Here is a 67,711-nt window from a genome sequence, read left to right as displayed (position 1 = left end):
GTCCTTCTGTATTGTCCCTACCCTGGGCCACACCAGGAAACCATACCTTAGATCCTTTCTGAAGAGCAGGTGATTCAGAGTGTCAGGCTTTCCCTAGTTCTGTGTGGTCCTTCCTAGCATCACAGGGTGGAGCTGGGGCTTTCCAGTCACCAGGTGACGCTCCATTCACCTGCCTTCCCGCTTCCATCAGGTGCTCCAGACCTAGCTCATGGTTCCAGCTGTATGTTGATGGCTCCACTTGTACCTCTCTCACTCAGCCAGTTTTCCTTTCTGACACTCCCGCCTATCTATTGGTATGAACGTCCAGGCATCCTATGCCTCAGACTTAGCCTTTGCCCAAACTCTGCAGTTATGGTTACCTCTCCCTGTGTTTCCCACGCAATGTCCTAATCCAGAAAGCTGGCAGCTCCTTTTCCTCACCCATACCCATGTCCAAAGGGTGACTAAACCTTGTTGTTGCTTCTTTGGTTTTCTCAGACGTGCCGTGCTGCTGCTGCTGTCATCCTGATTTGCAGGTCTCACCTTTAACCTGGTCTGCCCTGAGAGCCTCCTACCTGCCCCCAAGTCCTCTGTCTTGGTCCACTCCAGTCCATCTTCAACTCTGGGTCTTAGCGGCCTTTCTAGTGCACCATTCCACCCATGTCACTCTCTTGTTTGGAATCTTCCTTCCTGTCACTGGTTTGGTCAATCCCAGATACCTTCGCAGCCTCTTAGTTCCTCTCTCTGTGTGGCTTCTTTGCCATCACTGTCCTTGAACACCTGAAAGCAGGGCACAAAACCCACTGGTATTTCCTAGAGATACCCTTCTTTTTCTTGTCCCTGTGTCCTTGCATGGGTGGTTTTTTTTTTCTCCCTGTCATGTTTAACAGTTGTGCTCATTGTGGTAAACTCCACTCAGATGTTGTAGTCTTCCGAGTTCAGATGCCCCATGGTCACATCTCCATGGCAACATGTCCCATGAGGCTAGCACGTGTCTCTCTATCAAACAGCTTCTCTGTATCCTCTGCAACTTGTGTAGGGCCGGGCACACACCAGGGGCTCAGAAAATGGTGGGTAGTCCTGGCAAGAGACCAGAGAGCTGCTTTGGTGACCTGAGAGTCCAGGGGATGGAAGGTGGTCCAGAAGATGCCCTGTAGTGTGTTCCTCCTATAACCGTCTGCTTGGATGTCAGCTGTTGTCAATATCTGTGACAACACCACATGGAAACAGCCTCCCAGCTGCTCCTGCAAGACCTTCAGAATCCCAGGTCAGAGGCTCGAGACAACGGAAAGCTTTAACTCCCAAAAGAGTAAGAAAGTTTGAAGTCTGCGGCTCTGTCTTTCAGTCCATCCAACCTTTCTCGCCTCTCTCTTGTCAACCTACGGGTCCTTACTCACCTTGGATCTTGGAGACTGAGGCTTCCTATGCTGAAGAGCAGAAGCCAGGGCCTGGTGTTATTCTTACTTGCTTTGGAGCCCTTTATGTTGTGAGTGAAGCTGGGGCCTTGGAGTCTTCATCTACCTTCAGTTCATGCTCTGTAACCTCTGTACCATCACATGCCTTGAATTTCTGCCTCTGATCTCTTGATTGCCCTCTTACCTGGCCTCTCTTAGTCTCTCTGTTTCTGTTTCTATGTCTCTCTATTTTGCCCTAACATGCCTGCATGTGTTATACACACACATGGACACATGCACATATAGAAAGACAATATAGAATTAGGTAAGAGTCTGCTTCAATGATCTAGGGAAAGGGCAGCAGACAAGAGCCCAAGTGAGTTTTCATTTTCTTGCTCAAGATCTCCTGGAGCATTCCCCAACTCCCCTGATGGAATCTGGCAAAGCCCCAGGATCTCAGGTTTGGCTGTGTTTCAAGCTCCACCTATCCCCAATTTAATTAGAAATAGCAAACACATTTCCCTCGGCTCCACTCGGTTTTTCCTCCTGCAGTGGGAGGCTCTTTCCCTCTGAAGTCCACTCTTGGCTGTGAAAACCAATCAGCTTAATCCGCGATGAAGATCTGAGCTCTTGAGAAGCCACTCTGCAGAGGCGGATGTGTCAACGACAGTTCAAGAACAAACTGCGTCTTTCTTTGTGTTACCAGACCAGGGCCCTGGAAACCCGCCTTTGCGTCATCAGGGAGGGTGATGGAAGCTCAGTGGGGCTGTGCGTAGATCCAGCTTGCGGCTTTCGGGCTGACCAGTAACACTTAGAATTACCCACTCACCAGCCAGCCCTCACCGCGGGGGGCTTTGCTGGGAAGGTCAAGAAGATGTCCACTCCCGTTCTTGAGGAGCTGTGGAAGGGCTTAGATTCAGATTTCAGCCTTTCAGGGACTCTCCCAAGTGGATTCACTAAGACCCCAAGACCAGTCAGTCACACTGTGGGGTTCCTCTGGGACGTGTGGGGATCCCTTAGGTCCTTCAAACCTGTGAGTCTTTTCTGGGGATGTCTGTAAGTAAGCAGATGGTGTGAGGATGGACTGGGGCCCCACACAGTTCCGCTTTGCACCGTGGCTACCAGTTTCCTGAATCCACTTCACTCAGCGGCTTGTAGAGCGGCTCCCAGCTCTCTCCCTCCAGCTGCCTCCTGAGAAGGAGGAAGTCTTGGGAGAGGGAGGCAGGCGTGAGGGTGATGGGTAAGCCCCTGGCAGGCAGCAAGGGGTGTGGGGAGCTGTTTTATCTACCTCCACCATGCTGGAGTTACCACCTCTCTTGCGACATCATCCTGAGAGTACTTAAAATATACTCATCCTACAAGAAAAGGACAGAGGCAGCTCTAAATTTAGAGCCGGTGGGTAGAAGGAGGGGGGGTGGAGACTCGGGGGTATTCTGGAACTGGCTCCTTCAGAGAAAGAACAAAAAGCCTCCTGGCTGTGGCTTCCAGTCCACAAGGATAAGGGAGCCTCTGTTTCAATTTTCAGGCTCTGAGACATGACGCCAGTTCCTCCAGCCCCTTCTCATCGGATGGTATTTTCCTCCTTTTTCTGTGGGTCGCAGTGTGGCTGGCTCTGGAGGAAGAGGCTGGGCACAGATGCACAGCCAATCAGAGGCTACCTCTCATTTGTTGCTAGGTCACCACGAAGTTTCTCTCCTTCCATAGCACTGTGGAGAGGGAAAGTAACTCCAACTTTCAGACAACAGCAGGAGTACAGTAGCAGGGTAGCAGGCTCAAGGTGGATGGGCTGTCCATGCCACCTGTCCCCTCGGAGCTGGTTTCTGCATAAACTTCTGGCCCAATGACCCTTGCCTACTAAGCTTCCTTGGCCCCGCCTTGTCTCCTAAAGTAGACATCTCAAACATTTGCTAAGGCAATTGAGAGTTGACAAAGAGGCTGTTAACAGGTCAATAGAGTCTGGCTTGGACAAGCAAAATGCCAAGGGCGTACGGAACCTATTGTGTGAGGGAAGTTTGCTGAGCTCTACAGAGCGTAATATCAGCCCACGTACCTAAGACAGGATAGGGCATCATGCAAAAGATGCCCAGCTGATGTGAGTCCTGAAGTACTGTCAAAGGGGATTATGGGCCCCAGACCCCTTCCTTTTCCTGTTTTGTTTTCTGGCCATGAGGTGGGCAGTTTGCTTTGCCATGTGTTCCCTGTCATTGCCAGCTGGCATGACAACAGTGGCCTAAAAACTTTGGTTCTCTCTAGTTTTTTGGAAGCAAAAAAATCTCTTTATAATTCTCTCAGATATTTTGTTAGATCGATAGAAAGTTGCCACTCCGTGTGGGCTGTTATAGCAGAGCACTGTGCACTGAGCGGCTTAGACAATAAGCATTATTTGTCACAATTTTGAAGGCTAGACTCCAGCAGATCCGGTGTCTGGAGAGGGCTCTCTTCCTGGTTTGTAGGTGGCTCGTTCATTTCTCTGTTCTCACGTGGAAGGAAGCCGTGAGACTCCAAGCGGTCATATCTCCTCCTGGAGGTTTAGTTCCTTTTCCTATTGCTTCGATGAAACACCCTGACAGAAGCAGCTCAGAGGGAAACTGTTGCTTTGCTCACAGTCCGTCGCGGCGGGTAGTTACAGCAGCAGGAGCTCGCGGGAGCTCGATTCCTTGTTCTCACAGTCAAGGGCAAAGAGCAGTGCACCATTGCCTAACGTTAGCGCTCAGCTTGCTATCTCTGCTTATACATCCTAGAAACCCCTAATCGGGGAATGGTCCTGTCTGGGTCTTTTCACCTGAATTAGTGTAATAAAGACAATTCCTCACAACGCTGTCTAGAGGCCTGTCCTCCAGTAGATTCCAGGGCTTTTTTCTAAGCTGACAGTTTAACACTGACCGTTGTTGGCATTAATCCCATTTATTGAGTCTCAACACTAGGAATCTAATCCTTTCCCCAAGGCTGCAGCCGTTTATATCGCCAGACTGGACTTTCGGTGTGTGGATGGGTAGACACCGCGTTTTGTTCATTACGGACACTTTGTTTTTACTTCTTTGTGGCGCTAGAGATCAAACCCAGGGCCTTGTGCAAGCTGGACAAGTACTCTGCCACTGAACTCCAGGCTCCTCAGTCTTCTCCTCTTCTAACTTTTAAACCAAATAACTTGAACTTCCCTGAGAAGGTTAAACGTCACTGCTTAGCAGGACAAATGACTTAAAACTCTGAGAAGGTGTAGAATTTAGTACAGAGACAGTGAGGAAAAAAATCATAACATCTCGATATTAATTTGAAAATAAGTTTAAAAAGTCTAAATTTAGAATTAATCGTTATAAACTATATATAAAAGTTTAATTTTAATTAAAATAGAATTGTATCACTTTCTCTTTTCTCTTTCCCTCCTCTAACCCTTCCCATGTCCTCTCTCTAATTGATGGTTCCTTTTTATTACTATTTCTACACACACACACACACACACACACACACACAGATATACATACAAATATACACAAATAAAATCTGTGAGGTCCATTTAGCATTGCTTGTGTATGTACGATTTCAGGGCTGATCGCTTGGTATTGGATAACCTGTGAAAAACCCTCTCAGCATTTATTTGTTGCCTGTAGATCTTTGTCCAGAAGTGAGGCGCCTGAGATCTCACCCTAGGACATTGATTGGCTTTGTCATTGCTCCTGTTTTATTTAGGCAGCCTCACTGTTGAGTTATTATGGGGTAGCTTCCCCATCATTTCTAGGAGACACAGTCTCAGAGCACAGAGACTGTCTTTCTGGTTCTCTGGCTGTTATAATCCTTCTTCTCCTTCTGCCGTGATGTTTCCTGAGCCTTAGGTGCAGGAATTGTATCATCGTAGCTGTATCTGTTGGGGCTGGGCACTGCATGATGAGTTGCTCCCTGTACGTTGACCAGCTGTGATTTTCTGTAGTGGCTTCTGTCTGCTTTAAAAAGATGCTCCTTTGATGAGTGTTACAGTTATCTGTGTGTATGATGAAATCTCAAAGTTGTTTTAATTTGAGCTTACCAAATTGCTAAAGATTATGAATATTTTTGAAATATTTCTTAGATGTGTTTTTTCTTCTTTTGAGATACCAAGCCCATTTTTAAAATTTATTTATTTATTTATTTTGAGATAGGGTCTCTCTGTGTAGCCTTGGCTATCCTGGACTCACTTTGTAGACCGGGCTGGCCTTGAACTCACAGATGTCTGCCTGCCCTTGTCTCCCCAAGTGCGAGATTATAGGTATGTGCCACTGTGCTTGCCTTCAAGCCCAGTCTTTAAGTGGGTCATTTTTTTTCTTGGTTATTTGTATTTTGAGTTCTTTATATATGTTGCATGCTAATCCTATGTCAGATGTATAGCTGGCAAAGGATCTCCCGTTCTGTGTGTTTCTTCTTTACTCAATCAGTTGCTTCCTTTGCTGTATAGTTTTAGTTTTTTAGTTTTATGAGCTTTTAGTTTTATAGCTTTTTAGTTTTATGAGGTTCCACTGGCCAATTTTGGGTCTTACTTCGTGAACAAATGGAGTCCTGTTCAGAAAGTCATTTCCTATACTTAAGTTTTCTCGTAGAAGTTTTAGTGTTTTTTTTTGTCTCACAATGAGGTCTTTGATCCACTTGGAGTTTTTTTTTTTTGTTGTTGTTTGTTTTGTGCATTGACACTGCTGTAATTTTAGTTTTCTCTGTTGTGTGGACATCCAGTTTTTCAAGGACTATTTTTGAAGATGATGTCTTTCTTCAGTGTATGTTTTTGCCTCTTTGTCAAATATCACATGGGTGCAGTTATATGTTTTCCTGTTTAGGTCTGTTATTCTGTTTCATTGGCACACATATCTGTTTTTGTGGGAATATCACACTATTTTTTTATTATTCTACAATATATCTTAAGATATGGAATGACAGTCCATCCATTGTTGTTCTTTTGCACAGGATTGCTTTGGCTCTCTGGGGTCTTTTTCAGTTCCATATGAACTTTGGATTTGTTTTCTTACTTCTGTGGGGGAGTATTATGGGTATTTTAATTAGGATTTTGTTGGATTTGAAAATTGTGTCTTTTTTTGAGACAAGTTCTTGCCATGTATCTGTAGCTGGTCTTGAACTCATAGATATCCACCCGTCTCTGCCTCTCGAGTCTTGGGATTCATAGCATGCATCAGCAAGACCGAATAAGTGCTATATTTTTAACTGGAAATATGTATCATCTTTAGGTTAAATTTTAGTTAAAAGTAATATGACATTATTTAAGGTAATAAACAGTATCATAACTATTTTGGTTTGAATGATAATGGCCCTCATAGGCTCATATTTTTTAGTAGTTGGTCCCAAGTTGGTGGAACTGTTTGGGAAGGACTGGGAATGTGGCCTTGTTGGAGGAAATGTTGCCACATCGGTAGCTTTGAGGTTTCAAAAGACTTGCATTGTTCCCAGTGTGTGTTCTCTTCCTGCTGCTTATGGATGAAGATGGGATCGCTCAGCTGTTCCTTCTGCCATCATGGATTCTAACTCTCTGAAACTGTCAGCCAAATTAAGTGCTTTCTTTTGTAATTTCCCTTGGTCCACATTTTGTAACTAATAGAAAAGTAACTAAGATAATCACATTTACTGAAATAAACAATCTTTCAAACATTTCTTACATTTTTATTTACACATGGTGTGTGTGTGCGCGTGCGTGCGCCTCTGTGTGTGTAGGTAAGCGCTATGGTAACTGCTGTGTGAACCACTTACAGGAGTTGATTCTTTCAAACCTCCTGCAGGTTCTGGGGATGAGCTCAGGTTGTCAGGTGTGGCAGCAGACACCGTACTCACGAATGTGGTCTAAAACAGTTACAAAAGTTTTGTCAGTCTTGAAAGCAGGAATGCTGTGGTTCACACATGAACTCTGGCAACAGGCCTAAGTGATAGACTTGGTACCTAGCTCGTGGTGCTGTTTTGGGGTCTTTCAAGGTTATATGCTTGACGCTTGAGGGTTCTATGCTGTCTCCGCTCCCGGCCTGAGCCCTCTGCTTCCCAGTCTGCTTGAACGTGACAAATGGCGCCCCACTCTGGCCACCAAAGGTGAGGTCTCAGCAACATGCTCCTGTGGTCGTGGACTCCTGTCGTGCTTTCTCTACCATGATGATTGTCCCCGTCTAAACCCTGGGCCAAAATAAGTTCTTCATCCCTTAGATTGCCTCTGTCAGTGCTGGTCAAAGCAACGAGAAAGGTAATGAGCACTGGGCTGACTGAGTGGCAGTTAAAGAACAAGTACAAGTGATTCTAAAAAACATGACATTTAGTACAATTATGCACAGAATGCCGAGGTTTATAAGTTAAATTAAGAGGCTTAAATGAAGTCAGATTTTCTGCTTATAATTTCAATAAGTCAAATATTAATTTAAAATCTAATTAACTGGACATAGTCTTTTCCACATATAATATACACGGAAATATTCATAGTGGTGTGTGTGTGTGTGTGTGTGTGTGTGTGTGTATGTGTATGTGTGTAAATGCCTGTGTCAGGTATTGCATGAGAAAATGTAAGGGATCCAGTGAGATCTAAGAGACTGAAAAGAGCTGATTCAGAGACACATCTGAGGACCAGCACATCATCTCGAGACGGTCCCTCAGAGCAGCTGTTGAGTTCATGGTAAAGCAAGTATATACAGGCTGTGTCCTCTGGACAGGACATGGCCACACGAATCCAAGGGCTGCACTGACCAACAGGTGACCTTGGCAATGATATAAAAGACTGATACGCAAGTAACCAGGTCTATGGTAATGTATTTTTCCCCTTCTAAGGTAGGTTCTTATGTAGAACAGGCTAGTTTTTATACTCAGTATTTATGGGCAGATGACCTTGAACTCTTGATTCCCTTGCTTTTATCTCCTAAATTCTGGGACTACAGGAAGGCACCACCTATTCAGCTGTCGGAGCTCTTAACGTTCTCTATCAGGAGGGAGAAAGGGTCAGAAGACACTCCCGTAGAGTCCAATCATCACTCCCAGCTTCAGTAATCTAAATTGCAACCCACACTCCTGTGAGTGACTTTAATACAGTCATTTATTCATCAAGAAGAGCTTGGTGGAATCTTTGTTATGTTCACTTCCTCCTTATTTGGAGTGAATAGACATTTCCTTTAAGTCTCCCCAGAAATAGCAACTGGAAAGTGGAAGGTTATAAAGCCATAGCCAGCTCCTGCCGGGGTAATCCTATCATTGGAGTTTAATTCTACAGTCACTGTCTATTGTGTGGCTTTTCCTGGGGAGACATGAACAAATGTCCACTCACGCCAGACAGAGCAGTGGCGACAGACAGAAGAAACAATTCCACCAGAGTCTACATCTTGGTGAAGGCGTGAGTTTATTGGGCTTACTTTTAGGAGCATGGATGACCCAAAGGCAGCTGTATTACAGGAAAGTCCCCCTCCCCCAGCATGGGGGTGTGTGTATGAAGGCCATGGCCCTGGAGCTCTCTGCACGATGGAGCGGCATTTCAGCTGGAGGGAGAGTTTCTTCTCCTCCCACGGTTGTACTGCTTATATGACTTGGGGCTCGGCCTTGTGAATGTTGTAATTGTGTGAGCTTCCAGACCCTGGTGGATGAGCCAGGAAGGAATGTTTCAAGAGGAAATGGCTGCAGGGTCTGAAGAGCCTGACACTGGGAGCCAGAAGGGCAGACTGCTGGAGAGACTGCCAGTGTATGTTGGGCACAGAGCTGAGCTACGTTTCTCCACCTCTGCTGCCATTCATAAGCTAGTGGGCTGTGAACATTTAGTCAGTCAATCATAAACTAGTGGGTTGTGAACTTTCAGCCAGCCATTCATAAGCTAGTGGGTTGTGAACCTTCAGTTAGCCATTCATAAGCTGCTGGGCTGTGAACAATCAGCCACACCAGCCTCTGAAAATGCCCTTGTAGACTTTAATTGCCTAGTCAACGGCATGTCCCAACACGGAGACCAGTTTTCCCTCCATTCTTCTGAAGAGACCTGGGTTGGCTGTGAGCTTTGGCTGTATACACATGACCTTTTCCTTACAACTTTGAACTTCGCAGGGCTCTGAAAACCAAAGCTAGAGATGCTTTAAGTAAACACTTCTCAAGCCTGCAATCGATTTTTGATGCCATAATTCATCTGTGGCAATGCCTTCCCCGAACCTCAGTTGAGGCTATTTGCGGTGGTTAAGACTTCACTTCAGAATGATGATCATACATATTGCTGAAGAAGCATTAGTGTGCTTGATTTTAGGGTGCTGCTCCAAGTCTCTCTGGGGATGATACATAACTCAGATACAGTACATACAGTGTATGACTTCATTGAAGCCCTCCAATTTCTGAATTCTAAATTACACTTGACCCCAAGGGTTTCAGATAAGGGATTGCGGGCATGAGGAAATGTAGTTTAGATAGTGGGAACACCATTGTTTGGGGTGATCACTTTTGAGTTAGAGACCCAGGCATTCTCTATCTGGTGCCTCTGTTCTCAACACAAGGCTTCCAACGGCTGCTGTGCAAGAATGGTTCATCAACTTGGGAAGGACTAGGGCTGGAGAATGGTACCCGGGAGGATCTCAAAAGGAAGGCCTGCAAATGGCATGCACCGTTCTTACAGTCCACTAGCTGATATTAATACTGTGGCCATTTTAACAGCAGAGGAGGCTGGGAACTGTAGTTCAGCTGCTTGAGCACAGTGAGGAGGGGTGGGTGTTTAGCAGTCAGCCAGCTGTCTTGATAACGGCTTGATCCCTTTAGTCAGCCCCTACCGGTTCCAGTCTGCTTGCAGCAGGGATAGGCACAGCCTCCGGGCAGGCATGGTACCCAGCTCAACCTTCAGCGTTCTACATAGGACTCCCCATGGTCCGTGACCTGTGGTCTAAAGACAGGTTATCTGAATGCTGTTCTCCCGCACAACCTTCGCTGTTATTTCCTTGTAGGTCAGCTTCTCTTTGCCCAACCCTTCTCTTGTCAGCCTGGCAGATGTTGGCTCTGAAGCACTTGCCAACAGTGTCAGAGTGCATTTCCTAGGCTACTTGGCCTGGGATGATAGAGTTGAGTGAAGCCTGTAGTCTCATGTGCAAGAAAAAAAGACTTTAAAAATCTTCTGAGATTGTTTCTTCCTTTTCATGCTACGATTCTTTCTTCATTCTAAGCTCTTAAAAAAATGGTTTAGTATTTTCTTATTTTTTCCCCAAAGAACCATGCTTTTGGTACAGCTACTTTCTAGTTCCCCCATCTGAGTAGCACGTTCGTTAGAAATGATGGAAACACATTGCTGTTGATATCACCGAGGCCCGCGGTTTTCACTAGGCTTCGCCTCTCCCGCTCAGCGTGGCGTGGCGTGTGTGGCACACGTATGGTACAGCGCTGTGCAGCTGAGCTACCTCAAGCCCCCAGGCTTCACCCCTCCTCTCTGATTCCACCCCCGGCAACTGCTGGCCTTTTCCTGTATCCGGTTTTTGCTTTTTCAGAATGCCATAGATTTAGAACCACGTAGATTAGCCCTTCTTCCTTACTCTTCACTGCTTGATAACTCATTTCTTTCCCGTGCAGAATCATTTCCTATTGTGTGGGTGAATGAGCCACACTCTGTCTACTCATCTCAGGCCTCGTGGTTGCTTTTAAACGTTGGTAATTACGGGTGTATCTATGTAGTGTTTTGCTTGTATATGACTTTCAACTCATCTGGTTAACTATAAAGAAATGTGCTCTTTGTGTAGTAAGAGTACGCTTAGCTTTTTATGGAGTAGACAGACTCTTCCAGGGCGGCTACGCCATCTTGCATTCTTGCCAGCATTGACTGACAATAGTCCATCTTGACCCACATCCATGCCGGCATTTGATAGAGTCAGATTTCGGATGCCGACCATCCTGATAGGTGCATAGTGGTCTCCCGTTGTTGCTTTAGTTTATGATTTCCTAAGCGTACGGTATGAATGAGCATCTTTTCATTTCTCCATTTGTCACCTGTGTGTCAGGTGAGGCGTCCACTCCTCTGTCGTAGATGAGAAAATTAGATGAAAGTCAGAATGGTTACTGCAACCCATGAGTGGTCAACGCAACTAACTTGTTGGAGAATTGTGAATCGAACTCTTTTTGCTAAAGCTCAGTCCAAAGGACAATGACATGATTTTTCGTCAACAGTCAAGCGTATTTTAGAACACTCAAGGCTATTGTTTTCAGCAATATTTTGCTTGCGTCATTCTTCTTTCATTTTGTTCCAAGGTTCCCTCTTTTGTTCTCATTTTATTTATAGAACTTTGCTTAGCCATTCATCTACACTAACTCTGCTGGGGACAAATTATTTCTCTTCATTGAGAATCTCCTCACTTTCTCTTGTTTTTCTCTGGTTGCTTTGTATTTTTCTCTTGTTCTTAGTTTTTTGAAACTTTGATAATATGTGCCTTGGTATGGGTGTCTTCTGTTTGGATTTTGTTTAACATCTTTTCTTCTGTATTCTGGAGCTCTTGTCAAACTTGGGGCAATTTGGTTGCTACAATACCTTCTCAGCCATCCTCCTCCCCCAGCACTCTGAAGATGCAGCTGCTGAATCTTGTGTTATGGACCCCACATGTGCTGGCTCTGTTTATTTGATTTTTTTTCCAGTCTATTCTTCCATGCCGTTCAGCTTGAATAATTTCTAATGTCCCCTCACCTGGGTGACCGATTCTTTCCTCTGTCCCATTCATTCTACCGGTGAACCTTTCAAAGCTGATTATTGTTTATTTCAGTCCTAAACCTTCCATTTGGTTTTGTAACCGTGGGAAACCCCACGTGGTGGACTCTTTAGCTTGCTTGTTTTTAGTTAGCAGCTAATTTTGAAGGTTGTACACCTGACCAATATATTATTATCCTCTCACTGGCTTTGTGGTGCACAACCTTTGAGGGTATGAGGGTATGATGATAACAATTGTCCAGATTAGTCTTCAGGGATCTGAGGTGCTTCAGCCGAAAGCACTGACTTTTCACATGGGAATACAGATGACTCAAGGATGACTAAGACGGGATGAATCGAGCTTGGTGTTGCTGCCTCCACATCGTATCAGTGTCCTCCTCTGCTGTCTTAACCTTTGAGTCAGATTTCTGCTCAGCTGTATTAAACACTTCAGAAATGTCTTCTCTGGAACTAGATCAAATTGGCCTAAACCTGCCTAAGCTCTCTTTTCCCCTCCGGGGTTGGTGATGCTGAGAAAAAGGCAATGAAGACAACATCCTATTCCAGGTCAGTGGAGCTTTGTCTAAAAGCCTCTCGGCCCCCATTCTTTCTTGCCTTTTGTGCCAGCCCTCTCTTCACCCCCCCCCCCCCATTTCCTGCAAAACTGGGTAACAACACCTTAGCTCTCCAGAGAGTGTCTTTGGTCATACCACCCATCTTTCGGTTGGTGGCTTTTAAGTAAATCTTTTTCTGCCCTTGAGTCCCTGGCTGCTGTTTTGAGTGGTGAGGTAACAGACATGGTTGAGAGCAGTGTGCTCCTTCGCTGGGGCTCTGTAAATTTTGCTGTTTGAAGTGAACTTGGGGCCTCACACCCACTAGGCAAGTGAGGTGAGCCGAGCTACCGCTGAGCTGTATTCCCAACCTGCCTCTGTGTGTTTTGTTTGATTCAGATAGGTTTATAAATGCGTAATGAAACAGTTTAAATTATTTGATTAGCATATAAAGAGGCCGGTGTCACTGTGATATTTTTGTACATTCATCATTATATTTTGTTCTTATTTGGCACTACTCTTCCCCATCTCCACACTTCCCTTCTTGCTGATTCCTTTTCTCCACCTAAGTAACTCCCCTTTGTGCTAATGAGGCTTTTTTTTTTTTAAACTATAAGTGCCTTAAAATAATGCTAAAGTCTCCGTCATCTTGGACCTGGGTATTCATGTTCATCTCATCCCAGCTTGAGATGTTCTGGGTTCTTGGTTCGTTGAGGGAGTTCTGATTGATACCTGAACATTTTTGAAGTATGCTATAGACTTTGAGTGTTATCCAAGTCTTCTACCTTAACTGAATTTAAAAAAAAAAAGATACCATTTGGACAGGAAAAGAGATGTTTGCCTCGTTGATGCCAGATGGCAAGGAAGCCTCTCACTGCTCTCGGATCAGGCAAGCCTCGGTAGGTGCTGGGGAGACTCATGACTGGTTGGTGGGGAGGAAAGCCCTGGACCTCTGCGCAGCTCTCTCTGGGTGCTGGCCCAGGGTCAGCTGGAATTTTAGAATGTCTTCCGGATGCATGAGGGTCCACGGTTTTCATTTGATGCTTGGCCTGCCAGAGTGGTTGCTGTGTGGAAGTTTCTGTCTTGTAGGTTAGTTGTTTGGCTAGAAAAAAAAACAACAGTTTTTTTAACTTGTGCTTTTTTTTTTTTTTTTTTTTTTTTTTTTTGGTCGATGTACGTTGGTTTTTCTGGGTTGGTGGCTTTTTTAGCATCAAGCCTGGGAAATGTTAGGCAAGAAGAAACCACTATGCTGTTTCCTAGGTTCCTGTGGTCCTTGGTCTGCCTGTTTGTTTATTCATCTTCCAGAGTTTTCTTACATTTTTTAAAATACTTGCACAAGGATGTCAGCTATATGTAACAGAAGGAGTAGAGCAAAGTATGCTTACTTCATTCTCTCCAAGCAGAAGCCTCCCAAACATATGTTTCTAGACACATGTACACATATGCACACATACACACACAACTTGTTTGTGCATGCTAAAGAGATTTGTTGGAAGAAATCCTGAAAAGGGTATAAAACCACTTAATGGTATAAAACTACTTAATGTCATAAAACCACTTGTTTGGGGGAAATAATCTCAAGCAAGAAACTTCCATTTCCTCCTTTCTATTCACAGTACCTTCCAGTCAGCTCCATTCTTAAAGCTCTTTCCTGTCACAATTGCCATACTGGGGACAAGCTGCCAACACATGCTCCATTGGGTGGGGTGGAGATGGGAGGGGGGCACATTCAGATCACATCCAAACCACAGCAGCTTGCATCCTCCATAATTCAGAAGCCAAAACCCAACCCCAAGGCTGATGGTACTAGACGATGGAGTCTGAGAAGTGAGGAGGTTGTGAGGCCTCTCCATCATGAACGGGGCTTAGGACCTGTGGAAGAAGATCACAGAGAGGTAGTCAGTCTCTTATTTCTGTGGGATGCTGGGACAAGGTGTTACGAGGAGGCAAGGACCTCAGCAAACGCTGAATCTGCCGATGCTTTGATCTTGCCTTAAGTCACCCAGTCTGGGTGTTTTAAGATACAGGGGTTAAGGTTCATGCAGGACATCCTTCTCTGGGGGAATTCCCTGATGGACTGACATGGGGTAGAATCCAAACCTGGGTGTGTAGTGGTAGAAATTCTGGGAATTTTTACATATTACTACTTTGAACAATTAAAGCAGACTGAGATTTGCCCAGCCTTGGGGATGGCTGCATCTTATCACACATACAACTTTCTCCTGTTGCCTCATTGCCTCAGTCAGTGATGACTTGTAGCCAATAGACCCTTCCAAATGTGCCTGGGTAAAGACTGGAACTTGGTTTGCAATTTTCAGGGTATGAAGACTACCTGTATTACTCTGCCTCTACCTAATTAAAATACTGAAGAAACAGAACTGGGGGTAGCTAAGGGGTAGAGCAATTGCATAGCAACCTCTGGGGGGCTGGATCTGTAAAAGTATCTTTTATTCGCTTGATGTAATTGTCATCTCTGAGGCTTATTGTCTGTCTGCTAAGCTAGGCCTAGTCCTGGAAGCTTCTAGCCCCTGTACAATCTAATCTAGACCTAGAATGCTTTCAGCCTCTGAGACTCACTGCTGAATAAGGTCACCCTTTTTAGTTTTTTGAACTCTGGCTGGTTTGTTCGACTCAGCTGTTCTGGCTCACAGCCCTCCCCAAGCTGACTGATTCAAACTGGCTCCTCTCAGTTTCTCACTGAGTAGCTCTGCTTGGCCTCAAACTAACTCCAGCAATATATTCTAATCTTCTGGCTCCTTCTAATTCTCTGGCTTGTTCTGTCTTTACCTGTGTCTAGCTTGTTGTCTCTTCAACCTCTGTAAAACTCTCCCTGTAAAAACTGCCTCTGAACTCCATGATCTGAACCGCCACAAACTCAACTCCACTGCACTGCCTCTCAACTCACTGACTCAACCAAACTGCCTGAACAGATCTGCCTAGAACTCAGAGATCTGCATGTTTCTGTCTCCCAAGTGCTGGGATTAAAGGCGTGTACCACCAGGCCTGGACCTAAGCTTTTCTTTACCTGAAACTTGTTCTTTACTAGGCTGGTCTTGAACTCAAAGATCTGTTTGCCTCTGTCTCCTGGGATTAAGGGCATTCCAGCTGGATCGCACAGACCTAGAAGGTCATTGGATGTAATTTCTTGTAGAGCAGCCATGTTCTGAACTGAAAGTCCTCACATGTGTGTAATCTCAGCACTCAGAAGGTAGAAATAGGACCAGGAATTCAAGGCCAGCCTGGGCTACATGAGAATGATCATAATGCCTATCCCCACCAAAGCCAGACATGGGCTCATCATGCTCATGATCTAAGCACACAAGGCTCTGAGGCTGGAGGACTGCAGGAGTTTGAGGTGGGCTGGGGCTACCCAGTGAGACACTGTTACAAAGACAAAACAAGAAAGCGTAGTATAGCCTAGTCTTAGAGTGCGGACTTGGCAATCAGACTATCTAGGTCAGAGATCAAGAAAGCGTGGCTTGGCTTTTCCCCTCTCTTTGTAGAGTCTAAAAGCTAAGTATGTGGATTGTTGTTGTTGACATTTTAAAGTGATTGAAGTAAAGTCAAAATAATGGTATGTTGGGAGAATTATATAAAACTGTCTTCAGAGTGAAAAAGTACTTTGAATGGAACACAGTCATGCCTGTCCCACGGCTCTATTGCGAAGTGCCAGGGATGCCGGAACAGACTGTAGATCCAATTGCGTTCATTGTTGGACTCTTTACAAAGGTGGATGCTACTGGCCTGCATTCAGATCCCAGCCTTAAAAAATCCTAGTCCTGGGCGGGTCCCAACATTTCTGAGTCTTAGTTTCTTCACCTGTTAAATGGTGTGGCTTGATCTTAATGGTTATTAAGTGGATTACATAATCCATATTTGAAAAGTGCTTAAGACCGCACCTGGCATGTGGTGAATGTAACGTGTGTCTGAAAGTTAGAGGATTTCCTGTTCCTCTTGAATCGGCTAAATATTAAGGAATATATACTTATTTTTTATAAAAATATTTCTTTTATGATAAAAATATGATTTTAAAGTTAAACCTAGATGGAGTGTTTTCACATGTAGAACCTCAATGAGCTAAATATAAATATTAAGCACCCATATAACTTATTTAGCCTTTTTTCCAGCACCCCCAGGACTGTGAAGAAGTCTGGCTTATATCAAAGGTCTTTAGGGTCTACAAGGAAGACTTCTCCAAGTCTAATAGGCAGGAATGTATAATAGGTCAGTGTCTGGAGATATGCTTGCATTGATTAAAGTGTGTGCAGGGTGGTGTATGTGTGTGTGCGTGCATGCTTGTTCGTGCATCTGCATGCATGCTGAAGTCAGAGGACAGCTTTCAAGGGGGAATCATTTTCTTTGCTTGTGGGACCAGGGGATTAAATTTAGGCCATCAGGCCTGTGTACAGATGCCTCTACCTGCTGAGCCATCTTGCCAGCTCTGCTTGCATTGATTCCGACTTCCTAGATGTCTGATTTTTTTTTTTTGGGGGGTGGTGGTGAGTCTTACTTGTAAAATAGGGTTAGTAATATCTTTTCCATACGAGTGTCACGGAGATCAGGATGGTTCATAGTGCTAACGCTCACCAAGTGTTTAGTGCGACACCTGGGGTGTGCCACCGGTTTCATAAGCATCAGTTACTAGCACAGCCACCGTCCCAAGTTCTTGGCATAGTGAGTTAGGTATGTGGTGAGCTTTGAGTGCTACAGGGAGATGTCCTCCTGCTTCCCTGACGTTCTGAAATCAAAAACATACCCTTTCCTTAAACACTGCCTTCTCCAGAGATTCTCCCGTTTAAAGTATTCATCTTTCCAGAGGGCATCCTTTCCTCCCCGGTGTGGTTTAGTGTATTAGCTGCTAGGCTTTTTCTGTACAATGGCATCCTGGGGACAGTGCAACAAGGGCTAGGATTTGTGGTCAAGGAGAATGGGGTTTAGGACCCTCTGGAAGCTATTGAAAATGTACCGAAGACACAAACATTGCACAATATTCTGCCATGTTCAACCATCGCAATTCCTGTTTTTCTAGGGATGAATTTACACAGCCTGTGCTCCCCTAGGAAGGCTACCTCTGAAATCTTCAGGGCGGCAAAGAACCAAGTCTGCCCCAGGGCGCCACCTGCTGACCACGGGCTGGGACGGGTCCTGCCTTTCCAGCACCAATTTCATCCTAGCCTACCTATCAGCTTTCTGACCCCCTCCCCTTCCCAGGACGTCAAGGAGTCCCTTGGTCTTGGACCTAGGTGAGATATCAAGGTTTGTTTGTCAGTGACCTTGAGGCTTGGCGCCCGGGCCGGTTCTCCGGCAGATGGTGGTGCCTGAGGCTTAGTTCATATTTCCTCATCAAAGGTATTTCTTGCCACGTTTTCCCAACTTGGAACTGCGGTAATCAGGCCATCATGACCTTGACCAGTAGTGATGCTGGAAGAAGAGAGGAGGGAGTCACAGCGCTCTCCTCATCCACTCCCGGCTTGAGGTCTCAGAATGCGTTGGACCCTATTTTAGTCACCAGAATTTGTCATCATCCGGCGCTATTCTCCTCATTACGCAGACACGGTAGAGGAATTGGGGGCAGGCCTCTCTCTCCTTGGAGGCTGTGACGCTGTCCTGAAGAAGCACGTGGGAAGGGGGTCAGGCCTAGTCAGCCGAAGCAGGTCATAGCTTTGACCCTCGAAATCTCCTGGGCTCTGTTTGGGCGATTTAGAGGAGGAGGAGGAGGAGATCCAGTGAAGAGAGCTGAGCCTTGGATCCTGCAACCTTGGCGTTTCTGCAAAACCCCGGAATCCTCTCCTAGCTCCATTCCTCTTGGGGTTTTCCACTAAATAAACCCCGGCGTTCTACGGACGGCAGGAGCGCTCCCCAAAACAACTGTCCAGGACTTCCCCTTTAAGGCCCTCGGCCCCGCCCAGCACGCTGCGCAGACTCAAGGCCCCGCCCCTTCACCAGTTTCCGTTGAGCTGGGCCGCAGCGCGTCGGTGCAGGTCCCTTTAAGGCCGAGTCCCGCCCCCTGGCTCCCGCCCCCTCCCCTCCCCCAGCCCACCCCAGGTGCCCCGGCGGGTCGGACCGTGCGGCCCGCGGCGGTGAGTCTTGGCGCTTACGGGGCGCGGGGTCGGGGCCGGCGAGTCCCCGCCGCTGCGGTGGCCTCGCGGGACGGGGGTGGGGCTGGAGCGGCGGGGCTGGGGGCTCGGGGTGCTGGGCGGGGACCGGCGCGGCGGAGGGGGTGGGCGGCTCAGGTGACACAGGCCGGGGGCAGGGTCCCGCAGCGCTTGCCCGACCCGGGGCGCGGGTCCCCGTGTACCGTCGGCGGCGTTCCCGCTGTCCCTCGTCCGGTTAGAGTCCGGGTCCAGTCGGGTTGATGATGCGTTAGCCGCGCTCCCCGGGGGTCTGGAGCTGCAGTTGGCGGGTGGTGTCCGAGATGCAGCGGTGACAGCTGCGGGAGAAGCCCAAGCCGAAAGCCGTGGCTTGGAGAGGGCAGGCGGGAGGGCACAGACTCCCCTCGGGCTCCGGACACAGCTAGGGGGTGGCCCCGGAGGCCAGCTCGACGTGGGACCGTCGTGGGCCCACCTGCTCTGCAGAGGGGCCGGGGCGTGCGTTGGGGAAGGAGGCTGGCCCTGGGACCACAGTTCTAATCTTCTGTCCATCAGGGAGCTGGTTGGTCACCATGGCAATGCGGGAGCTGGTGGAGGGCGAATGTGGGGGTGCCAACCCGCTCATGAAGCTGGCCACCCACTTCACCCAGGACAAGGCCCTTCGGCAGGAGGGACTGAGGCCTGGGCCCTGGCCCCCAGGAGCCTCAGCCGCGGAGACGGTGAGTGTTCCAGAGCCAGAGAGCCCATTTCTTCAGCTGCTTTCTCTGTTGCTAAAGTCGTAGCAGCCACCACTCAGCAACACTGGAGTGAGCTCTGTGCAGCTTTACACAGAGGAGAACAATATTTTATAGACAAAGAAGCTGAGGCTTTGTGGACGCTCCTGACTTGCCTCGGGCCGCCTAAGCTGTAGGGTCAGAGTTGGGCTGTACTCTGCTTGCGTGTGGCCTTCCTCACTTTGGGTATTACCTCTTTCTTTCCTGCCTTAGGTTTCCAAGCCTTTGGGAGTAGGCTCTGAAGATGAGGTAAATATCAGAAGTTTCTTTTCTTTCTTTTTTCGGGGATGGTGGTGTTCATGGTGATTTTTTATTTTAACCTTTAAAAAAGATTAAAAAGTCTTCACCAAAGGACATTTGTATGTCAATGTTTGTCTATTTTTCTGGTTTCCAAATATATGATAAAATACATTTTTTTCTGTATTCATCTCCATTTTCCATCTGACATCAGTGGGCCCTGCCTCTGGATGAGGCCTTCTGATCCTAATGGCTTATCTCACCGTGTCTCTCTCGGATAGTTGGTGGCAGAATTCCTGCAGGACCAGAATGTACCCCTTGTGTCCCGCGCTCCTCAGACTTTCAAGATGGATGACCTCCTGGCGGAGATGCAGGAGATTGAACAGTCAAACTTTCGCCAGGCTCCTCAGAGAGGTGGGTTCAGGGGCTGGGGAGAAGACAGACCAGTTTTGTCTGGGGGAGGAGGCCAGAGGCCTTCCATCCTTTGATTTTTGCTGGCATCAGCAGAAAGAGATGCAGAGGAGACAGAGGCGGTGCCATCCGGGAGTGATTATGAAGGAACGAGAGGCACCTGTTTTCTTTCTTAGTCTTCTCTTGTCTCATTTAAAGCGCCTGGTGTAGCGGACTTGGCCTTGTCTGAGAATTGGGCCCAGGAGTTTCTTGCAGCTGGAGATGCTGTGGATGTAGCTCAGGATTATAACGAGACTGACTGGTCCCAAGAATTCATCGCTGAAGTTACAGGTGAGGCTTGTGGGAAAATGTGTACTAGTTATGAAGTGTTCAAACATTCTGTACCGATGTCTTAATTCCTTTCAGGATATAAGGTGGTTTTGGTTGATAATGACTTTTTCTACCTTCGTGATTCGTTTCTGTAGGATGTTAGATGTGACTTCTTGTAGCAGTTGTAGATAAAAATCAAAACATATTAAAGAGAAAGCTGGGTTTGAGTGGAGAGAAAAAGAGGGGAAGGAAAGAAAGAGGGGGTCAGTTTTGAGTCTGCCTTACCTGCTGACCACTGCAGAGAGAAGGGTCTCTGGCCAAGACTGTGGGCAGCAGTGATCCATGGGTAAGAGCACAAGTGTTTAGGAAGTAGCTTGACAACATACTGTTTAGGTTTCTCCCTAGCTGTAGTTGGCATTTGATTCTGGGGACCACACAGATATTCTGTCCTGCCAGGCCTCTGCTTTATCCTTTTTCTTGGCTACACACTTTCACTCAGCCCAATATGTGTCTTTAAGGCCATCCTTGGCTTATTGCTTCCTGAGGAATGATTTTCTTCCCAGAGCCAGTCTGATTAGGGCAAAAGGGAGCTCTCCTCTTCCTGATTGCTCATAGAGAGAAGCATTGTTTAGTCTTTTCCATGATAAGAAATCCAAGAATGGGAAGAGATACAAATGGAGAAAGTTACAAAAATTCTAGACAAGGCAGTCACATGGTCCTGAACGGTTGAAGGTTTTTGAGATAATGGGGCTTAATTGTTTCTCCTTGAACCATTTCTTATTCTCCTGAAGGCAGAATTCTCCTTATTTTCCTATTCTCCTTATTCTCCTCCACACACAGGAGAAACTCCCTGGAACCCAACACCTAGAATATTGTAGGTGATTTCACCCAAATGCCCTTTCCTAAAGCAAGGTGGGTTAGCAATGTTTAGGGTTTGCTCTTAGTGCTAAGAGCTCTCTGCTAGATTTAAAGGTTATAAGACTCATACAGAGAATGTCAGTAGGAGACAAGATAGCCAAACTCAGGCCTTTTTGTACCCAGGTGCCATGCTTTTCAAACCATTATCCTAAACTCTCAGGTCTTCCCTGTGGAACTGCCTCAAGCCCAAATCTGAGCTGTCCAAAGATAGAACCTTTCAGGTTTCACCCAAACCTTAAGTGACACAACTTAGTGCAGAGAGACTTCTGTTGCAGTGGGAGGGTATCAGTCATTTTCCATAATTTAAAGCTAACAGACAAAAACCCCAAACCATTCAGCCGTCCATGCAGCTAAGCACAATGCGAGAGCCAGATTTTATTATAATTAATTGCTTCCTGTGGGTGAAATCTTCCCTAACTCACAAACGAAGCAGCCTTAGGAAAACATGCTGGACCTGCCGCTCCTGTTCGGTTGTCTTTGGAGAGCTCTCGTTTTGCATTGTTATTGCAGCTGTGCCTGCATCACAGGGGCCTGGATGTGGGTACCTGGGGCTGAGCTGTGTGGGCCTGCGCTCTGTAAAATTGTCCTGTTGTAGCAGGGCCTTTGGTAGCGAATGAATGAGTGCATTGAAGTTTGGGAGAAAAAGCTAAAAGAAATTGATTTTCTAGGAATTCATGTTCTATCTAAAAGATTCATTTTTATTTTATGTGTGTGGGTCTTTTGCCTGTGTATATGTCTGTGTCTCACATGTATGCATTACCTGCAGAAGAAAAGGATATAAAGACCTCCGACATTGGAGTTTGAGGCTGTTGTTAGCTGCCAAACGGGGTCTGGGAATTGAACCCAGGTTGTCTGGAAGAGCCCTTAAATAAGGCAGTCCCCCTAATCGCTAAGCCATCTCTGCAGCCCTAGAATTCATGTTTTAAAAATGGCTTTTTTCATAGTGTTAGTGGCTGATAATGGCAATGATATAAATTAACTTTTTTTTATGGGTAAGTAGATTTGATACAAAATAGTATACTTTTTAAGGTCTTACTAATTAATTTTTGGCGTTTGTGAGACAAAATCTCACTGTAGCCCTGGTGTGTGTCCAGCTCACTTTGTATAGCAGGCTGGCTTGAGTTTCTGCTGTTTCTGCTGAATGTTGGGATTACCAACACTCACCCTAATGTCTGGCTCTTTCTTTTTTTCTTTTTTTTTTAAAAAAGGTCTTACTATATAGTCTGGGCTGGCTTTGAACTCACAGTTCTGCCTTTGTATCTCAACTCTTGGGGTAATAGGCATGCTCTGTATATTCTTATTTTTTTTGATTCCCATGTTTAATATTCTAGAATTATTCAAAAGCACTCTTGAAGCTTATCTTTATTTTAGTTTTTTTATATGGAAAATTTTGCAGTTTTGGTAAGTGCGGAAAAAAAAATTAAAAGAAACCGTATAGGAACGTTCCATGTTGCTATCTCACAGATTCTCCCAGTGGTGGTCAGGAGATCTGCTTTGGTACAGCTCACAGAGCTCACTAGTTTTCTCTGGTTTTGCATCCATTTTCTGTGTGTGAGCAGTTTGGTGCAACTTCACCAGATGTGTAGGTTTGCATAAGCACCATCCCGGTTCAAGAGCTAGTCCATCAGCGTGCAAGACCCACCCCTCTTTTTTTCCTATCATACTTCAGATAGAGTCATCTGCCGGGTTTCCTGGCCAGTCTGCATCTTGTGCTTACTCAGATCTAGAGATGAAACTCAGCCCTTAGGTAGTCTGAATTTAGACAGACCCAGTTGACATGGTGTGTATATTACTCAGGGTTCTCTAGAGGAACAGAAATTTATAGAATGGAGAGAGGGGAGGAGGAAGGTTTATTAGAGTAGCTGTGGTCCAGCTAGAACAGCAAATGGCTGTTTACCAACAGGAGATCCAAGAATCCAATGGTTGTTTAGTTCACGAGGCTGGATGTCTCAGCTGGTCTTCAGTAAATGCCAGAATCCTGAAGAAGAGGGCTCTCATGCCAGGGATACGGAGAGCAAACAGAGAGCAAGCTTTCTTCTGCCATGTCTGGAACAGACTGACTGCTAGCCATACTGTGTCGGCTGCCAGCAAAAGGTGTGACCCAGGTTAAAGGTGGATCTTCCCATCTCAAAAGATGTTTAAAAGTGGGTCTTCACACTTCAAATGATTTAATTAAAAAAGGTCTCTCACAGCTGTACCTAGCTGTTTGGGTTTTAGTTAATTCCGGATGTAGCCAAGTTGACAACCAAGAGCAGCCATCACAGTGTGTGAGGGTCACAGGCAGCTGTGCAATGCAAACTTGTACTGTTGTAGGGAGAGTTGCAGGAAGCAGGAGCAGAAGGTGGTTGGTGATAGGTCTTCCGTGAATAGAGGAGGAAGAGCTGTGGCGTGATCACCGGGAGGAACAGTCTTCCTACGATGCTCTCTAGGCTCCCCGCCACCCCCGCAGTAATGACGGCCGCTCCCTTTTGTTACTCTTTTATTGTCACAGAAACTCCTGTGCACTATCTGTTATCTGTTATAGAGAAGGAAGTGGACGCTCAGAAGTTAAAACAACTACACTGAAAAGCAGGGTGAATGATGTGCGCAGCTGAGGTTTGAATGTGGTGACCCTCTGCTCCCGGTAGAACCTGCATCCTTTACACGGAACTCACTGATGAGGGTTCGGGGTTCTGAGAGTTTGACCTTCCAACTTGTAGATGTGCTCAGACAGCACAGATACACAGTGCCAGGTTGTATGATGGGATAGCTGTGTCACTGGCTCTCACTCTGCTTATTATATGTGACCTGAGACAGTCACTTTCTCTCTGAATTTAGACATACAATAAAGGCATGTCTAAATGGATCCAGTTTTTGGTAAGAATTTCTCAAAAAAGGTTGTGAAGCCTCATGTTGCTCCTTTGGTTATTTTATCTAATTCCGTTGTTGGGGCAGGTTCCCAGTGCTGGGAAATTCAGGGTCTTGAGCGCCTCAGAGAAACTGTGTTAGGTTGTTGTTGTTAGTGTTTTGAGGTGCTGGGGAGAATTCACACTCATGTGCATTCAAGGCCGAAGTTTAACACTGATGGCACTCCTTGCCCTGAATTATAGCAGGTAATGGTGACGTTACTCACCTGTGTGTCTTTCCCTCCAGATGTGTGGTGTATGTGCAGTAAAGTCACAGACACAGTTTTTTTTTCTATTATTTTTTTTGTTGTTGATGAGAACATTCTGCAGACATGGTTTGTGTCTTTGTGTGCCTCTGTGGCCTCAGGATCACTCATGGCTAGAGTGAGAGTAAGGAGAAAATGGAGAGGAAGGAGGAAGGACTCATTATTTTTCAACATATCTGGACTAAGGAGCTGGAAGATGTTACTGAAATCTGTTTTGTTATTAATCATTTGTTTTTCAGTCTTCACATGTAAGCCAGAGCCTAGTTAGGATAAGGGGAGAAAAATGTTACTGCAGGGCCCGGAGGGCAGAGCCTGAGGTTGTTGATGGCTCTTGAAATTAAGATGCAGGAACTGTAAACCCAAACAGTTGCTAGGGATACGTTTTCATTATGCTAATTATACATCACTTATTCATAATCAGGTGTATGTGTTCTGAGGCCCTTGGTTCTTTTTTTCTTTGAGATTATGACGTTATTTTTCTCAGATTTTCTCAGACGTAATTTTCTCAGATTTTGAGATTGCTTTGTTGAAATTACTCAGGTCAAGTCTTAGGTGAAGTGGTATGTGCATCATACTAAGAGGATAGCAGTCTTCTCAGTACTAAAGCAGTGACAGTCAGACCGTCATCCAGTTGGGGACTGGGTGACCATATCAGCATCTGGGATGTAAAGATGGCTGACAGAGTAGAAGGCACCTGGGCTGGCGCCTTCTCTGCTACCTTGGCAACACTAACCTGCTCACTGCTTGGTAGGACAAAGTTCAAGAGGTTGAGAAACAGTTCAGTGCCCTCGTTCAGTGTTTGTTCCCATGTGTGTGGTGCCCTTTGTCACTGGAGTTTCTAAGATAACTTCAGAATTTGCCTGAAAAACATGGCCTCTTAAAATGAATCAATGTGACAAAAGGGTCAGGGGTTGTAGCTCTGGCCTGTAATCTCAGGACTTGGGAAGTGGTGACAGAAGATCTTGAGTTCAAGACCAGCTTGGCCGGCACACTGAGACCCTGTCTTAAAAAACCCAAACACCAACAGCATAGTGACAAAGGCCAGAATAGTGTTTATCTCTGGGTGTGGAGTCAGGGTTGGCACGCACTTTATACTGTATGCAGAATTCCAGGGAGGAAGCCTGGTGCTCCCTGCTTCTTACTGAGGACTGTGGACTTCAGGAAAAAGGATTTGGAAGGATGGGAAAGAGGAAAGGAAGAAAGAGGAGGGAAAATAGGAAAATAAAGGTGTGTGTGTGTGGGTCAGACATGGCGACTCATGCCTTATATTCCAGCTAGAAGCAGGGGGATCTCTGTTAATTTGAGGCTAGCCTGGTCTATATAGTCCTGGGACAGCCAGGACTACATCTCAACACTCCCATTATTCCTCCAAAAAAAGAAAGAGGGAAATAATATGGTCAAAACTCATTATATGGACGTCTGGAAGTGGCATATTGAAGCTCTGTACTTTGTACAACAAATATACTTTAATAAAGATTAAAGCGAAAGTTTATCATACGTGTATTTTTTTCCTATGTGTGTCTATGCGCTGCTCATGTGCTTGGTGCCCTTATGGTCAGAAGAGAACACTGGGTCTCCTGGAACTGAAATTACCGTCAGTTGTGAACCATTACGTGGGTTCTGGGAATTGAACCCAAGTCCCCTGGAAGAACAGCCAGTGCTCTTAACCACGGAGCCGTCTCCCTACCCTACCCTCCTTTAAAGAGAAGCTCTTTTTATAGTCTTCAAATTTTGAGCCTTCTGTTTCAGCTTTGGGAGTGCTAAATTCTTCCCTGAGCCTCCTTGGTAGGTCTCCCATTCTCAGGTTTTTATAAACTTCCATTCCAGCCCCCTTGGGAGTCGCTCAGGCACTGAAGAGGATGCTGAGGATTTCTTAGAATTCTCTTTTGCAGAGGGATCTCAGGGACTCCACAGGGTTCTCTTTGTTTTGTTTTGGTTGAGTGGGTCAGCGGGTCTGTGTTATGTTCTTTTTCTCTGGACTCACACTGAACCCTTGATGAGCTCCATAACTACTCTTTGCAGACCCCTTGTCTGTATCCCCGGCCCGATGGGCTGAGGAGTATCTGGAGCAGTCTGAGGAGAAGCTGTGGTTGGGAGAGCCGGAAGGAACATCTACCACCGACCGATGGTGAGTCTAGTGTCGTCCGTGGGTTGCTGTGAAAAAAGTACAGATTTGGGTAGCTTTCCCAGCTTCCTCCGTCCACATTCTCACTAGCCTGCAGTTTTTCTTTTTTCTGCTTCGTTTACTGACATACCTAGTCGTGTTGGGTAGTAATCCTGCCTGTTCCAGAGATTTGTGACTGTCTTAATGCATCCTGTTTCCTTGAGCTAGCCTCTCCTCCCTCCCTGCGGAGCTCATGGGGAAGGAAAAGTAAAATCACTTTCCCAGTTTCACTGAAATCTTCTTCTTGAATGTGACTTGGAGCTTGGAGCTCCTCAAATGGGGTAGCATTATTGCCCCATCCCTGTAAGAACTGTGTGCTGTAGGACAGGTTTGCCGAAGGGGCGTGGGCACTGGGGTGGGTGACTTGGTCATCCTTGCCGTAGGTACGATGAATATCATCCCGACGAGGACCTGCAGCACACAGCCAGTGACTTTGTATCCAAGGTGGATGACCCCAAACTGGCTAACTCTGAGGTGAGCCACCTCCTGCTGCGTTGCTCGGCAGAGCTGGGATTGAAGGCAGAAGCCCTCTTTCCCTCACGGTACTGTGTTGTAAGAGGAGGATGAGGCTCTAGAACTGTCTCCCTCTGAGAACGGAGACTTTGGATCCGGCTACACCTTCCCTCTACTCCCTGTTGTCTTTTCTGTGCCTTCTCAGCTCTGTGTCTGTTCTCCGCTTCCCCCCCCACCCCAGGGCCTTTAGCATTATCCTGATGCAGCTAGAGGGGTGCATAGGGAGGGAGAGTGTAGGGTCTCCTGGGGCATAGTTGAGAGCAGACACCTGGAAGTCCTGTCCCAAGGTGCCTATGTGTGTCTCTGTGCCCCAGTTCCTGAAATTCGTGCGGCAGATTGGCGAGGGGCAGGTGTCCCTGGAGTCCGCTGCAGGGTCTGGCCGAGCTCAGGCAGAACAGTGGGCAGCAGAGTTTATACAGCAGCAGGTAGGATATTGTCACTCCCCAGCCTGCTTCAGGCTGCTGCCAGAGGCTGGGTCAGTGTTCAGCGGGAAGGGATTCTATTGACAGTTTGCCTGATAGCATCTAGATCCTGAGCGGGTGGGGCAAGATTCCGAGATCATCGAGGCTGGTGGTGTTTAATGGGGTTTCAGTCCGCCTGTGTTAACGGGAAGGAAGGGGATGGAGGTGGTAGTGATCATCGTTTGTCACAGGGCACATCAGAGGCCTGGGTCGATCAGTTCACAAGACCAGGAAACAACACATCTGCTCTTGATGTGGAATTTGAACGAGCCAAGTCGGCTATAGAGGTGAGAGCAGGCGGCGTGGGCGTGGGTGCTCCAGGACCATGCCCTCCCGTGGAGAGTATGGCTTTATTAGTGTCAGAGGTGGTGGGCATTGATCCAGATGTGCTGGATCATCTGGGTCGGAATTGCGTAGGTGTGGGATGGATGCTTTTTTAAAAAATGCAAACTCTTGGCCATCCTTCCAGATTCCTGCATCACAATCTAGGGGTAGGCCCAGGGAATTTGCATTTTACAAAAGCTTCTCTGATGATTGCCAGACACATTAAAGTTTACAATCTGTTGCCCTAAGGACTATCCCCCGGTCTCGGAGGGTGGGTGGTTGTGAAACACCTCCCTTTTCTCTGCCTTCCCTTCCCTACAGTCTGATGTCGATTTCTGGGACAAGTTGCAGGCAGAGTTGGAGGAGATGGCAAAACGGGATGCTGAGGCTCACCCCTGGCTTTCTGATTATGATGACCTCACATCCGCTTCCTATGACAAGGTAAGAGACCCTGGCTTTCCAGGTTCTAGAATTTGAAGTTTCCACGCTGAAGCTATTACTGCTTTTGAGCCTCTTCTGTGAAGAGAAGTCTGATTGATGCTTTGGCGCCTGCCGACCAGTAATTGAGTGTACTATGGTCTTGAGATTAGAAGGTTAGTAGGAATGTGTTTGTCAAGTCAGACAGTGACATAGAGCCCACGAGGGAGGCTTACACACAATGTGCTAAGAGCAGATGAGTAGGTCTTCTTTGGAGGTTGCTCTGGGACAGTTTATCTGTGGCCAACTTCTCTGCTGGACAGATCATTTGTCTGTCCACGCTGTGACATGCATCTTTTTTTTTTTTTTTTTTTAAGCTCATGAGTTCAAACCTCCTTCCCCAATGCTGGGGATCAAACCAGGGTTGTTATGTGCTAGGAAGCACTGACTGTCCTGCTGAGCTCTCATTTACGTTCTCATCTCTTCTTGTAGGAAGCAGGCTCTTGTCCAAGTACAGGATTTCAAAGAATTACATTAAATAACTTAGACAAAGGAAAATTTCCCAGTAGTCTGTGGTGAAAGGTGTTTGGCTTTTGCTTGTAGTGTGTGCTGTTGACTTAACTGTTAGACTATGGAAGCGTAGTCTCAGTGTGAGTAAATCTGCTTGTGGATTGGATCATTGGGATGTGGCTGATGATCGAGCTGCTGAGTTGAAGCAGGAGAGGGAAGGAAAAGACTTGCTTGGTTTTCAGAAAGACAGAATAGGAACTGAGGAACACCTCTTTCTCAGCTCACATGTGGAGCATCCTGAGATGCGAAGCTGAGTGCTGGAGGTAGATGTTGACAGAGGGAGCTGTGCGAAGACAGGAGGATGAGGTTCAGGGGACTGTAAAGAGGTTAGGGCTCAAGAGCCTCGTGAACAACCTAGTGCAAGGGAAAAGTGACTGTGTGGTTTCCATCAGATCTGGGCTTGTCTGAGAATGGTCTTGTGTGGTATGTTAAGGAATTTCTCGGGACCTTGCCTTGTATTTTGCCACACCATAAATTCCTCTTATAGAATAATACTTGCATTATCCTACATTAGCAACTTGCTATGCTGTTAACTTATAAGCGGCATTTCCATATATTTGATAAAAGGAGACATAAGTACTATATTCATATGGGCAATATTTCCTTAGTGTCTATTACTACCATATTTATGACATGCTATGCAGAATAACTTTTTAAGTTAAAAGCTTGATTTAACCTGTCATGCCCATATTTATAACATGTTGGACCAAATACACCTTTAAATTAAAAGCTTAAAAGTATAACGAGGGAGCCAGGCATGGTGGCGCACACCTGTAACCCTAGTGCTTGGGAGGCTGAGGAAGGATGATTGTAAATTAGGCTAACTTAGGTTAGTGAGATTGTATTTCAAAACAAACAAAAACTGTAGTTAAGGTCTTAGATCCGTGAACCCTATTTGATGTCATTGATACCTTGAAATATCGCAAAACTAGGCTTAGAAACACTTGCACAAATGTTTTCCAATGATGCTTGCCCTGGGAGCCCCTCTCCAAGTGGACTCCAAGCCCACTTTTATTGTGGTTGTTGGGGATTCAAACCCTGGTCCTCACGCCTTCCTGGCAAGCACTTTATCCACTGAGCCATCTCTGCATCCCTCTCTAAATTCAATTCTTTTTATTGATAACCCTTAGATTTTTTCAGAGGCTGCACACACACACACACACACACACACACACAGACACACACAGACACACACAGACACACACAGACACACACACACCTGTGGCTTAAAAAGACACTGTAAAGTGTTAACAGAAGTGTTTCTGTAATGGGGGAGACTGTGATGCAGTGCTCTCTGCAGTGTGAGCTTTGTAAAGTCTCTGTAGTGAGACTTTGGAACAGCCCAAGGCAGTGGGGCCAGACACGGTGACTGGCTGAGTTAGAACTTTGGGGTTGTGCGTGATGCTCAGCTCACACGTCCTGTGTCCTTTGGGGTTGTGCGTCCTGTAGTGTGCATCCTGTAGCCTGCGCCTGGTTCCTTCAGAGCAAATATTTCATCTTTGCATAGTGGAATAATATTTAATCCTGTTTGAGCAGTAATTGATGAGACCATAGGTAACAGGGTCTAGAGGAAACTTGTGTTTAAAAGATGATGATGTCCATTGATTGCTTTGTCTGCTGAAGACCCGTGAAGAAGTCTCATCACTGCTGACTGTTACACACAGCATTGTGCCTTAAGGAAGTAGCTACAGCCACTGTTAGAGAATTCGGTTTTAAGAGTTTTAGCAAGGCTCTCTCTCAGTAGCTTTGAGACATAAATTGTATTCATTAGGAAATGACATTATACGTTATAACATTCTCTGTTTCTGACATGGTGGCTCAGAGGCTGGGTTGATGATGGACAGCAGTTAAAGTTGAGTGTAAAAATATTTATGCTATTGAATTCAGATGATCTAGGGCAGAAGTGGCTGAAAGAAACAAAAAGAGTAGCTTGTAATACCTTAAGACTAAAGTCTAAATTTCAGTGTTCATGAATAAAATTTGATGGTGACAGATATGCTCATTGCTTACATATTTCCCAGACTCCTCCTGTGGTAGAATCGAGTACTTGCATGGTGTGGCATATTTATTGTTTGGTCATTTACTGAGAAACATGCTATCCCTGTAGTAGTGTCTTTTTCTGATTTTTTTTTTTTTAATACAGGGTTTCTCTGTGTAGCCCTGGCTGTCCTGAACTCACCCTGTAGACCAGGCTGGCCTCAAACTCAGAGATCCTCCTGCCTCTGCCTCCCGAGTACTGAGATTAAAGGCGTGCACCTGGCTGCTTTGTGACTTTTTAGTATTTCCCTGCTATACCTGTGACACATTCCCTGCATCCATCTCCAGTTGTGCGTCCCATGCCTTGTCCCCACCTGCCCCCGTGAACTGTCCCTGCAGCTCACGACTCATGCCTTAGAGCTTAGAGCTTCTGAGTCTTCCCTCGTTTCGCAGTGATAACCAAGCAGGCCGTGTTGTGTGTATTCTGAGTAGTTAAATGCCAAGTTCTCCACGTCTGTACTATGTTTGAAGCTGTGTTCACCAAACTGTCTGGTGCCCTGCAAACGGTTTTCCTCCCCAGAAGGAATATTGTATTTGTCCAAAGCCATGTGCCTCACCAGCAACTTTGGCCTTGCCTTGTTACCCCTACTTCATGTCAAGTGCCAGTTGGCAAAGCTTGTTCGATGACATTGTAGTTTTCTCAGCTGGGACTTCCCCAGCCAGAAGAGAATAGTGTCTTACATAGGCATCCTCTGTCATCAGATTCGGGGGTCCAAGTCTCATTTAAAAGTTAGGAGCCCAGTGTGGTGGCTTATGTCTGTGATGGCAGCACTTGGGAAGGTGAGGCAGGAGAAGAGCTGTGAATTTGAGGCCAGTCTAGGCTACACAACATGCTATGTAAAAGTCAAACAAATGGACAAAAACAAAAGAAAGGAGGAAACAAGCTTAGTTGTGGGGGATAAACCAAGCATTTCTGATGTTACTCAGTCAGTTCATGCAGCCCCCTGAGTTAGGTAAACCTTTCCTCAGAGGCAGGGCCTCTGCCTCACACCATACTTCCCTCATATACCATGATATTTTTGGAGGGCAAGATCTACACAGGAGTTAGGAACCGAGGCAAGCCTTCCCTGTGAGGAGCAGCTGCTGGTGAGAGGCATGCCCGATGGGGAGATGGCAGTAGCGCAACGCTGCCTTGTGAAGACTTCCAAAGTGATGACACTTGCAGGCGCACCCCCTTCTTAGCTACTATAAAGAGGAGATGGCAGCTGAGTTGGTGCTCAGCTTTGCTTTGTCAGGGACGAGCTTCATAATGGCAGAGAATGTGCTACTCCTGAGTGGAAGGAAGCCTTCACCTCCTCCACCTGTCATGGCTGCTGTTCTCCCAGCTCTGCTGCCCTGACTGTCCGTATTCCCTCTCAGGAGTCCCCTCCCCTCACGTTCCTTCTTTCTAGGGGTACCAGTTTGAGGAGGAGAATCCCCTGCGTGACCACCCTCAGCCTTTTGAAGAAGGGCTGCGTCGCCTCGAGGAGGGAGACCTGCCCAATGCTGTGCTGCTCTTTGAGGCTGCTGTGCAGCAGGACCCCAAGCACATGGAAGTGAGTGGGGCCTTGTTCCCACGGCTTCTTCCAGTTTCGTGGGAGGCGGGCAGATGGGTTGTGGTCTCCACTGGGGTAGTGAGATGGTGAGTGCGGAAAGCCAGTGGAGGAGCGGATACAAAGTCAGTGATGGAATTGCCAATTCCCTCTAGGCTTGGCAGTACCTGGGCACCACCCAGGCTGAGAATGAGCAAGAGCTCCTGGCTATCAGTGCCCTGCGGAGGTGAGTGTGCCACGGTCACAGTGGGTAGATGTGGGCATCTGCAAGTAGCCCTTAGCCCGATAGGTACCCAGAACCAGGTCTTTGTCTTTTTTTCCGGCCACTAGCACACAGATAAACCTGTGAGATTGTTCAAGTTGCCATGGCTCAGCAGTGGCTAGAGGAGTGGTGGGAAAGGCTTGATTTTTATCTGTGGGATCCTGGTTGGTCTTTGGCTGCCGAAACTTTGCCCATTTCAGATGTTTTTTTTCGAGACAGGGTTTCTTTTTGTATCCTGGACTCACTTTGTAGACAAGGTTGGCCTTGAACTCCAATCAAACCCCATGCCTCTGCCTCCTTGAGTGCAGATTAAATGATTAAATTAAGGGATTAAAGGCCTGCCTGACTTCAGATTGGGATCGTTAATATGAACTCAAAGGCCGGAGGGTTCTTCTCTCTGTTACGCTGAGAAGGCAGAATTGAGGCCTCCTTGACTGTTGCAAAGCCCGGCTGTGGACGCCTGGTGCTGAGGCCTGCTGCTGTCATTTGCAGATCCTGAGTCTGTGCCTCTTTGCCCCATCAGGTGTCTGGAGCTAAAGCCAGATAACCGGACGGCGCTGATGGCGCTGGCTGTAAGCTTCACCAATGAGTCCCTGCAGCGACAGGCCTGTGAGACCCTGAGAGACTGGCTGCGCTACTCACCGGCCTACGCCCATCTGGTGGCTCCTGGTGAAGAAGGGGCTAGTGGGGCAGGACTGGGTCCCAGCAAGCGCGTCTTGGGATCTCTGTTGTCTGAGTGAGTGTGTGGGATTCCTGGGATGAGGCCAGTAATGCGAATCCCAGTCAGAACATGACCTTGATTTCGGGAAGTTGGGGTCTGCTGAGATCCAGCAGCCTAAGAATGTGACGGATTACTCGGAGTCAGGCTGAAAGGGTTGGCATTCTGCCATGCAGTGCTGTGCCGGGACAGAGCAGGCTGGAATGTGGGTGAAGGAGATGACTCCTGGGAATACGGTTGACTCTTTCTTTTCCCGCTTAGCTCCCTGTTTCTGGAAGTGAAGGAACTCTTCCTGGCAGCTGTGCGCCTGGACCCCACATCCATTGACCCTGATGTGCAGTGTGGCCTGGGGGTCCTCTTCAACCTGAGCGGGGAGTACGACAAGGCTGTGGACTGTTTCACGGCTGCCCTCAGCGTTCGTCCTAATGTGAGCCTCAGGGAAGAAGGTGGAAGAGTCATTTGCACATGGGAGATTGCATTCCAGGGTCCACACTTTGGGAAAAGAAAGGGGGGGCGGGGAGAACAGGAGCATGCGGACACAGGGGAGGGGACGAGCCGGTGACCACTCCGGGAGCTGCCGCGGCGAAGAGGGTGGGCTAGGCACGACGTTAACTGAGCAGTAGCGAAGCAGGGCCAAGCCTAGCTCCTGTCCCCAGACCTCTCCGTCCCTTTCCCAGGACTATTTGCTCTGGAACAAGCTCGGGGCCACCCTGGCCAACGGGAACCAGAGTGAAGAAGCAGTGGCCGCATACCGCAGAGCCTTGGAGCTACAGCCCGGCTACATCCGGTCTCGCTACAACCTCGGCATCAGCTGCATCAACCTTGGGGCTCACCGGTACGGATTCCGTCCGCAGCCGATGAACCTTGTCTTCTCGGCTTTGGTTTCTAATGCGCTGGTCCTCCCTCCCCACGCCCCTCCTGCCTCCCCATTGCCATTCTGCTCACCAGCCCTCATTTCTCTTCCCTACAGTGAGGCTGTAGAACACTTTCTGGAGGCCCTGAACATGCAGAGGAAGAGCCGGGGCCCCCGGGGCGAGGGGGGCGCCATGTCAGAGAACATCTGGAGTACCCTGCGATTGGCGTTATCTATGTTAGGCCAGAGTGATGCCTATGGGGCAGCCGATGCTCGGGATCTGTCTGCCCTGCTAGCTATGTTTGGCTTACCCCAGTGACAGTGGGATGGGCTGCCCTGTGAGTGTCTGCCTGGAGGGGTCGGCGGTCCGGGTGTGACTCCCTCTCCTCCAATGGGCCTACCAAAGGGGTGGGCTGATGACCACAAGCGGTACGACCTCTCAGGAGCTGCCTCGGTATAGGGATGCATAGCTGTGTCCTAGGTCCTACATGATTGTAGGGAATGAGCTGTCTCTGTCCCTTGGTAATTCAAGGGCTGTATATCCAGCTACAGGTCTCTTTCTGCTCATCATGCCCTTTCTTGGTGCTGCTTCTTGGGTAGGACCCAATGACATAGGGAAATTGTCATCAGCTGCCATTTCTGATAGGGTCTGCCACATTTGTAAGTCTCTCCTTGCCCTACTCTTCCTGGGAATTGGTAACAGTCCAGCTTCCTTGGACTGTAAGGAGTGTAAGAGGTCCCCCTGAGCATCTGCGCGATGCTGTCTGGGGTGGGTGTTAGGAGGTGGGCTATTAACTGACAGGTTGATGCAGCTCCACAGCCGAGCTTGGGACAGGTGCTCATGGTTCTGCCACTCACGGGGGTGAGCTTGGATTCTCTGTGGGTGGACACTGAAGCAGAGGGTGCTCATGTGGTCACCATAGTGTCCTCAGGGCCAGGGCTTGTCACTGCAGGTGGCATGGCCTATGAGGGAGGGCGGTTCATTTGTGGAATGAGCCCAGAGTCTGAGGTGGGACAGTAGGGGGTATGGTTAGTTCTGCAGTCCCCTCTTCTTTTTGGGATACTTATGAGTAGGAGCTGAACAAACTCTTGTAGCAAAACTGGTTCAGAAGATGCATTCTTGCCAAATTCCCAGCAGAGGGAGGTTCAGTGTTACCATAAGCCTTCTTGAAACATTTACAGGGGATATCACTGGGAAATCCCCTCCCCCTCATATTACCTCCAGAGGGTGAAGATCAAGGGATGGTGAGGGAACAGCTGGATTCTTCTCCACTGTTTTCTGTGTGGGGGGATGTACAAACCACACAAATGACTGCTCAGCCTCTTGCCTTGTCTTCAGTAGCTAATGATCAGAGGTTTTTTTTGTTTTTGTTTTTGTTTTTTTTTTAAACTGCCATGGTCCCAAGGTTCCATACTGAAATTTATTTTTCTTTGTATGCATATGTGTAAATGATTTAAAAATAAAACTGTAAAATATTTGTATGAAGAATAAATTGGACTGATGTGGGTGGGATTCTGCTGCTGTCTGAAGATGGAGTGGTGGGAGGTTGGTAGATTGGGGTTCAAGTTTTCCTTGTCTGTCTTCTAAGTTCTCGCTGGCGCAGGGATTACTTGGCCCTCTCTCCAGAACTACTGGGCAGGATAGCTCTGTGGGTAAAGATACTTGTCGTATAAACCAGATGAGATGATTTGATCCCTGAAAGCCATGTGAAGATAGAGGTCAGCTGACTCCACAGTCCTCTTACCTCAACATAAAAGAACACGTAGAACCCTGCCACTCATGCTTCGAAGTCACCAGTACCCTGATACCAAAACCTGATAAAGGCTCAACAGAAAAGGAAAAAACAAGCTAGATCAATTTCCTTGGTGAACATTGATACAAGATCGCTCAGTAGCATACTTGCAAACTAAATTGAATAACAGATTAAGATCGTGCACCAGGACTAAGTTGGTTTCATTCCAGGGATTTGAAGGTGTTCTAGTTAATTTTTTGTCTGGGATGCAAGTAATAGTTATCTGGGAAGAGGAATCACAATTGAGAAAATGCCTCCGTCAGATAGCCTGTGGGAGGACCTAGCTCACGGTACCATCTGGATAGCTAGTGAGTAAGCAGCACTCGTCCGTGTCCTCTGCTTCAGCCCCTGCCTCCAGGTTCTGGCCTTTCATTCCTTTCTTGGCTTCTCTCCCCAAGTGGTTTTTGGTCAGTGTTTTATCACGGCAATAGAAAGCAAAATAGAACAGGTGATACCCTCCCTCATATGCAAATCAACATTATAGGCCAGCACATAAATAGACTCAGGGACAGAAATCACAACACCATCTCAGTAGATGCAAAAAAAGACCTGACAAAATTCAACTTTCCTTCATGAAAAAAGCATGGAAGACCATAGGAACAGAGGGCACTGCTTCACCAGAGGCTGCATCATAGCCAACACCTGGGAGGGAGAAAATCTGAAAGTATTTCCTTTAAATTCAGGAATGAGACAAACATACCTCTCCTTTGCTCTTGTTCAGTATAGTGCTTGAATGTTATTACCTGGACAATAAAAAGATACAAATAGGAAAGAAAAAGCTCAAATTATCCCTTTTTGTATATGATGTGATCCTGTACTTAAAGATACCACCAGAAAACACCTGATTAACACTTTCAGCAAGTAACATGGTGAAAGAAACGTAAAAACCACATTCATAGTACTTAGAAAACAAAGCCAAGGAATAAACCTAACCAGAGTGGTAAAAGTCCTTTAAAATGACAACTTTTTAAGACAATGAAGAAAAGTCCCAATGATATTCTTTACATAGTTAGAAAAAAAAAATCCTAAAATCTACATGGAAGCAGAAAAGACTGAATAACCAAAGCAAAAGAGCAGAATGAACAATATACCTGTTCTCAAATTATGCTATAAAACCATAGTGACAAAAACAGCACTGTACTGGAAAAAAAAATTTGTATCAATGGAAAGCAAACTTTCACTGGTAAACACTTTCAGCAAGTAGCAAGGTGAAAGTAAACATAGAGACCCCATTCATAATACTTAAAAAACAAAGCCAAGGAGTAAGTCTAACCAGGGAGGCAAAAGACCTCTAAAATGAAAACTCTGGAAGTGAATGAAGAACCCAGACATGAATAATACAGCTATGACCACCTAATTTTTGACAAAGGTATCAAAAACATACATTGAGAAAAAGCCTCTTCAATTAGTGGATCTAGGAAAATTGAATTTCCACACATGGGACACTGAGACCAGATCTGTATCTTTCACCTGCACAACAATGAGTTAAAAATGGACCAAGAAGAAACCTGAAACGTTGAAGCTGCAAGAGGAAAACATATATAAGACACTTCAAAATGTAGGCACTGGCAAGGGATTTCTTAAAGTGATGCAGATAGCACAAAATAATTCTAAGTGTTGACAAATTGTATTGCATGTAGTTAGTAAAACATCTGCCCGACAAAGGAAGTAAGCATCTGGAAGAGACTGCCTACAGAATAGATGTTCTTTGCCAACTACGTATCAGAGGATTAATATGTAGAGCATACAAAACGTCTAAGAAAAGCTCAGCACCAGGCATGGAAAAACTCATTTTGGGTGTTGGTCAGAAAGTTCAAGACAGTTCCAAAACAAAGCAGGCTTTTGCTGTTGCCCTCCATTGCTTCCCAGAGGTTGTACTTCAGAAGGAGGACTCGGAAGATTCAAGCTGATCTGACCTGAACACCTCTTCTGTAAGGACCAGCATTTTAGTAACAGAAGGTGCTCTGTAAGCCATCAAGAAAAGGAAGCAATGAATAATCCAGACATGACACTTATGAACCACAACAATGATCAATATGGCAAGATATCTCTAAGGTTAATAGTGTAATAATGGTGATAACCAACAGCTATCTAATTGGACTAAAGGTCTGTTTAACAGGCTGGAAATCATGCCTACTACTGGAAACTTACCCAACTACCCAGGGCTAGTGAGGTCATGGATTTTAGAAGAGAACCTCTGTAGAAGAATTTTAATTCAGAACATGTATGCTCTGGCAAGAGATTACATTCAAAGACCCTCTAGGTTGGTGTGATCCAGGAGACAGAGGCAAGCAGATTTGAATTCAGCCTGATATAGAGCAAGTTTCAGGTAAAGAAAAGCTTAGGTTCAGGTGTGGTAGTACACGTCTTTAATCCCAAACAATGGCAGTAAAGTTAATTTTTAGAAGGAAGTACCCATGTTTGAAAGTGATGTTTAATTGAGTGGCAGAAAAAGTGATGAATCAGAGAAAGATTTTACAGAGTAGAATATGCCCGGCTCTCATGAGAACAGAGAGGAAAGGGAAGCTACTTAAGGGAGCAACACAGAGAAGGAGAAAGAGAGGAGGCAGTTTTACTGGGATAGTTTTACAGAGAAGGTTGAATGAGAGATCCAAGAGAACGCAGGTGAAGACTGAATGAACCAGAGAATGAGAAGAAGCCAGGAGACTAGAGCAGATTGCTGGAATTAGTTTGAGGCCAATCAGAGCAATTCAGGGACCAAGACAGAAGCCAGACTGATTAAGTCAGCTGGGAGAGGAGTTTGAGCCAGAACAGCGGAGTTGAACCAGCCAGCCCAGAGCTCAGAAAGAACAGGGAAGACTTAGCAGTAAGCAGTAAGTCTCAGAGGCTGCAAACATTCCAGGCTTATGGTAGATTACATGGAGACTAGAAGCTTCCAGGACTAGGCCTAGGACAGCAGAAGGAGGCAGTGAGCCTCCCAAACAACAAATGAAACAGTTGAATGGAAGTTCCCTTTCCAAACCTCCTTCCACTTTACCAAACCATCACAATTTCTGGGCTCTAAATACGTCTCCTTATACCCTCAGATCTGTGTGGCTCTCACTCTTCATCAAGAAGCTTCTCTTACGGCGGGTGGAGGCCATCACAGAAACCCACAGCTGGCCAATACAGAGAACAGCTGGTCAGGAGATGCCAGCCCCAGCGGGTAAATCTAAAACATATCTCTGGCACCTAAGGCTCAGGGAACATGGAGGAAGAAGAGGTGGGGGGATTGTAAGAGCCAGAGGACCAGGAAGTCTGATGGGAGATGGTGTCTCCTAGTGATAGCAAAACAGTATGGACACCTACACAGGACTGAAAGAATGGTAAGACCAAAGGACAAGCTAACATGGAAGAGGCAACTCTCAAGAGGCTCTCCCACCGCCCCTTCCCCCCGACAAAGAACTAATGACTGCTCAGAGAGGGAGAATTTCTCTTTCCCAGGGATGAGGCCTTAATTGGTTACAGAGTACCAAAGTGATCTGCCCTGAACTCATGTACATACGAACAACGCTAAACAGACCAAGCAGGTTGTATTTTTATATTTATGCACGCCTGCACGCATGTGCACACACACATAACAATAAAAGAGGTCACGGATTTGAGAGGGAATGGGGGTGGGAAGGAGAAATTACATGATTATATTGTAACTAAAACAAACAAAAACAAAGAAGGACAGCAACTAAACTAAAGTCAATTATCCAATCAGTGTGTATGCTAAAGAACTGAATGGACGATTCTCCAAAGAAGTATGATGGCCAGCGAGTACTGTAAAGTGCTCGACATCCTTAGCTGTGAGGAATATGCAAATTCAACCGCTTTGACAATGTTTTTGGGATTTTTTTCCTACAAGCACAGGCAGTCATGCCACATAGAAACAAAGGCCTTTGCATTTCGTCCTGTTGAATCGGGCATCCATCACTCTCTTCTGGTCACCGTGTCCTCTCTGGACTCCAGCGTGAAGTCCAACACCCGAGTCTGTTCTTGCGTGTACACAATAGTCCTTCTTAGTCGTTACATGTTCGAATGGCATTTGCCGCGTCTTTTTTCTTTTTCTGTAAAATCTCTTTTATCAGCATATAGAAGCAGGTGTTTCCCTCATTTCACAAAAGCTTTCTTTTGAAAAATAATCACGGCTGTTCATTAAAAAAAATAGATGTGGATTTTTTTTTTCTTTACAAAGCTTCAGGTAAACTGGGACAATGAACTGATTGTTTTAGTATTGAGTCTAAAGTCATCTTGAGGTTTTTAGAAATAATATTGAAATGAGTACCAATAAGCAGCAAATTATTGCAAATAATCCAAATCCAGGTTTATCAGAGAGATTTGGCATCTTAAAGTTTTACTCAAATTGTGCAGTTAGGTAAACTAGTAGTTTATATTTGTATTAATGATTTAAAGTTAAGGGAAACATTTTAAGGTGACATTAATAATTTGAATGTTAAATTTCAAGTCTAATTATTTAGACATATGTTGTTGGCACATACACACACGTATGGCAAAGTTAATAACAACTTACCTTATCTCTAAAAATTAATTACTATATATGTTTTATCACTATACTTTCTATTCTGTGTTTTAAGACCTGAGGGCGAAAGTTTTAAGATAAATAACGCTCTATTTGCAACAATGTATTTGAAGAGGATTTAGATCTAGAGCCTTTTGTATTTATTGCCTATTGTGCGCTTGTATTTATTATTTATTATCTTTTTTCTTATAGTACAGCAGAGGCCCTGAGATCATGAAAGAACACACCACAGCAAGATTTCCTTTATTCTTGGCTAAAACTCCTTAAAAGCAGATAAAGCGTTTTATTAACATATAAGGGTGTTTAATTTTTAAAACTAGTTGTGTGTGTATATGTGTAAACTTGGGGTGTTGGCCATTGTTTGAGACAAGATCAAATTTCTCCACCAAGTTTTAGTCTGATAGAATCCGTTTTTGTTGTTCTAATGAAAAATTCAAACAAGCCAAGATTCTTCAAGCTGAGCTTGAAGATTTTACTAAAGTACAGAAAGCCAGAGGCTTAGGGACAGTGACTTGTTTCAGGACGATGAGAGCCAGACTCCTGCGTACAAAGAGAAGGTTGATTCTAGACACAGAATGTTCAAGACCCCCTCTCCCCTCCATCAGTAGTTCGCAAGAGCAAGCAGAGTCTAGACTGTTGAAGGTACTGTCAGTTTACCAGGGACCTTCTCAGAAAAACCAACTCCCTAACCTTCATCAGGAAGAGTATAACTGTGGCTCTCGCTGTGTAGAATCTGCAGCTTGCACGTACTCTGCTCTGTACCCGAGACTCTCAGGCTGGTCATCAAGAAATGCACTGGTGTCAGTGATGACATGGTGGCAGAAGCAGCTGTTTGACACAGTGCCGGCTGCTGGAGCACCATTGCCCTGGAGAAAACGTCTCTGGATCATCAGTCCACCAATGGCGTTGCTTTGTCCTATATGTCTGCCTGCTTTGTGTCTCACTGTGACTCCATCTTTTTCCTCTAATTCAACCCTAGTCAATGCAGCTGGCAAGATTTCTAGGGGCGATGGGAGATAGGGAAATGGCCCAGATACAACCACGACAGAGGAAGCATTCCTCCTGGCTGCAAAGGCAGTGCACCCTGAATTATCTGAACAAGAAACTGAATCTATAGAGGCCTTTTGTGCTAATTGTTCCCTGAAAAACTTTAGTCAGCTCATGGATATTAAACTATATTAGGAACTGTTTGAGTTTCCACACTCAGCCCCCAGCTTGCTGCAGTCAGAAAGGAATTAGACCCCAGAGAAGCTACTGGGCTCACACTAACTTCCTTTTCTAGAAAGACTTGGTCACATGGATGTGACTCCTTGGGATAGGACAGGGAGGTTACAGGAGCTTCGTATAGTTTGAGGAAGGGGCTGGAGACTCTGAAAGATCACTGCTATTATGGAAGATGTTTAGACAGAGCCCAGAAAGAACTCGCTCAGCTACAAACAGCAGCTGAAAGTTCAGAATAACCTAGTTTGTTTATTACCTCTTTGTTCTTATGTCATTTATTGTAAATGCAAGATTTTTGTCCAGATGACCTACGATGAGGAGGTTTGTCTGAGAAAAGCACTGAGTTAATGACTAACTATGCTTTCTTGCAGTGTGATCACTGTACCGTGAGTGTAGAGTACAGCTTGCCGTATTCTGTTCTGTGAGTTCTCGGGTACAATCACTGTACCATGTATGTAGAATAGAGATTGCTTATTCTCATTTGTGGGTCTTTGGAGCAAAGCCAATAATTCTGGGGAAAGACAAAAAGGTTTTGATCATGTATAATGGAATATGATTCCATTATAAGGAATGTATAAGGAAATGATTTAACAATAAAAGACTGGGATTGACTCTCTGCTCCCAGGAGAGAAGATAGAGAGCAGAAAAAAAGAGAGCAGATAGCAGAGAGCCTGCCTCTTGAAAACAGTCCCTTGAAATGAGTCATCCATTACTTTGAACCTGTGTGTGAAGTGATTTTCTCTCACACTGATCCACTCCTCCAAATCTTGAGACCCACAGTTGGCTGAGGCTGGTGCCTGGCACACCAGAAAAGAAAAAGCCAGCAGAAGGAGAGCAGAGGCAAAGCTGGTGAAATGGACTTAACCAGTACAGGAACATCCGAAGGAAGAAGAGGAAGAAGAAGAAGAAGAAGAAAAAGAAGAAGAAGAAAAAGAAGAAGAAGAAGAAGAAGAAGAAAAAGAAGAAGAAGAAAAAGAAGAAGAAGAAAAAGAAGAAGAAGAAGAAGAAGAAGAAGAAGAAGAAGAAGAAGAAGAAGAAGAAGAAGAAGAAGAAGAAGAAGAAGAAGCAGCAGCAGCAGCAGCAGCTTGAAACAAGCTACAGGAAGGAACAGAAAAGCTTAAGAGCTGGAAAGAGGAACAATGAACAACATGAAGACCTGTCCTCTAAGAAGTATGACCTTTAGTGCAGAACAGAGAAAAAGAAATGAGGCATAAGGGAGTGGAGGCAGCCTAGCTCTGGATTTGAAGCTCTTTAGTTGAAGCACTTAAGTTGGTTCTGCCAAGATTAAATTGAAAAAAAAAAAAGAAAAAGTGAGGGCTTAGTTCTATGTGTTGTGTTCATGTCACTTTTCCTATGTGGGCAGGCACTTGAGCGTTTAACAGAGTGAACAAACTTGCTTTCCAGCATGGAAATCAAGCTTCCTCATTTTCCAAAAGCACTCTAGGCTTTCCCTCGTGAGCGCAGCTCCGCTGCCGTTCATCAGTTTGCTGTGACGGTGGAATTATTTTCCCTTGGAAGGCCTCTTATTTAAAGTTGGAGGACTGGCAGACTTAGCAGGATCTATTTCTCCGTTGGGGTTTGCTTGCGTTCCCAGTCATATATTTTATGCTCGCTCTTTTCTCTGTGAGCAACTTTGTCGGATCTAACGGGCAGTGTATTTTTGAGGTCGGAAGGTGAAATAGATACTGCTGATAATCTCGCAGTACGTGTAGCTTTAAGAACAGAATACCTGGCCTGATATTTTCATTCATGTAAACAATACCTCTTGGTCACATCCACTCCCAACTCTCCCCTCCTACTGCCCCTGAGAACCCTAACTCCTTCTTCCTCCCTCCCCAAGGTACCCTTCACACGTCCCCTCTGCCCTTCTCATGCCCCCTCTTTTCAGTTAATAACCCACGGAGTCCAATCAGTGCTGCCCATCAGGATGCTGACCGGCCTGGTTGACTTGGCTCCTGTGCAGGTGACTAGCTGTGGTGAGCTCATGTCTGCAATAGACGTGTCGTGTCCCCAAGACAGCATTTTGAGTACTCTTGCACACCTTTCAGCCTTTGGATTTTTTTTCCTGCTCCTCTTCCAGATGCTCCCTGAGCCTTAGGGGTGGGGATGGACACAGATGTTCCACTTAGGGCTGAGCATCTCAGTAGCCACTTATTCTCAGCACTTTGAACATGTGTGAGTTCTCCGCCTTACCTGTTGGACCACAGCAGAGAGAGAGGCTTCTCTGGCCGAGGGCAGAGGGCAACACTGACCTGTGGCCGTGAGCATAGACGATCAGGAGGTGTTTGACAATGTGTCCGTTTATCGAAACAACTGTGGTAGATCTGTGACTTCCAGACTCACAGGCCTTGGCCGTGCTTACAGTACCAGCCTGAATTCCCTCCTGAGGAATGGACTTCAAAAACAACCTCAAAGATCGTGGGTTTCCACCACAGTCTCTGTGCCCACTAATGTACCAGTGCACACATCTAGCAGGTTGGCCCTGAAGCATGCAGCAATTGCTGCAGAAATATCACCCCCCCCCCTTCCTGAGTGGCCCGCACAGCATTGTCCAGCCCCGTTACACACGTTTTTGGACCTTGCATCACATTTTCACACCAAGCAGCTTATATTCTGGAAATGCTTACAATTTTTAGTTAAAAAAAAATCATCTTGGGCACTAGACATGATAGGAAGCCTTGCATTTTAAAGAAAAAGAAAAAGAAAAAAAAGTGAAAAAAAAAAAAAAGAAATCAGAGAACAATCCCACAACCCCTGCGTAGTCTCAGGATGAAACCCCTGAACAGCTAGGATTTCTGGTGGGCCACAGCATATGTTCTGCTCTGACCTATGCTCCGGCTGACGTGTGCTGTGGCATCTGGAGACTGAATTCCCAAGCTGGGAATAGGAATTCTGGATCTGTCTTGAATAACTAGGAAATGTCACAAATAACCTCTTGGTTTTAAGTTAACATGTCTCTTGGACTTGATAGAAGTATTCAAGTGGGGGAGGGGCACACAAGACTCCATTAAGAGCTACTAGAAGTTAATGCTTGCTGGGGGAGGGGGAGACATTATTTTTTCCCAGTGGTACCTGCCTCAACTCTACAGTGCCGCAACCACAAAATGCACTTTTTGATGATTCATGAAGTCATGGTATCCTAACTTGTTTGGGCTGTGTTAGAAGCAAGAATGATGCCAGACAACCTCCAGAACTCAAAGCAAGGTGAGTGTCTGGGAGCCAGAGCAGCACATTTATCGGAAGTTGCATCCTCCTCCCCATCATCAACAATCATCTTTGTTGTCACCATCATCAGCCATAATCATTATCATTGTCCACTTCCCACTCCTCATCTTAATTAGCAAATCCCGGTCACATTTTAGCGTAAATGAGGATAATCTCACTTTCTCTGAGAATTATCCCCCAGCAGAGTAGAAAACATACATGTTGCGGTAAGAGGAAAGAAAAGCCGTTGGTACAGAGGCCACGGTTCGTACAACCAAACCTCGATCAACAGCAGATGGCACCAAAGGACCTCGGGAGATACTAAGAGCCGCGGTGTCCTCGTTATTTCAACCCACTTCCTGCTTTTATCTCCCAGAGATTTTTCTGGGATGAGTTCTGGTTAAAACACTGATGCAGGCATGTAGCTGGGCATAGGGCATGATTCATTCCTAACTTTTGAGGTTATTGTGAATGGAGTATGTTCAACCATCTCTTTCTCAGCTTATTGTTGCTATCTGGAAGGGCAAAGTTTTTCTTCTAAGTTGATTTGGCTGGTCATTTCTAGAAGTGTTCTGGTGAACATTTGGGGTTTCTTATGTACGGAATATCATCTGTAAACAGGGGTAATTTGATCTCTTCTCCTATCTGTATCCCTTTAGTGTCTGATATCAAGCGATGCTCTGGCCTAGGTTTCTGTGTTGCACCTGGGCTTTCTGTGTTCGCCCCCTTGGCTTTAGTGCAGATGGGTTTCACGTAACACCATTGTGCTATCAGCTATTTGGGGGAAGGATGGTGTCTGCTAATTTGTGTGTGTCTTTAGAGCATCTGTCTTTACTGATGGAACTAGTCAGCTCTTGAGCTATCGGGTCTGACAGTCTATGACTTGTAAGAGAACTTTTAATTTTAATATAGGCTCATGGGGTAGTGAAAAAAAATAGTACAAAGAGTGCTTTATAAATGTTTGCTACCTTGTATAAAGCTGGGACATTACCCAAACTTAAGGAGGTAGCTCTGGCCTGTCGCTGTTAACAAAACTACTGACCTAATACCATTTTCATTTTCTTTTAAATCAGCCTTTGTCTTTGTGTGCTTATATATGCTTATGCACATATCACTGTTGGCTTGCTTTAGCTCCCATCTGAATCTAGATTCAGAAGGAAGCACCACAGGAGAAATACCACTCTTTTAAAAGTATTATCAGTTATTAGAATTTATTCAATTTGTATCCTGGCTGTGGCCACCTTCCAATCCATCCTCCCTCCCTCTTCTCCCCCTATGCTCCTCCCCCAGTCCACTGATAGGGGAGGTCCTATTTGACCCTAGCTTATCATGTCTCATGAGGGCTGGTTGCATTGTCTTCCTCTGTGGACTGGCAAGGCTGCACCCTCCAGGGGGGAGGTGATCAGAGAGCCTGCCACTGAGTTCATGCCAGAGAAAGTCCCTGCTCCCCTTGCTAGGGACCCCAGTTGGAGACTGGGCCTATGGGTTATATCTGAGCCTGGGTTTTAGGTCCTCTCCATGCATTGTCCTTGGTTGGGGTATCATTCTCTTCAGAGGTTCAGGGCTCAGTTTTTATGGCTCTGTTGGCCTCCTTTTGGAGCGCCTGTTCCCTCCATGTCTTTCTCTCTCTCCCTTCTTTCCTAAGATTCCCTGCACTCTGCCCAAAGTTTGGCTGTGAGTCTCAGCCTCTGCTTTGATACTTCAATCAGTACAGTCTTTCAGAGGCCATCTGTGGTAGGCTCCTGTCCTGTTCCCTGTCTTCTCTTGCTCTGATGTCTGTCGCGTTTGTCCTTCTGAATGAGGATTGAGCATCTTCCCTAGGGTCTTCCTTGTTGTTTAGCTTTTTTAGGAGTATAGATTTTAGTATGTTTATCCTATATTATATGACTAATATCCACTTATGAGTAAGTATATACCATGTGTGTCTTTCTGCTTCTGGGTTACTTCATTCAAGATGATCTTTTCTAGTTCTCACCATTTGCCTGCAAATTTCATTATTTCCTTGTTTTTAATAGCTGAATAGTATTGTGTAAATGTACCACAATTTCTGTATCCATTCCTCCATTGAGGGACATCTAGGTTGTTTCCAGCTTCTGGCTATTACAAGTAGAGCTGCTATGACCATGGTTAAGCAAATGTTCTTGTTGTATAGTTGAGCAATATATGCCTAGGAGTGGTATAGCTGGATCTTGAGGAAGCACTATTCCTAATTGTCCGAGGAAGCACCAGATTGATTTCCAAAGTGGTTGTACAAGCTTACATTCCCACCAGCAATGGAGGAGGGTTTCTCTTTCTCCACATCCTCTCCAGCATGTGTTGTCACTTGAGTTTTTGAACTTAGCCATTCTGATAGGTGCAAGGTGAAATTTCAGAGTCATTTTGATTTACATCTTCATGATGACTAAGCATATTGAACATTTCTTTAAGTGTTTCTCTGTCATTCGACATTCCTCTATTGGGAATTCTCTGTTTAGCTCTGTTCCCCATTTTTTAATTGGATTGCTTGGTTTGCTGGTTTTTAACTTAAGTTCTTTATATATTCTGGATATCAGCCCTTCGTCAGATATAGGGTTGGTGAAGAGCCTTTCCCAATCTGTAGGCTGCCGTTTTGTTCTGATGACAGTGTCCTTTGCTTTACAGAAGCTTTTCAGTTTCATGAGATCCCATTTATTGATTGTTGCTCTTAAAGCCTGTGCTATTAGTGTTCTGTTCAGGAAGTTGTCCTGTGCCAATGAGTTCAAGGCTCTGCCCCAGTTTTTCTTCTAACAGGTTTAGTGTGTCTGGTTTTAGGTTGAGGTCTTTGATCCACTTGGACTTTAGTTTTGTGCAGGGTGATAAATATAGATCTATTTGCATTTTCTACATGTAGACATTCAGCCAGACCAGCACCATTTGTTGAAGCTGCTTTCTCTCTCTCTCTCTTTTTTTTATTGTATTGTTTTGGCTTCTTTGTCAAAAATCAAGTATCTGTAGGTGTGTGGGTTTATTTTTGGGTCTTCTATTCGATTCCATTGATCCACCATTCTGTTTCTATGCCAGTGCTATGCAGTTTTTATTACTGTTGCTCTATAGTGCAGCTTGAGATCAGGGATGGAGATTTCTTTATTGGTTCTAATTCTGTTTTCATGTCTTGCACCGTTTCCTTCATCTGTTTGAATGTGGATCCCTCTCTTTCCATGATGGCATGTATTTTTTTATTTGTTTCCTCTTCATGTACCTCTATTTGTGTGGTTATATTTGCCTATATTTCTTTGAGAGTTTTGTTTGTTTCCTCTTGTGTGCCTCTTTTTGTGTGGCTATTTCTTTGAGAGTTTTTTCATTTCCTCTTTATGTGTGCCTCTAATAACTCGATTACAGAGCTTTAAAATCATCTTCCTGTGTTTCTGGTGAATTAAAATATCCATTGATTTTGGTGATTCTGGTGATGCCATGATGTTCTGATTTTTGTTGGATGTGTTCTTACGCCTGCCTCTAGCCAGCTGATGGCCAGTAGCCTTTGCTGTTTGTTCCTGGAGACTGTACTGCAGACTGGGTCCTTCTGTCTCTGGAGTCTGGACTCTTCTTCAGGAAGATGAGAGAGGTCCACCTGTTTGAGAGTAGGCGTTGGTGTTTTCAGATGCAGCTAAGGGAGGAAGGTCGCAGGCAAGCACACAAGCACAGGAGTGGGGGTGGAGGTGTGCCTGCCTGGAAGGGTGGGGTGTGAGGGAGAAGTGCAAAGTGCAGGATGTGGTGCAGGTAGGCAGTTCGCACGGGTGCAGTGGGCATGCGCACGTGCCCTGACTGGCTCAGCGGCCCACAGGCCTGTCTCTGTACTGTGCTCCAAGCGCTGGGTTCTGCCTGAGTTGCACCATCTTGGTTCCAGAAATTGTTTGGCTGAACTCCATGGGGAGACCCACAGAACAGGGGCTTCAATATTGAGAATGTTATCCCAGAGATCCCTATGTTGCCCACAGCCATAGCGGGGGTGTGAGTGGGAGGGACCTGATGTCTGGCTGCCATGGTAGAGGGACCGGGATCTGAGAATCTGTATGCACTCTCTTGCAGAAGCACTCACTTGCAGGCGGGTGTGGGAAACGCAGATGACCCACAAGCACTCGTTAGCAGGGGGGTGTGCAAAGTGCAGAGGGCCCAGAACTCCCTCGCAGAGAGCCCATGGTTTTCTACTCTCAGATTTGGGTCCCCTTTCTGGCCGTTAGAGTAAGGAGGTGCCCCATACCTGGGGTTATGAGCTCCTGCTGCTGTGTTCCCTGCCACGAAGGTGCAGCAGTTTGCCATTCTCAGACTCCTCCCCTCCCCCCATGTCAATGGGGGTGGGGTGGGTGGGCCGGATCCAATCTGTCCCAGCTCATGGGTTGGTCCTTCTAGCCGGGGAAGCCTCAAGGTCGATGCTCTGCCTTTGGTAGCCCATCCATTCACCAGTTTTGGAGTTTTGGATTTTCTGCTCTTCAGAAATGGTGCGAACTGGTCGCTGCCATCTTGGAGAGCCAGAAATACCACTCTTCTGTATTCATTCCCATCCCCCTACTCTGCCCCAGCCCTCTGTCCTGTCACCTGCAACTGAAAACTCAATTCTCCACTCCATAGTGTTGCTGTCCGAGGAGAATGTTGTGTAAATGGTATAAACACAATATGCAGTCTTTCCAAGTACACTTTTTTTTTGTTGTTGTTGTTAAACATAATACTCTTGAGGTTGATCCAGATTCTTGTAAGTATCAGTAGTTATTCTTTTTATTTCTGGGTAGGACTCTGTTGTATGAAACAATTGTTACAAGTGTCTGTGTACAGGTGTTTTATGAATGTTCTCTTCCCATACTCCCTGCCATTTCCTACAAAACTTAGAAGAAGACAGGGCTCCCTGTGTTTCCCTGAGGAGTTTCTGATCACCTCTTGACTCCCGTGGCATGAAGGTTTCTGTGTGGTTTTGGTGCTACCCTCAGCCTGTCTGGTAAGCTGCCAGGAAGGGCCAGAAGATGACATTATGAGTGGGTGTGATATCCCCTGGGTGTGAAGATCTCAGCTCTTCCGTACCTGTAGGATTTCAATGGAAGTTCATCCTAGGGGCTGGCTTTGTGGGGGCCTCCTCTGTGATGTCTTGGGAATTGAGCTGGAGGCATGGGATAAAAGAGGAAGGTGTGACTTTGGAGCTTGTCCATCTCCTAAGGCACCAGCTGAGGAACAGGGGAAAAGCAAATGCTCATTGCTTCTGAGATGGGAGAGGAAGCAGAGAAGCCTGACTCTTGCTTCCCAGATACAAGCAAAGGCCCATTTTTTCCACCTCTAGTCTAGGTGCAAGAGGTGATCCTAAACTTAGGAACCAACACTAGTACCAAGCAAAGTCTTCAGACCACACAGACAGAAGCAAAAAAAACCAGCCGTGGGGATCAACCACAGACATTTCAGAGGCTGGCAGCCTTGAAAAGAAATGCAGTTTCTGCAGAGTCCAGTGCTGTCCACAGTTTTAGGCATCTTTGGAGGGTCTTGGACCTGTGTACAAGTGGGGAAATTGTGTTTTCTGCCACAGTGAGATAAAGTTAGAAATCAGAACCAGAGGTCTGAGTTGTGGAAATGAAATAAGACGCTCTGAAATGATGAAGCCGAATCAACTAGATGTGAAATTATGAACGACTCAGATTAGTGCAAATGCAACCACAGCAAATCTTGTGGGGTAGGATGAAAGCAGGGCTGAGAGGGATTTCAGCTATTCGTGTGTGCATTAAGAACCCTGAGAAACCTCGGACCAAGTTGTTATTTCAGGTTTTAGGTGACTAGCTATTGGAGAGCCAAATAGCACAGAGACAGAAATAAACAGCACAGAGAGCAAAGATAAAGAATATGAGTAGAAGTCAGGCAATGGTGGTGCACGCCTGTAAACCCAGCACTTGGGGAGGCAGAGGCAGGCAGGTCTCTGTGAGTTTGAGGCCAGCCTGGTCTACAAAGTGAGTCCAGGGCAGCCAAGGCTATACAGAGAAACCCTGTCTTGAAAAACAAACAAAAGGAAACAACCACAAAAACCACCACCTAAAACAAAACAAAACAAAACAAAACACCAAAAAAACAAAACAAGAAAACCCAAAAAGAATATGAGTAGAGAATACAGAAGTTATATGGAAAAAGAAACAAAGCTTTTTTTTTTTTTTTTAAAGAGTCTGAAAAATTGATAGCTCTCTAGCTACATGGATATGATGGCTACTTTTCACTGTCACTCTGACTGGGTTTGGAATCACTGAGGAGACACATTTCTGGGTGTGCTATGGAGGCATTTCTAGAGAGATTTAAGACACCCTGAATGTGAGCAGAACCTCTCCATGTGCTGGAGTCCCAGAACAAATGAACCAGAAATAGAAAGGCAGCCGGCACCAATATCCAGTACCCTTCATTTACTGGTCTCCTAAAGTACTAAGCACACGCTGCCACGATGCTGTGATGTCTTTTTAAAAAAATTCTTTCCCTTCACTTTTCTGGTAAATGGATATCCCAAACTATTTGTTCTTCAATGATATACACTCAACCTCAGAAGGGGAGGGGACAGGAGCTCCAAAAGGAGACCTAAAAACAAACAAACACACAAACAAACAAACAAACAAATGAACAAGCAAAAAACTGGGCCCTGGGAGCCCTGCAGAGACTGACACCCCAACGAAGGACCATGCATGGAGAGGACCTAATACCCCTGCACTGAAGTAGCCCATAGACTCAGTGTCCAAGTGGGTTCCCTAGTAAGGGGAGCAGGGACTGTCTCTGACATGAACTCAGTGGCTGGCCTTTTGAGCACCTCTCCCTGAGGAGAGCAGCCTTGCCAGGCCATAGAGGAAGACAATGCAGGCAGTCCTGATGAGACCTAATAGGCTAGGGTCAGATGGAAGGGGAGGAGGACCTCCCCTATCAGTGGACTTGGACAGGAGCATGGGAGAAGAGAGAGGGGGGCGGGATTAGGAGGAGATGAGGGAGTGATACAAAGTGAATAATAAATAATGAATAATTTTTTTTTAAATGTTCAACACTTTGGTAGTGCTTGTACTTCCTTGCCGTGAGTATGAACATAGCAAACAGCCTAGATTGCTGGCACCTATTTTGGAGGTACAGGACAGGTGTTGAGAGAAATTGAGGAGATAAAGAGCTTGGCCCTGGCTACCTCTTTGCTTTTTCTCTCTGTGGCCTCTAGCCAGGCCAAAGCCCTTTATCAGTCTCTGCCCCACTTTCTGCCACACACTGAGGTCCACTGGGGCTCCAGTCAACTTCAAGGATGGGTTCACACTCACAGGGCACAGTCAGTTTCTTGGATGCTCACAACTATCTCCTCACAGTTGAGTTTGGTTCTGGCAAGTGTTTACCGTTTTGGTGGGAACAGGGAACTGTGGCTTAGAAAGCAAACTACCCCAGTTAGAAAGGCATGTTTTGAGAACATAATACATGAAGTCAATTTTTTTGTTTGTTTTCTTTTTTTTAAGACAGGGTCTCATTGTGTAGCACTGGCTGGCCTGAAAGTTACTAGGTGGACCAGGCTGGATTGGAACTCACACTCACCTGCCTCTGCCTCCCAGTGCCAGGATTAAAGGTGTGCACCGCCATGCCCAGCTGTAGTCATTTTTGAGTTCCAGTATGAGACATGTAATTATAAAGACATGCAACTGAAAATTCCTACATCCAGTGCCCCTTTACCTCTGTGATGGGTCAGTGGTAAGCCCATCAACTTAGGAAATTCTGCAGACATTAATTTTTCAGAGGAATCTAGGATTACATGTGACACCCACCCTGCCAAGCGGGGATCAGCACGGTCTCCTCTCCACCGTGCTTATCAGAGAGAACCAATGATGCCGGCTGCTTTCCTGCACATCGGAACAGCCATTTTTCACTTAGAACCGCTGTGGTTTCTGAGAGGAAGGAAATGCTGGCTACACCCAAAGAGGACAGCAGTTGCCTTTGCTCCAGGAAAAGCCGCCACCTCTGTGGCGGTTGGTCCTGACACTGTGTACTGGGCTGCAGCAGGCTAGCCAATGCCTAATTACTGGGGTTTGGATTATATTCTCTTAGTAAGTCAGCTGTGAGCAGGTTTCTGTTCTGAGCTGCAAACTCTACTGCTTATGTGCAGAAATTCTGCCCATTGTTCTGGTTCTGCTGAGAGCTTGGCAGTGCTTGCTGGAGCAAAGTCCAGGCTGGACTCCAACAGGCAGAATGCACAGACCCTGCTTAGTGAGGTCAGCTGGAGAATGAGCTACCTCAGATATGACCATCAAGGAGAAATACTGGCCAGTCAGTGACTTGGGAAGGCATAAAATCGGGAGTAGGACAACTTTCTACTTTGCCTCTGTGGGAGGAAGGGCTTCATTGGCGTCCCTCTGGCCACCTCTGTTTATCTGTGACAGGAAAGTCAGCTGAGCAAGACTGGCAGAGAAATCTTTCTGAACCTTGTGAAAGGAAATAATAATAAATAATAATAATAATAATAATAATAATAATATACTAATACTAAAAGCTGAGGAAAGGCTGTTGTCTAAAGACTGTGCTCCAGGTGGTGGCCACAGGCTGAGATGAGAAGGGCACAAAGAAATTCTGCCTGGTGAAGAAGGGGTGTGGACAGTGGCGTAGTGAGGCTAAGCTCGCTAACATTTACATCCTTCCTCCGGCTGTGCTTCCCCTTACCTCCCTCTTCAAGGCCAACATCAGAAAACGTGGGCTGCAAAGGAAAGCTTTTACATTTAATATTTTGGAGGAGGAGGAGGAAGCAGTGAAATGTCCTCATATTAGGCAAAGCGAAGCAGAGTGAGGTTGGAAGGCAATGGTGTGTGTAGGGGGCGGTAGAGAATAGAGTTCAGGTGAACACACAGGAATCGGTGCTTGGTAGAACAAGTATGGAGCGTGCTGGGAAGGTAGTCTTCAAGGAGCTTTCAGAAAACCTGAGGACTTGAGTCCAGAACCCAGCACTCATGCACACATGCATGAGCTTTCCAGCCGATTTCTCCACCTTTCTGTTTCTATTCTGTCTCTCAGACATTTTTCTAATTTCTATCACATCTTCACCTATTTCCACGTGAAACAAGTTTTTGGAAAGTACCCAATAAAAGATGCTACATGTAAGAGCAGAGTACATGTTTTGGCATGTTTGAATGACTTACTTTGAACTCCTCTGGACCCCACATCTCCCTCCATCTGAGCACAAGCCACTCAGCGGGGTTTCACTTGAGAGAAGTGAGGACAAAGATGAGTCCCGGCTGCATTACCAGTGCTGCGAAATCCTATCTCTAGCTTGCTCACAAAGAGTTTCAATTACAGAGACCTGTTGAGTAGGACCAAAGTTTTTTTATTTTTTTATTGGAGAACTTGTGTAAAAGCGGGGCATGATGCATTCCAGTCCTGTCTGGGTACCACTGTAGTGGTCTCTGAACCTCTAGCCTGGACCGTAGTGTGGCTTGTTTCAGTACAGGTACTCCGATTCTTCCAGTGAGATCCTAGATTCTTTGAATTCAGCAACCTCAATTTTGGTCTCCTCTTCCTCCTGCAGGAGTTTCATTTTTCCCTGGGTGTCGTCCTCTGAGTCACATGAAAAACAACCAGAAATAGCAAATTTAGGGCCTCATTCTATTTAATAAGACCAAGCTGCCGCAAAGTCTCAAGGAGCCACGAGAATCACGGGCAAGGGAAAAAGAAGCATGCCCAGGCAATTCGGCCTGGTGTCTACAAATCATTATCAGCACATTAAACAGGAAATACAAACTACACTTAAAGGGGCCCACGTTGCAGGGAATATTCCAGATCCACCTTGAAAATCGTAATAATTTAGGAACAAGGGACAGCACATTCCCGCTTCCATCAGGGGACTGTAAATTATGTAAGCAGGCCTGCTTTGGGTCTTAAAGAGCGATAGAGTGATCTCCCCACCCCAAAGCCTGCTTCACGAAAACCCACACTTCTCAGAGCACTCCTAATGCATCATAACCACAGAGTATCAAACTTTGAGCAGATCTGTACCAGTGGTGTCTTTTAAACTGTATTTCTCATTTTGTTATTCTCTCATCCTGAAGTAGGCCCAAAGGTTTTTCATTATCCATGTGACTGTTGTGACCGGGGATCCCAAACTTCAGTGTTTTTACTTCCTTTCCCAAGTCACCCAGAAAGAACAGATGATGGGGGAAGGTCATCTTGGTTGAAACAGGAAGCGATGAACCCACTCAAATAGTGTCTTCAAAGGAAGGACTGCCACAGAGTAGCTCAAAAGTTATTTTCCCAGTATTAGGAATGGGAATGAGTAATAAATAGTAAGCCATTGCTGGAGACTGACCTCCCATTTACTCTTTGGGCTGTGGAAGCCCAAGGGGGAAAAAAAGAAGAGCTTCTTGTTAAAAAATTTGTATTTTCAACACAGTGACTGTGGAGCCAGGCGTGGGTGGCCGCTGAGTCCCATTCCTTTGATAGCAACCTTGGGTGTACCTAGATCATCCACAGGTGTGAAACTTTGGAATAACTGTAGGCTTCTCAAACCCTTCATTTCTGTAAATGGACTCTAGGCCATTGGTCTTCTGTCCACTAAGAGTAGTCAAGGGTCCTAGGTTAGTAGCAAGAAGATGGGGTAGACCTGTTCTTAGGACTCAGGATAGGGTCATTGTGAAGGTAACAGTGACTTCTGTGGCCTCAAGAGAGTTCTGTGTTATCTGCTTTATGGGCTGTGCAAACCCTACGGTCCCTTCAAATGCAGACAACGCCAGAGCCTATACTTGATAGCATTCTAGGTAAGAGTTGAGTGGATTAACCTCAAAATCTCATTGTGTTACCCACATCCACTCTAAAAAATATTCAGCAGGTGCCAATGTTTCAGTGAAAGAATTATTTTGCCATTGTCTGCTGCTCTTTAGTTTTTCAACTTTTTTTTTTTTCAAAGCAGATGCTGTAGCTTGAGAAATAACGTCACACTATCTAAATCTCAACAGATCCCTGAAACGGTTAGACCAGTTGTGGACAGGGGTGGCAAGGGTTTCACACAGTGTCAGAGTGAAAGAGTTGACTATGAAGTAGACAAGCTATTATTCTATTTCCTCCAGAATAGTCCCCCAAGCCCAGACCTCTCTCAGACCACAGTTTCTCAGAGTTTCATTTCCTTGGTTTCTCTTCCATACAAAGCCATGTCCCTCTGTCACTTCTGTTCCCAACGGCAGATTATTTTCTGCACTGGGTAGGACATTGCTTGGTGTACAATGACAGCTGGTGACAGAGCCATCCGCCAGGAATGGAGCATTCTTAAAGACGGACATGAACAGTGATACACACACACACACACACACACACACACACACACACACACGCACGCAGGCAGGCACGTGAAGAAGAGATAAGCGCTAGAGCAGAAACTCAGCCTTGACATTTGTCCTTTCATAAAGGACAAATAAAGATGCCGTGTCTCCTGAGTCTCCCCAACAGTTAGCATCTTCACACCATGGAAATAGCTGAAGCGGGGCTCAGCAGTGATGAAAACCCCCGAAGGATGACCACAGATGACAGGAAATGCCGAGGAGGGTGAGGGACTTCCACCCCATCCCTCCTCCTTCTCATCCTCTCGTGGCCACCATGGGTAACATCCATACGCGCTCATGTGGACACGAGCTGAATGAGGAAAATCAGTACTCTGAGACATCCTTACCTAGATCTTCCCCTGCCGTCTCTCACATAACCAGACCCTTTCACGTGGATACCCCCATATCCTGGCCCAATCTTAGCCTCAGGTCAGTCCTCATCTAACTCAGTTCTTGGCTCTGTGACCCCGTTGACCTTACTGTTGTCATAAACAACACCATGGTTCCTTGGTGCTTCTAACTCAGAGTCATGCAGCCCGACAGGTGTTATCATCCAGAAAATGCTGTGAGAACAGGATGTGGATTCAATATCCCAAACAGGTGGCGCCTCCCACCAGCTGCCCACAGCCTTTGGCATTCCGGGCTCCTGGTGTTGTCTAGAGCTACCTTGGAGCTTTGGTTTCTTTCTGCATTGATGGATCATCAGGAGAAGGAGAAAAAGGAGGAAGCAAGGTCCCAGGCTGAAACCAAGGATACTTGCCACAAAGAAGATCCCAGGCCTAGGGTTTGAATGGACGTCTGGAAGGAACATATTTTGAATATGGGAATAGCAAGTGGAGCCTGTCCCACTGATGAGGCCTGTGGCTGTTCAGATGATGAAGTCACAGCTTCAGGAACAATGGGAGATTGTGAGAGCCTGGGAGCCTCCTTGGAGAAAATAGGTCTCTGGGCTTTGGAAGGATGAATTGGTTTCTAGCCCCTTCTCTCTCTGTGTTGCCTTGGTAACCATGAGACAAGCAGCTTTCCCAAGCCACACCCCCCCCATGCATGTTTCTGCCTTGCCACAAACATAAACACAATGAGGTCAGCTGACCATGAGCTGAAGCGCTTGAGTCCATGAGCCCAGACAGACCTTTCTTCTCTTAAGTTGCTCATGAGTCCATGCTCTGATTTCATCCAGTATCAAAATATGTTTGCTTCATGTAAGCATTTCTGAAGGGGTATCCTTGCACTTCGCTCATACATAGGTCTGCCAAAACAAATCACAAAGGGCCACCAGAGAACCATTTTCTCTCACAGTTAAAAAAAAAGGTTAAAAGGGCTGATGAGATGGCTCAGTGGATAAGAGCGTTTTTCTTTGCAAACATGAAGACCTGAGTTCTAATCCCCAGAACCCACTTAACGAGCTAACATGGCTGCTTATGCCTGAGACCCTGGCATTGGGAGGCAAGGATGGATAGATTCTGAAAGTTTGCTGGCTGAAATGATGAGCGTTTGGTTAAGTGGCAGAACCTGTCTCAAGGCAATAGGACAGAGAATGACGGAATCTTGCCACCTTGCTCTGGCTTCCATATGTACGTACAAAGAAGCAGCAGTTATATGCTTACAAGCATGTGTCATGATTATGCCACACACACAGACACACACACACACACACACACAAACAGATATACAGACACACAGACAGACACAGACAGACAGACAGACAGATAGACACATGCACGAGTCCAGAATCAAAGTGTCAGTAGGCTACATCCTCTCTTGACGTCTAGAGAAATATTCTGCCGGCCTCTTCCCAGCTTCCGGTGCTGTCCAGCGATTCTGGATTAACTTTGGCTTGTGGAAGCATTATCCTGCTTCTGTCTCCATTTTTGCACTGTTTCTTCCTTGTGCAGAACTTGTCTCTACACAGTGTTCCTCTCTCTGTCTGTGCTCAAGTCTCCTCCTTTTGTAAGACTGTGATTCTTTGGATGATGGATCCACCCTTATCCATTATGACCTCACTTACTGCCTCTATGAAGATGCTATTTCCAAGTGAGGACACAACCTGTAGTTCCAGATGACTTTCTGGGGCACACTATCAAGCCCAATACACATTACATCTTTGAACTGCCGACAAGTAATTCTCACAGAGCTTCAGTCCTTAGGCCTGGTGTCTCCACTAAGCAGACTGTTTCACTCTAGCACCCTCTTCACCCTGATTGTCCCACACGATGACAATGCAGGACTGCAGAGTGGGCTCCTTGCCAAGTGCCTCAACCTTCCCCAACTAGATGCTTTCATCTGCAAGACAGACTCATCTTCCTCAGATAGCCAGAGTGGAAACACACACAAGGACAGAAAGTACAAAAAAACAAGGCACACACTTAGTCATCCATAAATTTTCATAAATACATAAATCTTCAAAGCATCGTACATTTTGATTTTATATAACCTTGTTCTCAGGACAGTTGGTACCAGGATCCTTGGATCTGCAGCAACTCATACTTAGTTGGAGTGTTTTCAGAAAGCCGTAACTGAGGTATATGGACTCATCCTGAATGTGGGGAGTACTATCTCATGGGACAGAGACCCAGATTTAATAAAAAGTGAAAAAAGTAGAAGGCTGGCTTAGCATGAGCATTTCCCTTCTCTGCTTTCTGGCTACACTGTAGACAAAGCTGTTCCTTCTGTGATGTCTTCCTCAGCACGATAGACTGTATTCCTCTAAACTGTGAGCCACAATAAACTGCTCTTCTCTAAGGTTGCTCCTTTGTCAGGTGTTTAGCGACTGGGATGAGAAAGAAGCTAAATACATACTCACTGCTGCATAAACAGAACAAAGGCTGAGAACCAATATTTTGAATAGAGTCACTGGAATTTTTTTTTTTTTTTGTAACAGAAACAGCTGTTTCCCAGGAAGCAGGCTCCAGGTGGAGATTTGGGAGCAGACAGTTGACTGAGGAATGCTCGCTCAGGAACTGAAGGAGACAGATTAGACAGAGGATGAGAGGAACCTAAATGCAGTCTAGCAAGGGCTCCTTTGATCCCAAGGCACTTCATAGCTGCACAAATGGAGGCAATGGTCCTTTATGTCCATGTTGGACAGCGTCATCAGACAAGGACTGTCCCAAGCATATCCACACCCACCATCGCTTATGGCATTAAGGTTTCTGTGTCACTGCATCATCCTTTGATTTGCTTGCTTTGTGATTTAAATACGCATTCCCTATTAAACTCTTGGAGCTCATTTTTTTACTGGATGTCTGCATGCTCCTTCATGGAGAGAAAACTTCCGATAGACGTGTTAACAGGGCAGGCTGCAGGCACAAACCTGCACTGGGCTCTTGGCTGCACAATCCTCGCTCACTCCTTGCCTGCTCCATCACCTTTTGTGTTTCCCTCACACTGTGTGGGCATCCCTGCTGTTTAAAGTGGCCCATCTGGTGAGGTGACTCAGCTTCTGAAACGCTGGCCACCACACGAACTTCTCAGGCTGCAGGAACTGGTCATGTATTAACAAGATGAGGGAAGGGAGGGCCACAAGATAGTTACAGAAGGGAGAAAGTTACAGAGAGGAGAAAGGATGTGGGCCAAAGATAAACAAAACAAAACAACAAACAAATAAACATAACTAATTTACAAAGATGGAAGATGAAAAAATTCTTCAAGTGAGTTAGAAAAACTCATTGGAAACCACGGAGATCAGAAGTAGCTGGCACAAACACTCCCTGAGTGTTAAAAAGAGTAGACCTGATAATTCAGAACATGGGGAAATTATCTTCTTGATATACAGAGTAAATGGAGACATCCTCTGATGAGGGGAAATAGCAGAGTTGTGGTTAGCAGGCCTTCCCTGACAGAGGCTGAAGAAAGTCATACAAACGGAAGGAGATGGAGCAGAAGGACACTGGGATCATTTGTAATGAAGGAAGAGAAATGGCATCGGGCAACACAGAGGCATGTAGAACAGACTATCATTGTTCTCTTGAGTTTAAAAAAAATTATGCTTGCTAGTTGAAGGCAAGATAAAATGTTATTTGGTGTGGTTCTCAGTCTACATAGGGGAATATTTAAACAACTATTTAATAAACGACCTCAAGAGGAACACATCTGTATGCTGTCTAGATTTATGTCAACTTGACACAAGCTAGTCATTTGGAAAGAGGGGACTTTGATTGTTAAAGTGCTCCCATCAGAATGGCCCTTAGATACGCTTGTGGGACATTTTCTTAAATAGCGATTGATGTGGGAGGGCTTAGCCCATTGTGGGTGGAGCCACCACTGGCCTGGTGGTCCTGGGTTCTATAAGAAAGCAGGCTGAGCAACCTTTGAGGAGCAAGCCAGTGAGCAGCATTCCTCCACGTCTTCTGTGTCAGCTGCTGCCTCCAGGTTCTTACTCTGACTTTTCTGGTTGCTGGACAGAAAGTATAATCTGAAATAAACCCTTTCCTCCCCAGTATGCTTTTAGTTTTAGTGTTTTATCAAACTAATTAAACCCTAACTAAAAAATTGTACATTCCACTAAAGAAAGTAAAGTGTCTTTACCGGCTGAGCCATCTTGCCAATCCAGATTGCTGAAAAATGTTCAGGAAAGGTGTAGAAAATATGTCAATGGGGAAACAGAAGAATGAAAAAGAGAATGGACAGAAAACAAAGAAAAGAGTGAGATACAGTCCCCAACATGCTGATATAGAGGAATCTCAAAGTAATGGAATCGATATTATAAAGGATTTGCTTAGGAGGCATTGAAATCACACAAAGAAGAATTTAGCTGAAGTACTGCGGGCTCCAAAATGCTCCAGAGATAAGTAATAGGCTAGCCAGGCCTCTTAGAGATAAGCAAAAATTATGATATTAGAATGTAAATGTTTGCTCACCAGGACTGACCATCCATTAGATCCATTCCATGGGTATAACGCCTCTACCAGGCAGCTCAGGAGGAGCTCTGTTTAACCTTGAGCACACACTAGGACAGTGAAGAGGAGAGAAGAAAGTCCCTGAAGAAAGCAGCATTCATGCTTCGTCATGCTGGTCCTCATGTCTTCAGGTTACAAGTTTCAGCTTCCTCGACATGGGAAACCCTACCAGCCCTTACTGAGGCTCCTACAACAGGAGGAGGCTTATGTAGTCCTATGTCCTGACATAGCAACCTTCCAGGAGCCAGTTGAAACTCTGTTCAATGTAGCCACAACCAAGAGGTCAATTTTCAGGCAGGACCACGTAATGATGGATTTGATGGTAGAGGTGGTCATGGTGGTGATGACACAGGCATATGTGTTTGTGGTGAAAACCAATATTGTTACCCCGAAATAAGCCTCCCAATTCAAAACTACAATTACATCCAAACGATTTCTTACCTTCAGCCTGAACCCGACGTTGAGTTTTTGTCTTCTTGTGCTGCCCCAGGTACCCACACTCATTTCCTTTTAGCTGTAGTCTTTTTTTTTTTCTAGCCTTGGCTTCCCACAAAACATTGTCTTCTTGCTTATGTTTCTGCCTTCCTACCTCCAAGGAATCTGGTCCTTTAATCTCACTGTACGGTAAGAAACTGATGCAGATGTAGGTGCTTATGGATGGAGAGATATTAGCACTGAGAGAGACCTGGCTATAAGTATAGACTTAGAGTAACAGTTACTAACCTGAGGGTCATCACCCTCTGGGGGTCACATGTCAGATACCCTGGGTATCAGATATTCACATTACGATTCATAACAGTAGCAAAATTACGGTTATGGAGCAGCAACAAATAATTTTATGGTTGGGGGTCACCATGACATGAGGAACTGTGTCAAAGGGTCGCAGCATTAGGGAGGTTGAGAACCACTGCCCTAGAGAGGTCAACACCCATCTCTCCTGATCAAAATTTATCTTCCCTGTGGGAGACTTGAACTCTTCTGTGACATCCCACTGAAGCAGCTGCTTGGAAGAACAATGTTCTTGTGAGCGTCTTCTTGGTCACTTCCTGACCAAGAAGAAATCTGTGAAATCTGATTTCCACTGCACTTGGTTCAGTGGAGTTAGAACGCCCATGATTGAGCTCTTGAGGTGCAAACTGTGTGGCTTTGTGCCTGGAGACCTGCTCCTGTCCGTGTGGACATTGGGTCTGGATGCTGTATGGTGTTTCGCATCTCCCTCCCTTTATCTTCTCTCTCATTCCCCATCTCAAGCGCTTCCAGTCAACATCCCTGGCCCTCCTCTCTGGGAAATGTCACCTTCTGAGAAGAAGAAGCAGTTTTGCTCTTCACTCTCTCATTACGTGTCTTGGGACATCAGGGTGTCGGCAGGGCTGGCTTACAAACCAGCATGCTGTAATCCTTTCCCAGGCTTTCTTTGTAGAGGTATAGATAGACTCTCACAGTTACCTTATGGTGGCATTGGTCTCTCCAGGGAATGAGTTTCTTTATTAGGTTAACTTTTTTTTTTCTCCTCACAGAGAACTTTTTCTCAGATCGCATCAGAGCATGTTAAAGTTCTCAGCACACATGAGTTTGTATGCGTATGAGCGTTCCTGCCTGCCTGTACATCTGTATGTATGTCAGCATTTGTGTTTGCACGCGTGTTGGCTTGGGCCTCCTGTCTGGGTCTGCAGTTTCTCCTGAGTTGTGAGGTTCCTTGAACACTGGTGGACTTAGCCCAGGTTATATCAGGTTCCCATCCTGGGCTCATCGCTTCCTCTGTGGGCTGTGGGCCTCCTTGTGTCTGTTGGCCTCTGGGACCGCTGAACCTTCCTCCCTGGGTTTGCGGTTCCTGTCACTTTGGTTGTGGAATTCCCTGTGTGTCTATGAACCTTACCCTACCTGTCTCCTGACACATCAGACTCCTGCAATTCTGTGTTTTGTGGATTTTTTTTTTCTGTCCAGAATTTGCCTCCCTTAATTTTCAATCAGTTGTTTTAAAACAAAAACAAAACAAAACCCACACCATTTATCAATTCAATAAAATAAGCTGGGTTGGCTCTGGTTCTGCAGACCTATAATCCTAACTACTCAGGAGGCTGAGGCAGGAGGGCCACAAGTTCAAGGCCTGCCCAGGCCAGCTTAGCCATAACCTGTCTCCAAACGCAAAAGTGAAAACAAAGAGCTAACCCTGTATCATCGTGACATTACTCCGCGAGGAGGATACATCCATCTTACTGGTTTGCAGCATAAAATGGAGACACTCTGCATTTCAGAAAATAATGTCTTTGTGCTTTTGCTACTTTTTTGATGTATTAATTTTAATTTTTCTTTTTTTATATTAATTACAGTTTATTCACTTTGTATCCCAGCTGTAGCCCCCTCCCTCACTCCCTCCTTATCTCACCCTCCCTTCCTTATCTCCTCCCATGCCCCTCTCCAAGTCCACTGATAGGGGAGGTCCTCCACCCCTTCCATCTGACCCTAACCTATCAGGTCTCCTCAGGACTGGTGCATTGTCTTCTTCTGTGGCCTGGTAAGGCTGCTCCCCCCTCAGGGGGAGGTGATTAAAGAGACAGCCACTGAGTTCATGTCAGAGACAGTTCCTGTTTCCCTTACTAGGGAACCCACTTGGATACTGAGCTACCATGGGCTACATCTGTGCAAGGGTTCTAGGTTATCTCCATGCATGGTCATTGATTGGAATATCAGTCTCAGGAAAGACCCCTGTGCTCAGATGTTTTGGTTCTGTTGCTCTCCTTGTGGAGTTCCTGTCCCCTCCAGGTCTTTCTATTTCTCTCTTCTTTCATAAGGTTCCCTGCACTCTGCCCAAAGTTTGGTTATGAGCCTCAGCATCTGCTTTGATGCACTGTTGGGTAGAGTCGTCCAGAGGTAGTCGTCCTGAGGTAGGCTCCTGTTCTGTTTCCTGTCTTCTCCCTCTTCTGATTTCTGTCCTGTTTGCCTTTCTGAGTGAGGATTGTTCATATTACCCAGGGTCCTCCTTCTTGTGTAACTTCTTTAGGCGTACAGATTTTAGTATGATTATCCTATATTATATGTCTAATATCCACTTATAAGTGAGTATATACTGTGTGTGTCTTTCTGCTTCTGGGATACCTCACTCAGGATGATCTTTTCTAGTTCCCACTATTTGCCTGCAAATTTCATGATTTCCTTGTTTTTAATTGCAGAGTAGTATTCCATTGTGTAAATGTACCACAATTTCTGTATCCATTCCTCAGTTGAGGGCCATCTGGGTTGTTTCCAGGTTTTTGCTATTATGAGTAAAGCTGCTACAAACATGTTTGAGCAAATATTCTTGTTGTGTACTTGAGCATATTTTAGATATATACCTAGGAGGGGAATAGCTGGATATTGAGGAAGCACTATTCCTAATGCTCTGAGAAAGCACCAGATTGATTTCCAAAGTGGTTTACAAGTTTACATTCCCACCAGCAATGGAGAAGGGTTCCCCTTTCTCCACATCCTCTCCAGCATGTGTTGTCACTTGAACTTTTGAACTTAGCCATCGTGATGGGTGTAAGGTGAAATCTCAGGGTTGTTTTGATTTGCATTTCCCTGATAGCTAAGTATGTCGAACATTTCTTTAAGTGTTTCTCTGCCATTCGATATTCCTCTACAGAGAATTCTGTTTAGCTTTGTACTTGATTTGTTGCTTTTTAACTTCTTGAGTTCTTTATATATTCTGGATATTAGCTCTCTGTCAGATATAGGGTTGGTGAGGATCCTTTCCCAATATGTAGGCTGTCGTTTTGTTCTGACAACAGTGTCTTTTGGTTTATGCTTCTGCTACCTTTTAAAATAATGGCTGCATTGAGTGTTTGCTATCTGCCTCATGCTATCATAACTCTGTTTCTAGAAATGGCTAAACCGAGAATTCATTCTTCCCTTGTTCTTTATACGGCCTGAGTATATGGAGAGGTGGAAATAATACTCATTCCTGTTAACCTCAACAAAGCATCCAGAGCCTTATTTTTGTTTAGCTATCAAGTGATCTTTAAGACAAGAGTTCATTGAAAAGCACAGTCTTCTGAAAACACACACACACACATACACACACACAACCTTTAAAAATCTTTAAAAACTTTTTATTGATTTTATGCACCCTAGTCCCACTCATCTCACTATCCTCTCATATCCATCCTTTGCCCTTGCAATCCCCCAACCCTGACACACACACACATACACACACACACACAGACAGCATAGGAACATCTCATTGTGGAAGCTGTAGTATGTCACGGCATGTTTCACAGTGTATCCCTCTGTCCACACATCTTCACTTCCAAATGTTCATTGCAGTGAGTCATTGGTCTGGTTCAGGACCTCTGGCTTCTGTGACACCATCAATATTGGGTCCTCACTGGGACTCTGCCTGGTTATCTGTTGTTGCCCTGTGTCATGGAGATCCTGTAGCTTTCAATCATCAGGACTGGCCCTTTCACTCATCCCAACTAATCATATAGATTGTGGCATGGGCTTGGGTGGTAGCTGAGCTGGTCAGAGTACCTGCTCTCCCTTATTTGCATCACCTGGGTGAGCTCTCTAGCACTGCTCTGGTTAGACCACCAATGCCGCCATTAGCAGGAGGCAGGGTCTGGCCTCCTGCTCTCATGCCCTAGGGGTGGGCTCACCTGCACCCACACCTCCAGAGCCAGCTCCACTGTGCTGCTGAAACAAGTTTCGGGGCCCTCTCCCAGTAACAGCTGGGAAGTGAGGGACAGGTCACCCATTCTTGTGTCCCCAGGGCCAGCTCTCCTGACTGCCACAGGTGGTGAGCGGTGAGGTGGGGGAGGGCATCATTGCTACACCCCTACCCTCCGGCTGCTCACCCACACCCCTGCCACCAGGACCAGCTCCGTTGTGTTGTCTGGGGTGAGGCACAGAGCCAGCTCTCCAGAGTGCTGCAGCCAGTGAGGGGTGAGGCCAGTTCTGCACAGACCCTGGACTTCCTGTAGTCTCTGGCAGCTGCCCCAACCAGGGATATCCCCATGTTCTCCAGTGGTAATAGAATTCACTTTGACACCAACCCCTGCTGTTGTATAGCCACGGACCCAGGTATGGGTCTCAGCAGCAGCCCAGGTGGCAGGGCTGGCCACTCACAGCAGGCTACTCTTCTCCACCCCTGAGTCTTCAGTTCCACCTCTCTTCACATGCTTAAGCTCCTCCACTTCTTTCTCTCCCGTCAATTCACCATATATTCATACGTTGCCGTGGTTCCCACTGCAGGCTGCCAGGCTCCTGGATGATATCCTCCTTCTGTGCTTTGAGACAAGGCAGCAAGTGGGTGTCTACAGCAAGCTTGTGGGTGGCCTCTTGGTCTGTAGATCTCTGTCCTACTCCTCCCTTGATGCACTCCTTGGTGGTTGGTGGGGCTCTGCATGTCTCCGGCCTGCCCGTGCCATAGGGCAGAGGGCGGGTCTGTGGGCATCTTTTTCCACCCGTACCTCATGACACGGTGGACTGCAGGTCTCTGTTTGATTTCCTCCCCCTGTGCTGCGCTGCCTGGATTTGATTTGATTTTTGTGTGACCTAGGCGTAAAACAGCTTTGACCACCGAGCCAGGCTTTAAGCCAGAATGAGCAAAGGCCTGCCGTCTGCTCCGCCTCTGACTGATGAAAGGACACTGCCACCACCAACAACGTGTGTCTCTTTGCCCGTTTCCAGGGAGCTTAAAAATCTTTTCACGTGTCCCGTGAAAAGAAAGAAAATGTCCCAGATTTCCCAGATAGTCATAATTCCCTGGACCGCATCTAAAGTTTAATGTTTGGCAGTTGCTCTAATCACACTGTGTGGAATGATCTACCCTTTTGGGAAAGAGGGTTTAATGCCTCTCTTCATGAGGCATTAAAACTGAAAAGAAATGAAACCCGCGCCGTTTAACTGGGTTCCCACTCTTTTTTTTTTTTTTAAATTAGTTACATTTCATTAAGTCTGTATCCCAGCTGTATCCCACTCCCTTATTCCCTCCCAATCCCACCCTCACTCCCTCAGCTCCTCCCTGCCCCTTTCCAAATCCACGGATTGGGGAAGACCTCCTCCCCTTTCGTCTGGCCCTGTTTTATCAGGTATCTTCAGGACTGGCTGCAAAGTCCTCTGCTGTGGCCTAGCAGGACTGCTCCTCCCTTGGGGGGGTGGGGAGGTCAAAGAGCCTGCCATTGAGTTCCTGTCAGAAATAGTCCTTGTTCTCCTTACTATGGGAAACCAATTGGTTATTGAGCTACCACGAGCTTTGTCTGAGCAAAGGTTCTAGGTTATATCCATACATGGTCCTTGGTTGGAGAAACAGTTTCAGAAAAAACCCCTGTGCCCAGATATAATTGGTCCTTGTGGAGCTCCTATCCTTTCCATGTCATACTAACTCCCCTTCTGCCGAAGGTTTGGTTATGAGGGTTCACACTCTTACTGGCAGCATCGAAAGAGCAGTCATTTCATTTAGTTTGCAAAGATTCATTTACTCCAAACGGTTTGGAAAGATAACTGGATCACCCTCTGAGGGAG

General features: G+C 45.9%; 1 protein-coding gene across 6 annotated transcripts; it reads left to right on the top strand.

Annotated features, from left to right (window-relative positions):
• The first annotated feature begins 17,699 nt into the window (after nt 1-17,699).
• On the top strand, nt 17,700-35,777 carry Pex5 (peroxisomal biogenesis factor 5). 6 transcript variants are annotated; one of them, XM_060384181.1, is made up of 16 exons: nt 17,700-17,788; nt 19,190-19,353; nt 19,621-19,656; nt 19,926-20,058; nt 20,254-20,385; nt 26,456-26,561; nt 26,981-27,071; nt 27,425-27,535; nt 27,763-27,858; nt 28,217-28,336; nt 32,311-32,454; nt 32,607-32,677; nt 33,237-33,449; nt 33,693-33,858; nt 34,109-34,266; nt 34,402-35,777. In XM_060384181.1, the coding sequence occupies exons 2-16, from the start codon at nt 19,207-19,209 to the stop codon at nt 34,601-34,603; spliced, it is 1,926 nt and encodes a 641-aa protein (XP_060240164.1). In that variant the 5' UTR covers nt 17,700-17,788; nt 19,190-19,206; the 3' UTR covers nt 34,604-35,777. The 6 variants fall into 6 exon arrangements, with proteins under 6 accessions (XP_060240164.1, XP_060240166.1, XP_021492622.1 ...); XM_021636947.2 differs by lacking the exon at nt 17,700-17,788 and adding an exon at nt 18,247-18,625; XM_060384183.1 differs by lacking the exon at nt 27,425-27,535.
• Nucleotides 35,778-67,711: the final 31,934 nt, after the last annotated feature.

The sequence above is a fragment of the Meriones unguiculatus genome, chromosome 5 (genome assembly GCF_030254825.1).
Source record: "Meriones unguiculatus strain TT.TT164.6M chromosome 5, Bangor_MerUng_6.1, whole genome shotgun sequence".
NCBI lineage: Eukaryota > Metazoa > Chordata > Mammalia > Rodentia > Muridae > Meriones > Meriones unguiculatus.
Note: the sequence above shows the minus strand (reverse complement) of the source record. Positions and strands in the feature narration are given on the sequence as shown.

Bases quoted from the DNA above. Each gene is read 5' to 3' on its own strand.
- Pex5 (XM_060384181.1), top strand. From the start codon at position 19,207: ATGGCAATGCGGGAGCTGGTGGAGGGCGAATGTGGGGGTGCCAACCCG. The intron at 20,059-20,253 runs GTGGGTTCAGGG...TCTCATTTAAAG, and splicing joins TCGCCAGGCTCCTCAGAGAG to CGCCTGGTGTAGCGGACTTG. The intron at 27,072-27,424 runs GTGAGCCACCTC...TCTGTGCCCCAG, and splicing joins CCAAACTGGCTAACTCTGAG to TTCCTGAAATTCGTGCGGCA.